Genomic DNA, 72,089 nt, shown 5'->3' with positions numbered 1-72,089 from the left:
CTTTTACTTTCCCTTTCTGTATATATGTACCTGTAAGGCGCACACAAATGATAGAAAAAATTTATTCGAGCAAAGCACATCTCTTTACAATGAATTAAATAGAAAGTTCATTAAATATGAGAGAAACTAGTTGCAAAAAAATATCAATAAATAGATCAAGATATTTAGAATATTTAATGTATAATAAATATACATTATACACGATTAATGTAAAATAATCATTGAAATTAACAATAAAGCATAATTTTAAAAAAGCATAATTAAACAAGAAATAAAGCATAATGTGGGTTGCTCTAAAAATTAAGTTGTATGAAGACGAGAAGAAAACGAAAGCTGATTCCTTAACGAATTTCGTTGATCTTCTTTGTGTCTACAAAAACGCATTCCTAGAAACCTACAAGCTTGGTATCATCTCTGTGATTATATCAGTTTCTAGTGCTACATGAGAAACATGCTAGTGCTAGTCATTCTCTTCTTTGAAAAGATTAAATACTTGTATATGCAATTCAATGACTCATGATAGGTTGAAAAACTTAGTGTTACTTTATATTGAGAAGAAAATTGCTAAATCGTTAGATCTTTAACAAGTTGTGGATATGTTTGCTGCTGCCCACACGAATAGAAAGATCCTCTTCAAGTAGAAGCATGAACCTATAAGTTATTTTCTTTACCTGTAAAAGTGTATTTGCTTCCACTTAAGTCAACCAGCTGCACATACTTTAAACGCCATGATTAAATAACTATTTACTTATGTTAGAAATCAATTGCATTAATGAATCCTAGTTGTTTGAGGTACTAAATTCTTATATTTTCACTGTTTCCAAAGCGTAAAATCATGAACAATAAAGATGGAAACATTCACCTTGAATACACACACACACACACACACACACACATATATATATATATATATATATATATATATATATATATATATATATATAAATATATATTGGAGATGTCCCCCTCAAAATCCTCTTGGGCCCTTCATTGCCCCCCCTGAAAAAAACTCTAGCTACGCTACTGGACACCATGCACCAGAGATGAATTCTCTACCACTGAGCCACCATGGCCCTGCTTGGGCTTGGTCGTCCATATCCAATCTCTCTTTTGGCGTTGCTTAAACAACTTCTAGTTTTGTTCTAAATCCAGACTCCATATTTCGTAGATATTAATATTACAGTCGATTGGTAAAATCAATCTTCCACATTTAAAAATTAAAGTACACACAAGTAGAAAAATAAGCATTTATCATAAAAACACTAGCTGCAAGTGTTCAAAATAGATTTATGGTTTCTATAAAATCAATTGAAAATTGCTATTTTTAATTTAGTGAAAAACAGCAGCTTTCGACTCCAGCCGAGTTTAAACTCAACCTAAACTCAGTTGACCAAAGTGAACTGACCCGACTGACTCGACCCGACAACCCGACCCGATAACCCGACTGACCCGACCCGACAACCCGACCCGATAACCCGACCCGAGCTGACCCGATTGACCCGACCCGACAACCCGACCCGACAATCCGACCCGAGCTGACCCGATTAACCTGACCCGACAACCCGACCCGAGTTGACCCGATTGACCCGACCCGACAACCCGACCCGAGCTGACCCGACTGACCCGACCCGAGTTGACCTGACCCGACCCGACCCGTAACCCGACCCGAGCTGACCCGACCCGTTTGAGAGCACTAGTAAGAGCGGATTTTATAATGTAAATTGTAAAAAGCATTTGTGTTTATTTACGCATATGTATACTCATGTTTAGTAATCATACAAATACACTTTATGTGCATATACAATTTACTTTACTTAGAAAACTATTTCAACGCTTGCAGGGACATGAGTTTAGAAGTGAATGCAGATAAAACTAAATACATGGAAGTGCGTCGGGACCGAAATACGGAAAATTATGGATGCGTTAAAATATTAAATAATACTTTTGATAAAGTGGATACTTTCAAATATTTAGGATCAAAATTAACAGACAAAAATCATATTCACGAAGAAATTAAATGTCGACTAAAAGCAGGGAATTCTTGTTACTATTCGGTTCAAAATCTCTTGTCGTCGCGAATTCTGTCGAGGAATTTGAAGCTTACAATATATAAAACGATAATCATGCCTGTTCTATATGGTTGCGAAACATGGTCGCTTACTCTGAGGGAAAACATAGACTGAAAGTATTTGAGAACAAGATCCTGAGACGAATATTCGGACCCAAGAGGAACGGGAATGGGGAATGGCGGAAAATTCATAACGAGGAACTACATAACTTATATGGTTTACCCAACATTGTTAGGGTCGTCAAGTCTAGGAGGCTTAGGTGAGCGGGTCATGTAGCTAGGACGGAAGAAAGTAGAAACGCTTTCAAAGTATTGACTGGAAGACCAATCGGAAAACGACCATTAGAAAGACGTAGGCGCAGTTGGGAGGACAATATTAAGATGGATCTTCAGAGATAGGAATACAAAGTAGAAACTGGATCCAATTGGCTCAGGATAGAAGTCAGTGGAGAGCTTTTGTGAATACGGCATTGAACCTCCGGATTCCATAAGCTATAGAGTTAGTTAGTTTGAAAAATATTTCATTCTAGCATCCGAGAAATCGATTAATAAATTTATTGATGGAAATACTGTCTCCTTGAAAGTCCCGTAATGCCTTGTAAACTGTTTAGATATTTCTTAATTTAAAATTACTGTCCATCGTGGGCGCCCGCAGGATTTTTTCAGGGGGGCAAGACATATACACACACATATACTTGTATTATATACGTGGCCAAATTTTCCGGTCGTCAATGACGACTAGAAATTTAGAGCTGCCGACCAGTATTCAGAAGAAATAGTTTCTCCCTAACTCACAGGACTGCCCAGTTTCTGTTTCGCACGAAAATAATTGAAGACGTTGGGGCACAAACCCGATAAGTCCAAAAAGTGAAAGAGTAAAAGAGATGGCTTTACAAGGGTTTCTCTTAATCCGATTTTCTTCAAACTTCGCACGTATATACTAGTCCTAAAATAAATCGACACGTATTTTTTGTTTCCTTCGGAAAATAGATTAAGGGGGAAAGGGCCTCTTTTCAAAAAAGGGTGCTCTTGATTTAAAGGGCCACATTAAAGAAACGAAACTCTGCCGCTGCAAAGATGACTTCAAAGTAGGAAATACGGGTTTTGTCGTTCTTGCGAGAAAAGGGTTGCAGAGACAATGGCCGTCTTCGAAATTACAAAGGACTCCGCACAATCCTTACGGAAATTGGATGTCGGAGGAATTGCTTGAAACCGTGATATGTTTTAGATATTATGTTCCTAAGAAAAAGTCTCAGTGAGCACAACCACAAATCACTGACCGTTTGGCCACTACAGGGCCACTTTTTTTTTTTTTTTTTTTTTGAAAAGAGCCGAAGATAACCACATTCTGAATTTCGATAAAAAAATCACTGAAACCATTATATGTTGTAGATATTGCGATCCTGAGAAAAAACCTATTGGGCATAACCATCAATCACTGATCGTTTGGCCAAATGAGGCCACTTTTTTTGTAAAGCAGCCGAAGAAAGTGATATTCTGGATTTCGATGAAAATGACTGAACTGTGATATGTTGTAGATGTTGTGATTCTAAGAAAAAGTCTCAATAAGCACAGCCACCAATCACTGACAGTTTGGCCACTACAGGACCACTTTTTTTTTTTAAAAAAAAAAAAAGAGCTGAAGGGAACGATATTTTGGATTTCGGTGGAATTGCTTGAAACCGTTATGTTGTAGATATTGTGATTCTGAGAAAAAGAATCAACAGACATCACTGACCGTTTGGCCACTATAGGGTCACCTTTTTAAAACGAGCAGGAGGTAACTGTATTCTGGATTTCGAATTGCTTGAAACTGTGATATGTTGTAGATATTGTGATCCTGAGAAAAAGTATCAATGAACACAACCACCAATCAGTGACCATTTGGCAACTACGGGGCCACATTTGTTAAAACAGCAGAAGGTAAAGATAGTCTCGAATATTAGTAGAATTGTATGAAACCCTGAAAAGTCGTATCCCACATCCCGGAAAAGGGATGGGGAGATTAGCGGCCAACATCATTTGAACATAAACAACATTCAGATGTTCACCTTGAAGGACAAAGGAAAACCCTGGAAAGTCCTAAACCATTTTTCTCAGTGAAACGACATCTACAACAATCACAGTTTCATTCATTTAGACCGAAATCAAAAATATCGTTATATCGGCTGTTTAAAAAAAAATCTGGACCTGTAGTGGCCAAACGGTCATAATTGGATGGTTGTGTCCATTAAGACTTTTTCTCATGGTGAGAACATCTTCAACATATCTTAGTTTTACTCAATCTTACCGAAAACCAGAACATCGTTGTTCTCCTTTTCGAGTTTGGAAACTAATTCAAACAGGTCAATAAAACAGGTCAACAAAGTTTCAAGATGTAAGAATATTGTCAGAATGTAGATAGGATAAATAAGTTATTAGTACCATGCGTTTATTAAATACTTGATGCCGGGACACTACAGTACTGTATTTGTTGAACCCAATGTATAATTTTGAAAACAGTAGTGACAACATTAAAGTAGTATCAACTGCCATTTGTAGGTATAAGATTAATCTGCGTAAACAATTCAGCTTTGATCTGAAAATCTGTAATTGTCGCTCAAGTGCGTCTATGAACTATGGTCCAGAATATAATTTTAGTCCTATTTCTTAATAACGAGAAGATTATGGTCAACTTTGTCATGTGTTTTTAGCGCTCAACTAACGTTAATGAAAGAATTTGACGGCATGGCTAAAAGAGCGTGTAATTATTCTGAATTCTGGGAAAATGCATTCCCATGTGTATATAAAAGGCAAAAGGTAATCGTTATGCATATTGTACTATTTGTTATTGTGATAATGAGGTTTCCAACAATGGAAAGGGTGACTTTTTTTTAGACATACAGGGACAACTAAACATAAATTAAAAGTGAACAGTGCTTCAACTGTTTGATATAATCTGGAAGCAAACTTAAATTTCGGTAAAAAGCAATTTTTTAGTGATTTGTTTTTAAAGTCAGAGTGTCCTCCTTTGTGATTTTACAAATCTGGCAACCCTACTTAGAGTGTCTTAGCAGAGTGGATGGAATATAAACTTTGTTTTCTTCACTGACATTGAATCAGACACCGAAAAAGATTTTCAGTGAAAACTTGATAACGAGTTTCCCACGTCTGATTCCAATTGCCGCATTTTGTGCAGTTTTACCTGTGAGTATGCTTCGTGTGAGAGAGGCTTTGGCAGTCTCAACAGAGTTAAGACTGCCGGAATTCACCGAAAACCGACACAAGTGATTTGCTGATAATTTCCATCAATAATCCTTTACTTAAGGACTTTGATCCGAGAACTCAATCGACAATTGAGGAGCTTGTTTCCAAACTCCATCTATGTACGGGAGAAGCGAAAAACGTGTATCGCTCAGGTTCTACATTTAATGAAAAATATCATATTTGAACGATATCTTTTATGTATAGTGGTACATAACAACATGCTAAATTTTAAGAAATGTCTGATTTTAAGTCTAGGCCTTATTGGCGGGAAAATGTTTCATTTCCATCCAGAAACCACTTGTCATATGTTTTCTCCAAATATATATATATATATATATATATATATATATATATATATATATATATATATATATATATATATATATATATCAGCTACTGCTCATAATGATTACACTCAACTATCATTATATCTTCTAAAACAAAATAATAATAATAATAATAAGAAGAAGAAGAAGAATTCATATTTGATTATACTATGTTCTTATTTACACTAACTTGTAAGATTAACATGATTTGTGTGTTTTTTAATGAATTTTTATTTATTTTAGTTCTAAGACTTATATTTTAAACTTTCATTTTTTAGTGTACTTTTATATTGATTATAGTTTATTATTTCTTTACCCAGTTTCCGGTATCTCTTGATCGCTTCCTTCCCTTCTCTTTCTTCAGAGGCTTTAGTAATCCAATTTCCATTTTGCAGTACAGGTGTATTTTTAGCCAGTCCTAATAACAACGCAGTAGTCCCTTGTATACACGGTATATACTTTTCTTTAAATACCTTCTTACTGGTTGTTAACTTTTACAATAACTGCTTTTAAGCAAATTCTAAACAAAAGATTAATTTTGGCTCAAAGTCTAAAAATAAACACCAATCAGAGAAATGGTAACAAAGAATATCAAACATTTAAAACAGAAATAATAACGGCATGACTTAAGTGGAGTTTGGAATTAATATTTTTAAGGACTTAGGCGCATTTTGGGAAAAAAATGTAACTTTTTACATTTAATTTCAAGGTGACTTACGTGAGTTTTGAGAGGTTATATAGTTAGGCATGTGTATCTACTCCTAATACACAAATAAAGCGCTAAAGCCGAAAATTGAAAAAAAAGTGACTTAGATGGTGTTTGAAAACAAGCTTCTCAATTGATACTTCAGTGCAGATAGAGAAAGAGCGTTACACAAACGTGATATTTATTAAGATATTTTTGAATATGTATATGAATTGTCCAATTCAAATTTGATTATCCTGAACCTACTTCTCTGGTTTTGAAATTTTATGCCCTGATGTAAATCTCGTTCTTTGTAAAACCAAAGAATGCCTTGGGAGTGGGGAGGAAACCTCTCATAATTTGTACATGATAGATACTGATGACCATCATTTTTGGATTGGCGAGTGGTTCTGACTGAAATTTTGCGCCCTACATATATTCCACTCTCCCTCACACACTCACCTTACGAGACGTGTGAGCGTAATCCTTCATATCAAACTGAACAATTATTTTAGCCCATGGTATAACTTAACGTTTGCAAAAGAAACAACAAAGGGCGAAATTATCTTTTCAACTCAACTGACGGATACTATCACTCTAAATACCTTGCCATTTCATTCATCAGGCTGAATAGAATCATTACTGAAAAAATGTAAAACATTACACGGGGGAAGGGAGTAGGTTAAAATCTTGGGGATGGGCTCGACTACATTTTGTTAATCCTAATCATTTATTTGAATGTTGATTTTAAAAGCAAACTTTTCTCACCAGAAGAGCATATAAATGTTAATCGAAAATCTAGGAGGGGCAATTGCCCCCTGTTGTCCCCCTCTGTGGGCGCCCATGCTGTTGTCTATATTTTCTGCAAGCACATTGTTTTCTATATGTTTAGGGGCAAAATATTGAAACAAATTCTCTTAATATTCATTTCAACTTATGTACCCGAATTTTTCACATACTTCTGGAATCTAGGAACAGAACCCCGACTCTTCTAGCATCTCAACTGAATTTTTTTTTTTTTTTTTTTTTGCAAACACTTCACGCGTATTTTGTTCAAGACTATTAATATCACTTGGCTTTAATTTGTACACTTGTTCCTTGGTCCAACCCCAAAGGAAGAAGTCACATGGTTTAAGATCGTGGCTGCGTGCTGGCTATTTTGTCAGTCCATCTGCCAAGTCATGCTCTCACTAGAATTGCGTAGTGGAGCGAAGCTACATCCTCCATGAAAAGCAATTGAGTTCCATTTTCCCATCCTTGAATCATAGGCCATCCGTACGTTCGAATAACTGCAAGTATCCTTCACCATCATGGTGTTGAGTATCATGTATATACAAATGTATCTGGTAGACGTCGTTCAACTCCAGATGGTTATTTTTGGTCTTGATTGCAGAATTTTCACCGTTAAATTTGCATCGAAATGTGACCAATAATGACAAAAGTGACGGTTCACAAACCTTTCGACGTCAAACGCCGCTTCATCAGACCAGAAGACAATGTACAAATCTGGATAATCATCTCTCCAACGAAGCATAATCTAACAAAATTCCATTCGTATGTCGCAGTCTTCATCAAAAAGTTCATAAATGTAATGTGGCTTCCGAGGTCGAAAATGTAACTTACTTTTTCAAAAAGGTCAATACTGTGTGACGTGACAATACAGCTACCCTAGCAGCTTGTCTTGTGGACTTTAAAGAGCTAAGTTCAAACATGCTACGTCATGAACAATATGCACATTGTCTTCCGATTTGGATATTGAGGGCCGTTCAGATCGACTTGCATCTAACACACTCGCAGTTGTCATTTATTTCTTACGACAGGTTTTTATTGTCTCAGGGTTAAGCGTTGCACTCCTATTCCGCTCTTGCCTCAACCAACTTTGTACTTGCACCACCGCCTCTGCTCTTCATGCCAGGTGGCAATCTTAAGTCTGTCTTCTACGCTATATACACCAGTCATTTTGCGCTTTTAACTGGATCAACATCCGAAACCAAAAATGGTAAACCTCACCTTAGTAAACAGTATTAAACGCCAACTAGAGTTCCTAATATAATCTAAATTAAAAATATGTATTGAATTTACAACCAACCTGTATATTACACTTTTCTTGCAGGTGACCCTATATGCATCCAACAATGAGATTTCGTGTATCCGCAGCTGAATACTGAAACCAATGTCGACACAATTTAATGATTGTAATTTTCATTTTCTTTGAATATTAAGGGACCATACGTATTGCCCTTGGCGCAAAAGTATGTTGATTTGGACGTATGAACGGCTAGCTTTTGGCTTCAAACGCTATACTTGCGACTTTTAAACCCTTATCCGGGCAAGCTATTTTTCTAACGTAGACGGCAACTTGCGCCTTACCAACTCTATTAGCCTTACCAACTCGATATGTTCATGACTTTAACTTCAACAAAAGATAGAATTCAGAATTTTATGACATCGAAAAATTTATGGTTATTGAGAAATTCGAAAAAAAATATTAAGCTACTGGGCCTGGGAGGCCCCGGTTGCCCGGATAAGGGTTAAGGTCATATATTTAATGCCTATATAATGTTTTGCTATATATTACGGGAAGAACTCGAAATTTTAGGTCTGAATGCAGTAGCAAGATTACAGAGTTTGATCGCCATTTTTTCTCGCAGAGGTGTAATTCACACAAGATCTTTTCTTAAAACTAAAATACGAAGTCACCATTGGCGACCAGAAGATCGAAAAGTTCCAATTTGCGACCTATTCGATACATACCACTACATGTTATGGTCTAAAGTTAACTCGGCGCTAGACTTGTATTTCCAGTTACCATTTTTCAACCCCTGTATAGGTATATGTTGTTTTCCAAAGATGGGCAATTTTATATCTTTCTTGAATATAGGGTAACGTTAGTTCTTTTGCTAGCTTTTTTTAATTCTTCCCTTGAATGATTTCTTGGGAAAGATATTACATGTTGTGACTCATACACTAGGAATGTTTTACACATGTTACATCTAGTATGTTAAAAAACAAAAGACATGGTCACATGTGATTTTAGTTTTGTGGTGTAGTTTCTTGGCATCTGGTCCACAGAATACACTGCTTCTTTTGTTTTATTGTAATATATGATTATATCTAGTTTGTTCTCAATCTTTAGAATAATGTTTTAGTCTGTGTGCGCTGTGCTGAGAGGAGCTACGCTAACTCTAGAACTATCCCTTGGCCAAATCTTTTGCTAGGGCAGTGGCGTCTTTAAGGAGTTGAGTTGAGTTTCCGGGCTTAAGCACCACTGAAATTTTACTTACTATAGTGAATTATATAAAATATCTTGCAGAACGTCGTAAATACGCCACTGGCTGCAGGGTTATTTGCTTCTCCTCTCGTGTATATCATTCCATCATTATATATAGCAATTTTTCGTATTACACAACCAAAATATTTTAAGTCCATATTTGGTGGGTTTCCTAGTTATGTATTGAACGAATAGAGGGTCCTCTAAAAGGAAGGAACTGTTCGTCACGTATCAAAAAGGAACCAGTCGATCTGCTTTTAACCTTTCGTTCCTTTTCCTTTTATCGCCAAACAACTTTCTTCTTGTTTGAAGTCTATTCACAAACGGACTCTCGATAGTGTGGATTACTATTAGAACAAAATAACTCACGGACTGGAGTGCCTCCGGTTTTTCAACTTCCGATGATAATATGCGTAAGAAATCTTTGAGTTTTTTCGTAGTTACATACTTCCAACTAATTTTGACCTCAACTGCTAACCTCTTTCTTCTTTGTTAGTGCATCTCAAAATTTCGGAATGTATTTCTTGAGACACAAAGAGCAAAAATGAAGGTTTTTTTTTATATATCAGAAGTACTTGCGTTACGAGATGGTGCATCCCTGAAACGTATTGGTCCAGACCGGTGTTTAGGAATTTGACGGAGAATCACAAGACCAAATTGTATTAGATTTAGACACAGTTATTCATTTGAAGCGTTTATGTACGCCTATATGAAGAAGCACTTGTATTTGCAGTATTATCACACGAATCTGACAATTGAGTCGTGAAATTAAGGCTAACGGTTCCGCATCTGAATCTTCATCATATGAGGCATGTATGTTTATACCCGAGCTATTTTCCTCCTCTCTCGACCAGCCTTCGTTCCGTAATATATATTATCTCATCATCATCTAACGATACTTTTATTTTTTTCTAAAGAAAAGCAAACCAAATAGCAAAGTTAAATTATCTGTACTTCTTTGACACTGAAAATAAAGTTATCCAAGTGTAGATTTTTATGAGATAGCTAAATATTGACTTGTGACTTGCCTCTGAAATGGTAGATACATTGTAATCTGGTGCATTGTGTTTAGTGACACATACATATACCGTATTTTACTTCAGTTAGGTCATTCACATTGAACAACTACACCAAAACAGACGTGTAACTTCTTTAGATTTCAATTCAACCCAAGACACCCATATTATACTCAGGAAACCTACAACTCAGGAAATTTAATATTTTCGACCTTCTTATGCTACTAAATAATTAACTGAGGTCTGGAAATCGATTTGACTCCTCTGCCAGAATCAGGGTTTACAAACGTGCAAATGATCCACCCGCAACTCTTGTTTTTATATATAACTGAAAATACATATAAAACAAAACAATTTCGTATTGTACTCTCCTCCAGATACGCCAAAATCACAGGAGCATCCACTTCTGAGACAGCATTCACTTTAAAAGCAGAAAAAACACATAAGTATAATTTAAAAAAGGAAAAACATAACGTTTTCGTGAGAGATACTGGGCAAACTAGCGTAAATGATTTAGCAGGCCTCTGAGAACCCATGTTATGTTATAACGAGATATAAATAAAAAAAACTATCAATAAATGTGTTATTTTTGGTAATTTAAGTAAATTGCTTCTATGAAGATATTCCTTAACATATTTTGAAAGATGTTAGACAAAATTAGCATCAAAATCTGAAAAATGACCAAATCAATTCACTTTCTTCAAGGTGGCGGGCCTCTGAGACCCATGTTATGCATTTAAGGGTTAACATCAGAGATCACATGGTATGATCGAAGGATATTCTCTATCTTTCCTTTCCTATCTCAATCTTTTCTAATATATAGTATATGCGAAAAGTGGGATTTAGATGGCTCTACTACAAGTAATGAAAGAGCTGTTGATTTTCAAGAGCAGAAATCTGTTGATATCAGAGATCATATGGAATGATCGAAGGATCGTCCATTTCTTTCCTTCCCTATCTCAATCTATATTAATATATAATATAGAGCTAGGATATTGTACCTCTTAATATATAAACCTTTCATCATCAGTTGACGATTTCATGTTCTGCCAAACTCGCTGATAGCGTTTAGAGACATAGATTATATTGACTAATTGTTATTCTATTTAAGGTGATACATGTTTAATATTTATATAGAGTGGGGCTTCGTCTTATTCACACATCGGATTTTGTCAGTACGTGCACGGAAAGGAAAGCAAATAATTGGGTACATTTTGCAATTGAAATTTTAAGTTTCCACGCAGACAACGAATTTTCTGCGGGAGAAGATTCCCCCCAGGATACCCCTTGAATTCACCCCTTATATGGATACGTATAGTGAAACTAAATCCAGATTTATTAAATACAGGATATTAGTATACAATCAAAAGTTTATCTATAGCCGGATAAAGTTTGTAATATTATCTATGTTTTCTATCTGTCTAGCTAGCTATAATCTTTGTCAATGTCTATTACAACAAATATTGAAAAAAACTGACAACCAAAAATATCTTACATTAGAATCCTTTTTAGTACTAAACAGTATCTGTTTCCAACCCTGCTTTGGAACACTCATTGTGGCTCAGTAGTAAACAGCAAATGAGAAATGTATTATGATTCATGTCACGGCTAGTGAAAAAAATGAAATGAAATATTTACGTTTTACGTCCCACGGTTATGCCGGTTAGGCTAAAGGAGACGGTGATGATGAGAGATGAGTGAAATGGTGGAATGAAGAAAGTGGGAGGAAACGGGAGAACCCCGAGAAAACCCACGAGCAGGGTGTTTGTCCACCACAAAGTTCACTTGGCGGGGGCTGGGATCGAACCCGGGACCCCAAGCACCAGAGGTGAACGCTCTACCTCTGAGCCACCGCGGCCCCCTATGTCACGGCTAGTGTTTGGGCAGTGGGATTATTCCTGGTGGGAAGGAAAATAAAAATGGGAATATTCCCGGGTTTATCCCTGGCATATAAATTCCGGTGAAGGAATTTATTTTAATTTCTTTACTTTTATCTTCCAAATTATAAGAACTATACAATTAAATACTTTATTTTCATTTATTATGGGTTACTTCTAGGTTTTAAATAATTTGGAGATTAAAAAGATAAAATTCGTTGACTGTACTTCATATAACTAATAATAAGATTTTTTTAAAAGTTCCATTTTCATTTGCACTAAAGAGTAGCAAAGTACTAATTTACAAATTATGAAAAGGAACCATTTTGTAAGTAATGTAGAAATTATGTAGGAATAGATATGAATCACTATCAATAAACCCCGAATCACCGTTAGTAATAGACGTCGGTCTGTCTCCTCTCTCTGACTCGAATTTCCGAAGAAGTACTGGACTTCTCTTACATGTGAATTAACGCAGGGAAATTTCGAGAAATGGGTAGAAAGAAAGTTCCTGTGTGGTAACGTTACGTGCAAAATTTTAAAGATAAGTCAGTATCTGTCAACATTGTAAACATAAATGTATATGCCCAAATTTTGATAAAATTCTGGGTCATGTGTTCTGATAGTTCCCCAACCTAATTTATTTATAACATTTAAAAATTTAATGTGTTTATAATGTCAATAGTAGAGTCAAGTTTGGAAAATCCACTTACATATAAATTTAAACTGTTTAGAGGTTGAAAAGTTTGTGAACTTACTATACCTTCTTTCCACATATTTACCTGCATAGAACATATTGTACATAAATATACATTTATGCGCATTTTCTAAATATAATTAAATATTAATAAAATAACATAATACCGTTCAGAATATACATTTTAAAGACACCTCTGCGGACAACAGTAATAATATACTGTGATAAAGAAACGAATTTAACTTTAAAATCGGAATATAGGAATAGAATGCAGTTTTCTTTGTGATTGTACATAAATTCCCGGAAATTCCCAGCTTTTGGAAAAATATTTTCCTGGGAACTTACGCATCACTATTCACGGCTAGTGATGGGTAAATTCCCGGGAAGATATTTTCCGGGAATATTCCTGGGAAAATTCCCCAAAATGGAAATATTCCGGAAATTTATTTGCAATCACAAAAAAGTGCATTCTATTAATATATTACGATTTCTAACTTAAATGTGTTTCTTTATCACAGTGTATTATTACTGTTGTGTCCAGAGGATACTTCAAAATGTATATTCTGAAAGATATTATGTTATTTTATTAATATTTTATTATATTTAAAGAGTACGCATAAATGTATATTTACTTACAGAAAGTTCTATGCAATAAACATGTGGGAAAAATGGTATAGTAAGTCCACATACTTTTACACCGCTAAACAGTTTGAATTTATATGTAAGTGTATTTTCTAAACTTGATTCTACTACTGATATTATAAACATATTACATTTTTAAATTATATAAACAAATTAGTTTATGTAACTACCAGAAGAAGCACGTCTCAACATTTTCGCATACACTTTTGTTCACAATATTTGCTAGATACTGACTTTTTTTATAATTTTGCATGTAACATTGCCACACGACCTTACGACCTTTCTTCCTACTTAATTCTCGAAATAGCATGCGTTACTTCACATATAAGAGAAGTCTGACTACCTGTTCTGATATTCGAGTCAGAGACAGATGGACGCCTATTGTAACCATATGGTTCAGCTCATCGAATACTAATGAAGAACATTTTAACTTTTAAGTAAACCTCGTATAAATGCACTCGTGGAAATTTTGCTCTCACCAAACAAAGAAATATGTATATATATGTGTGCGTCGCGTCTACGACGGAAATCTTGGTGACTCTCTCGTCTCTCCAAATAAGGTGCTAAAATTCAGAGCAGGGAGCAAACTTTGTCTCCAAGAATTGTAACGGTGACGGTAACGGTTTAGGGTATTAATGGTTAAAATATGAAATAAATCTTTAATAACCTCCCGTTATCCGGAATTTCGATAGCAGGAGCGCATGCTCCGAAAACAAAGTGCATTAAGAAATAATGAACTCAAATAAGAATATTATTATTAATATTATAACACTTTTGGGTTGTAATTGACAACTTACCATTTGAGCATTTAATATAAATTTTTATACTGATGTTATTTATGAAGTTGTTAGACGTAGCGTGGACGTAGAAAGATGATGCAATCTAGACTCAGAATTTTTAGAATACACTTGCGTAAACTTGTTATTAAAAACCATATGTGTTTCTTTATTATATTTGTTTTTATAATACATTTTATTACAAAATAGTATTCATACAAAATACTATATGCAACAAAAATAAAAACAATACAAGTAATAAGGTTTCTGTACTATACTTTCAAAAATCTTTTTAGAATAAATTAAAGTTCAGACGACAGTAGCAAATTATGTTATTTCAAATGTCTAGAAAGAATAGTTTTAGAGAAGTTTGATCTCTTATTTTTATTTGTATTTATTATTTATTAATTATTTTTAATTATTTCCTTTTTACGGATGCACTGAACTATTATATTATACTTGCCACTTGGTATAATTGTTTTTATCTTCAGTTTTGTCTTTGCCCGAACAGATGATTCACTACTTAAATACTAATATGAACGCAAAGTGACTAACTAATTGACACTTGATAGTCGCGACTGGCGAACTTTTATTTAGATTGAATTCAACTTATTACTGATATTTTAAACATTCTTCACAGACAAATATATTAGCTAGCACAGTTTTTAGAGATAATGCAGTTATGTAACGATGTTATATTACTACTGTTGTTGTTAGATATTTTTATAGCTATAAATTAAAGTTATGCTATTGTATAGGCCTATATCAAATATAGATTAATTTTTAAGTTCTTTTTTGGATATATGTTCCAAATTTGAGCTTAAGACTAAAAGGATTTAATGCAAGGTAATGCGTTTATATTGTGCGCTTATTATATACATGACGTTTTATATTTACTGATCCTCCAGAGTGTATACAAGTTATTAACTTTTACTAATATTGACTGGCGCAAGAAAGTTTATATTTACTTTTAGTAGCACTGATATGCAGTATTTAATAAAATAGGTTAGGTTATGATTGAAGTATTTGAAATGAATATTATTATATCGGCTTACATAAATAATGTATCAATATTTTAGATTTACTTTTTATATGCGCATATGTTTCTACGGTTATATCAAAAGAATTCTATGACGTTTCGAGTGCAAAGCATGCTTTAGTGTGTCGTATACCGTATACACATATCACTTGTTTTAATTCTTCTCGTTGCCGTTAGTACGTGAATTCACGTTAAATTCAATTGCTCAAATATGTCTTTTATTTTACTATGACGCATGCAAACTAAGTATATAATCCAAGTATTTTAAGTACGACACTCTCCAAAAGTAATATGCGATGTTTACTTGCAATGTCTTGCTTCTTCAAAATACGGCTTACTTGTTAGCTTTAAACATGTTCAGTTTTTTTTTACCTTGACCGGCAGGTTAAAACAAAACTAGTCCTTAAAAGGTTCTTGTTCTATTATTAATTCACTTACAAATAATTCTACATAGTTCCATTTTTTATTTTATTTTTCTCTTTATGCTTTCCCACTTGTTCTTACTTTTACGCTGCTGCTGCTGATCATGTGTTGTCAATGTTGCCAGTCAAGTTTAGACAGCTAAGGTAGAGTTCACAAGGTTACTGAGCGGAGCGCTCAGTCACACCGCTCGAAGTGAGCGAAACGCAAAACTTGCGAAAACAACGGGTACACAAATGCTTATAGGGCAGCGTGTTCTGTCAAAGAATTCCTGCCTATGGGTTGTCATAGTTACTTTTAGCTTTGACATCACCAGGCTGCATTGTCAGCCTGTCCGCAGCGTAAAAACGCGAGGAGACGGAGAGAAAAACTAAGTTAGTCTGACAATCCTTCCTGGTGTGACAACAGCATGTAACCAAGGAGTCAGCTCCGAGAGAGCAGACGAACGACATTGCGCGAATTATGGTACATTTATTATGCAGTTAAGTACAGTGTTTAACGCATTACTAGTGCGTTAACGTTAATAAAAATGTTGCATTAAAAAAAATCCTAGAACATTCGTTCGTAATAGCTACTTTTAAATCGTCTTAACGACAAGGAGTAACAGCACAATAAATGAACTGCGAGACCACCCAAAAAAATGAACGGAAAGTGAGGGACTTCACCCCAACCGTAAGGATATCCCCCTGGAACCACCAAAAATAAGTTTCTTCCAGCATCAAAATGAGTGAAAAGTGACAGTGCGAAATTGCGGAAAGTAACGATGTAGTGGAATACAGCCGGTAACCCGCGACTACCTCATCTTCCGTGATTGTAATAAGAATAATTGGACCAAGTGTTAAATTTTATCATATTCAATTATTTGAATTAAAGTGCCAAAATGTAATATCATATGTGTTTGTGCAATTTCAGTGTTGTTTATTAAAGTGAAAAGTGAAATTTTGCATATCCTTTATCAAAATAATTATCTTGGTATAAATTTGTATTTTCTAGTTTAAGAGATAACCTAATAAAAATAAAACTAAAGTAACACCAGTATGACAAATATAAAGGATGTCGGGGAAAAACATGAAATATAAAATGGGCGGATTGAGAAAATCGAGTTCTTTCCAGCATAAATAACTAATGACTATACAACATAATAATTTTTACATTCTTAAATTGTATCGGCATTGAAAATACGATTAGAATCAGCTTTTATAACGATTTCCCAAAATGTTCTAACCCAAACTCTAAACCGTGTTGTCCAATGGTTATTGGTTGGCTTTAGTAACAAGTCCAAACTGCTATTAAAGCATAAAAAAACGTCCAAAACATAAAGGATCAATCCTGGACTATCGTAAATTTCTAAACCCTCCGAGAGAACAGTAAAACACAAACCACATATACTTATATGTCTTCCCAAACAAGAACGTACATGGATCGAATCCTAATACTGCAATTATACTATTATTAACGGTGGTTCGGGGTATATTGATGCTACTTCACCTCTATTTCTACAGAAATTATTTTAATCATTTGTAAATTAGTACTTTTCTACTTTTTAGTTTGAATGGAAATGATACTAATAGATCATATGATTAGTTATATAAAGTACAGTCAAGGAATTTTAACATTTTAACCTCCAAATTATTTAAAACCATAATAATTAAAAATAAAGTAATTAGCCATATTGTTCTTATAATTTGGAAGATAAAGTAAAGAAATGGAAGTAAATTCCTTCCCGGGAATTTATATGCCAGGGAAAAAACCGGGAAAATCCCATTTTTTTCCTTCCCACAGGGAATATTCCCACAGTCCATCACTATTCAGGACCAGTGTGACCACCGCCAGTACTTTCGTACTAGATCTAGTACATTTTATAATATTTTAGTGTTCTAGTACGTTCACCAACAAAGCTAGTACTTTTCTCTTCCTATTCTTTTCCCATAAATACATTTGGAAAGGAAAAAGGAATATAATAAAAATTTGGCTTATAGTTCAGACTTTTAGTTCATTCTATTGTTCAAAATAGCAAGTAAGAAAGTGTCAAAGAACGAAGGGTTAAAACTAATAAATGGCCACTGTAAACAATATTACATATTTGGTGATCCGTTTAAAAAGTAGGCTATTAAGGATTTAAAACTCGATTTTCTCAATAAGCCCATTTTATATTTCATGTTTTCTCCCGACATCCTCTACAGTTGTCATTCTGGTGTTACTTTAGTTTTATTTTTTATTTCTACAGTGAGTTCTAATACGACAATTAAGCAGAGATTCCGCTAGGATTTTTAGTTTTGGGGAATAAAGTCATAATTGGGAGGCATGGGCGGCGATTAGGGGAGAACAGTTACCCCCGCACTTTTTGAAGTAACCCATTAATGTATATAGTTTCATTTAGAAATCTGAAGTTTTTGTATTTATTACTGGTTCATAGACAAAATGGTGCCATATATAAGCCGTTTCGTAAGTACGTATTGGTTGTCTTCCCGTGGAGTAAAGCAGTAGCGTAGCGTTAACTTTCGCAAAGGGGAGACAGCAGAGGCGCACCCACGAAAGAAAGAAGTCAACCGGGTTCCGACATCCCCAAAACTTCTTAAGTCAATATACTTTTATTAATTTTCTTAATAAAACTATGCTTGTTTAGTAGAGAAATTATTGATGTAGAATGAAAATTTGATCTTACATATCATCTGTACTATTTCTCTTATAAAAACAATGTACTTCCATATTTTTTTCTGAAAATATAGATTAAAGTACATTACAGTTACTTGTCTTGTCGAGTGCAGAATAATATCCGTTCAACACTACATAGACGCAGTGGCTTGGATCCCTTCAGAGAAGCTCCCCGCCTTTCGAGGGGGACCCATTTTAAGACAAAATTTTCTTACTCCATATACGATACGAACATGAAATTATAAATGAAGCATCAAACAGATTCACTACATTACATAAATAAAACAGTACACAAAAGGAAATAAAACAAAAGAGTCGTGGGCCCATTTTAGTAAAAAAATGTCTGCTATTAGGGGTCCTAGAAAATATTTATTCGTATGGCTTTGAGATTTGTCAATATTGTCCCCTTAATTAATTTGTCATGCATGGAACGATCCCAGAGGTGTAACTAACGGCCCCGCAGATCTTGTCGTACTTGAGGGCCCACAGGCTTTAGGGCGGGTCATAAAAAGTAAGAGAAAGATGGAAAAAAGGGGCCCAAGAATTTGGAAAACAACTTTTCTACGAGACCCAAATACGCGTATTAATGCTTGCCCTCCAGAAAAATCTAAGTTAGGGGGGTGCTGCTTGGATCCCCCTAAACCCTGCACGCCTCCGCCATGAATGGAGTTAGGAATTGTCTGCTCCGATAGACCTTTTGGTCAGTGTCGGACCTGTGAAACACTTTCTACACAAATCTGGAGTTAGCATATAGGTGGCATTTTATTTTTTGTCAAAAAGTTGGGGGCAACTCCGCCCTCCCAACAAAAAATTGGGTGCGTGCCTGGTTAGATATTATTATTATTTCTTCTCGAGTTTGAAGCCAACATTAAGTTGTAGGGCCATGTCTCATACTGCTTCGGTGATGGAAAGGAATATGAAACTCCTAACCAAATTTCGTTATAAACTGATTTTTGCGAGGTTGCACTACTGTATATAACATATGTAGACTTAATTTTGATCAACAAAGCCCTCAACGTTTAAATCAAACAACCATACAGATATTAATTCATTCTGAAGAATCTCAGTATATACACTGGATACGTTAAATTGAATTAATAATTTACTTCCTATGTAATATCTTCTTATTTGCTTAGCCTTTGTAAAGTGTAATCTCTGATTCAAAAAGTAAGCTCAGAAAACTTCCAGCAATTCATAAAACTTTCAGCAATTTTTCCGGTAGTTATTAACTGGTTTCATTCTTCTATTTCTTGAAATTTTCTCTGATATATGATTGAATATCTAAAAAGAAGAGGAAAAAGTGTGTTGGATTTACAATAGTACAAATGCGCTGAGCATGGTATCACTGCAGCTGAAACATGTCTCATTGCCAGGTTCTTTCAGCGAGCGAGAACTCCACACAGCCACTTGCTCGTGCAACTTTCAAGTAGGAGCTCCACTGACTTGTTCAACCGCGTTGAGACAGATTTCTTGATGTCTCCTTGTGGCCTGTTTGACGGAGACAGAACTTTTAATTCCCATGTTTTGAAAATTAAAATTATTAACAAATTAGATTCTACCACTATTGCTATGAACCAACCTATCACGGACCCTATTATTTCTATATTTTTCTACAACATGATATGTACAGTACATTGATTCTTATTAATTAAGAAATTTTAAAACTATGTTCTTTTAATTTGAAAGGCTAGACAGTGTCTCAGTGTTTCATAGCACTCTACGCTACTGGAGTAAAGAAAACTACAGGAGTTGCGTTTTAATTGCCACAGAAAATAACCCAAAATTAACCTATCAGAGCACAACAATTTCAGCATACTTTCACTTCTTACAATATCTCGGCATGTTAATCAGCCGCTATGAAACTAATTGAGAGAACATTCCGAAAAAAATGGGCTTTCACAAATTCTTTAATTGCACAAAAATTGACAGTTCCTAAAATGTCCTTTCTTCTTTCTAAAATAAGAAAACAAAACAAAAGCGTAATAAGAAACAACTACCTTTTCCATTGCTTTGTAGTGTAATATACGAGTGAAGTGGTGTGTTAGGGGTGTACGAGTGTATATACAATTAAATTTAATGAATTAAACGTAATTCTAGATTTTAATGTTATTTTGTGTAACTGGAGTATGGAGTGATTCTAAGTATCATTGGGCCTTATGCAGAGTCGTTTTGATGTGTGATTAGTAGCATACTAAAGAGATCGACTAACATATGTTCTCTGCAGTAGTCAGGTTTTTAGTATGACGCTAATCATAACGTCAAAACGACTCTGCATAAGGCATATTGTGATTTGATGTGCTCCAAGAAAGTGAAAACTACACCCTATGATAACTAACATGTTTCGGGAAGTTGCAAAAGCAAATATTTCTTTAAATGTCGTAGCATATGCTTGTAGTAATTACTGTTTTCATTTTCTAAGAGTAATAACATATTTATTAGCATGTGTAGAATTAAAAATTAAGTTGACTATTAATCCTTGTTTCAATATAACTTTTGCAAAACAAGCATCATTATTCATCACTATGATTAATATTATCCTTTCTATTTATTTGTTTTGTAAATTTGTTATTCAATAATCTCATCACAGTTTTTCAGACAGAATTTTAAGATGTTCATGAGCAAGGAATCAAATCTTTTCTTACACTTTCGTTGTTTAAGAGTACAAAGAGCTAGTACCCACTTGCGTTGCTCTTGTCAATTTACTTAATAAAACATGAAATAGGCCTACGATATTCGGTATTTTAACTGAAAAAGAGTATCCTATTAGTTATACAACCTTTCGTCATACAAAATGTTAGAAACAACCAGGAAAACTAACATTTATATGCAAATATTCAGATCATGTCTTTCCCCACACTTTTAACGTCTAACCGCCCCCACTGTTGGGAGCGTGTAAGAGGTTTGCACGGTTCGTATCGAATTTTGACTTTAAAAATTTAAAGTTAGAGGTTCTTTCGAGAATGTGTGGACCATTCCCTTCCACAGCTTCCGGAAACCTTCTAATAAGATATTAATAACGTAAAATGTCATAAATAGGGTGAAATGGGAGATGATAAAATTTTAGTACTTTTTCCAGATCTAGTACTTTTTTTCTGCATAAGTTAGTACGAAATATTTTCACTGGATGGCCACACTGTTCACGACGCGGCGTGGGATGTGGTAACACCACTCTTCGGAAAATTATTTACTTTATACTTTAAATCTTTTGTTAAGTACTTCGCTTTTATAATTTATTATATGCTTAATACACGTAATAACAGTCCAATGGTCTTTGTTACCTGGGACATTAAAATTGTGAAGAACTTACTGTTTTCAAACTGTATTTATTCTGTTTTTTATTACAATCTGATCGTATGTTTGATTGCAAGTGTAAAGTTGCTGTGAACGTTCTTGTCAATCATTTCATTAACACTGGCAGCTTAAAAGACAAGGGAAGTATAAGAACAGTGTCAAATTCTTATTAAATTTGAAGTCATAATGGTTGGAGAGGAAACTGTTAAGTTGGAATTGATGTGCAAAGAAGAAATTGATTATGTCTTACCTCAGGAAGATCCACTGGAAGGGAAAGGGTGGACATACGAACTGATGACTGAAAACAAAGAATTAGTATTATCTACAATGGAAGGAGAGCAAACAATGGAGAAGGATGCAGTTATGTATTCTTTGGATGAGAAACTAAACGTTGATACTGTGAAATCAGAATTTGCCGTAGAACATCCTGTGTTTGAAAGTGATATAGAAACGCTAAGGAAACCAATGGTTCAAGAGACTTGCCCGTCGTACTCTAAGGACTCCCAACAATTAACAACAAAAAGTTTAAATTCCGTTCGGCCAGGAAGGTAATATTCAATTTTTCATAAAGTAATTGGCTCAGATTAACAATACGGATACATAGGTTCGGAAAGTTTGTAGGTTAAAGACAGTAATTCATGAAAAATGTTTAAATATGGGAGATATCTCGAACGTAAATTGCTACTCCGCAATTTGGAAATGACATGCCACACATAGACTAACTATATATAAAATTATAAAAATATGATCGTTACAAATCTTATGTAGTTCGTATCTTGATAAAAATAATGATTCTTTATTATTAAATACGAATTTCTCACCAAATTCTTTATTCTTGTATATATTTACAAAATGGATGCTCGACGTGTGTTTTATTTATATAGAGTCTTAGGTAAAATAACCGATCGTAAGAATAAAATGTATCCTAAAATTTTTGAAATATTAATGTGAAATGGTTATTCTGGAACAAAAAATATGGACGTTTGTTATTTTATTGAGGATTTAGCTCCAATGAACCTACCCTCAATTTCCGGAGGGCTTCGAAAAACATTAACAGAATAGAAGATAAAAGAATATTCTAACCAACAATGGATGTTCAATAATTGTAGATGACTATACAGACATAAATTCATTTTATACGGTACTCATTTCTTTCAAAATAGTCGACTTTTTATATATTCACCAATCATTTCTAGGATATGGAAATCTATTTCTTCATACAAGATCGCACGCAGGGGACGCAAGAACTATTGTACACTCAACACTAACCAGCATGTGCTAGGTGGTCGGTAAAAGAAAAAGATTGCTATGTAAATGAGGGCAAGGCGCAGGATGTTGGTCCGACTGGAAGAACAGGGATGTGTCGGTTAGGATCTATTATATCAACGCAAATAAGTATACACGAAAACGAGGATAGCGCAAAGCACTGTATATAGCATAAGCCTACATATCATACGTGTTGAATGTGTATTTGTACTTTCCTAAAGAAATTATGAGTAACATCCTGAAATGCTTTCATTGCTTGCATATTTGCGTTCCAAAATAACACAATACATTAGGAACGTAAATTTTTACCTATGTAGATTCCTTAACTCCCAATATTTTTTTCTGTGTCATGATTTAGCACATTGAACTTAGTTATTCATGTCGCTTACAGTGATTGCTAGCTACTTTGTGAACGAATTTATGTATAACATGCACAATACGGTATTATTTAAAATGCTATTACGAATTAGTTCCCTGTCTTTTATAGTAAACTTCGACCAGTTAAAGTTGTCATATTACTTGCTCTTGTATACAAATTCCAACCGTAGAGTTTGTATACTTCAAAGTACTTTTATGCAAGACATCAGAGTTTCGAACAAACTGTAGGCTATGTGTCATTATTTGGTTTACCATAAAAGGGAAAAAGAACAGTTAAAGAAAATATTAGAAATTTACTCTCTCTCTCTCTCTCTTTCTCTCTCTCTCTCTCTCTCTCTCTCTCTGCCATCATGTTAGAAAGATGATGCTCGGTTCGTATACTAATTTATAAGAGCAAGTTAACATACACTTATGACTAACAATATGGAAAAGAGTACTATAGAGGTAAAAGAGCTCAAAATATTACGAAGAATAGAGATGAGAGATTAATCAAATAGGGCTGCTATCAGTATCGAATAAATAGTTTTCAGGCTCAGCAGTTCTTGCTCATTGGTTAAGTTTGCGCAATTTTTATAATAATTATTATTATTATTATTAGAATCATGATTAGGAATGGCAATTGTGTCGGCAATGGACATGGAAAATGCAAGAACGTTGCTCTTTATATTTATTCTCATTAGTTCTTAATTTCAAAATATTTTGTATAAACATTCTTTTTTCTGAAGCTAGTGCAATTTCTCCTGCAACATGGAAGCAATACAAGTTTGTACAGTATTATAACAGTAATTTTTACCTAAACTTGTTTATATATATAAATAAGTTTTCGAACATAGCATACAAGAAATATAACTGCAAAATATACATTATTACTACTAACCTATTGAGTAATCCAGGACAAAACAGAGTTATTCCACTAATGTATAAAAATATTTATAGCAATTTTTAGGCATCAGTGCTCCCTACAGTGTCGAAAAACGTCTGGAATAAACACAAATGTTGGAAATAATTTGTGACTCGTATCTAGGTGCGTTCTCTCTTTAAGATCCGCCAAAATTTAAAGTCATTTCACTTATCTTACAAAGTGGCGTGTTTCCAGATTCAAAATATGTTACAGATAAAACGATTGGGAATTTTTATAGCTCATACCTAAGATATCCTTTCTCAGATTGAAGAAAATAATAGCTAATTATTTCACTCATCGAATACCGATAACGTTATTTGAAGTAAAACCTTAGTTCCCCAGAGCGCGTAAGTGAGAGGTCAAAAGTTTAAATACGTAAGAAAAAAAAGAAATGGATAATATTACTTTCTGTTATCTGCGAACATACCTGTATCCTTTATGTTGTATCAGATAACAATAAATAATATGTTTCCCTCAGTTAATACGGATAAGATAATTCCAAGTTATATCCTTCGCGTTGAGAAGCGGAAAAACTATTATCAACCACAAGATCGATAATATTTCAAGAATAAGAATTACAAACATTATCGTAACATGTTTCGGATTTGTACCTTTTAATTGCAACTATTCTACAATCAATGTTGCGGAATGAATAATTTATTTCTTTTCATTTTTAGTAGTTAAGTGTAACGAATTTAGAGTTTGTGCTTCTAGAATTTAGAAATTTGTAAGAATATCCCCAGTTGGAAGAAAGTTCTGTTTTAAGCGCTTTCTGATTTGAACTTTTTGTTTGCGTTGTTCTGAGCCTACCGTAGAAGTCTGTTTGTGATATCGTGCTATCCTAGTAGAAGAGGAAATAAATCGTGAGTTTTTTTTTTAATCAACTAGGAGGTGTTAATGTCCGTACTGACAAACAAGAGAAAAGATCTTGATCTTAGCATTAAACTCCTTTCAAACTTGTTGATGAGAATGGGTCCTACTCTGATTGTAACTGCAGATGGTATAATTCTGAGATCATTCATTCGTTTTAGGCGACTGAAATGAATTGAGATCTTATTTGAGAATATAAAGGAATATAAGAATATCCCAGGTATAAAAAATTTAAAAAAAAAGTTTGTTCTTGACCTTCTTTTCATTCTTCCAAATCTCATTTAGTTATGGTTTGTCCTCTCTTGCATTTGATTTGTTGCCACACTAAACACAAACACACCTGCAATCACAAACATGTATTATAACGTTCATTAACAAATCGAAAGTGATGTACACCTGTTCCAGGTTATTTCCAGAGATGTTAATTTTTTTTATGACAAATTTTCTCCTTTTCGTTTATAAAGATTTATCATCTGTGCTAAAGTAATGTACGACCATTTTCTTGATTTCCTTGTGTTTTTCTCCTCGGCATGTTCTTGATTATTTGTTTAGCTAAGTTCTGAAATTAATTTGATTCTATATTTTACCATCTGATGTTATCCCATGCTTCTGGATAAGTTTTTTTCTAATATCAATAGTTTTCTTATTTCTAGCAGGATCATAATGAGGGGACACTACCTCTACTAGGAGGGCGCATTGCCTCTAACATAGAGACGTTATTACATACGCATATTTTATGTTTTAACTGGATGATCAACAGTAGTATATAATGTGCTATTAAAAGCTATCATCGCAGTCCGTTTAAACGCTCAAAATGTACGTTTCAGAACCACATAATTTTATTCCTTTAAACTCAATAAACATCTACATCAAACGTAATGTGAAGACCTTGGAGGTCAAGGGGACTAACTAACTTTTGAAGTAAGATTATTTTTGCCCAAGAAATCTATTATCCATTGTGAAATATATAAACTTGGAGGAGAACCACGATGCAGTTCAACCATTTGTAGGCCCTAAAGTGAACTGCGATTTTGTTCTTCTAGTTAGCATATTGTGCTGCGGAGAGTACATTTCTGAATATAAATAAACCTTAGTGGAAACGTCATAAATAACTTAGGTCTCTTTTATTATGGGGCCCTGAATTGAGCTGTGAGAAAGCAGTGAACTAAATGCACTTTCGAGCTATCTGTAGCGAGATTGGACTATGTAGTTTTTAATGACTTGATAAATTAGCGCTTTTGAAAACAGCGTTAAATAAATTCACATTAAAAGATGATGTAACAATGTTGCAATCTACCTTTTTTGCTATTTTAAATACAAAGTTTAAAGTTTTACACGTACTTGTTGACACCTCGAAAATGCATGTATGATAGTTCAATTTGGTTCCAGACAGCTTGATTACTAGTGGCGCAGTGCCACATTATCTATATATATATAGAACATTGAACTTTTATCACTTTGATCTGTTTACATGACAAGAAACAAGGACATTCTTACCTTACATCAGAAATATTTTCAATTCTGTACTATCATGGCAGAGTTTGTTAATTATGACATCTTAATTAACTTTGTTTAGTATATACATTTCATACTGCATTAACAAAAAGGGTTCAATGTTGTCTTGACCGAGGTTCGCCCTTAATCTAGATTTAATAATCTTGAGTTTGAAAAACGCTCGGTAACAATTTACCTGTATTAGAGCGATCGTAAAGAGAAATTGATACACTTTAAAGAGTTATGTATAACATAAGACATATATGCGACATTCGTATATAATTTTTAACGCACATGTAAAGCAAGACTTGCTAGCTCTCTTTTTAAGTTGATTTTTACATCTCTGGTTCAATATCGTCTCACCATATTTTCTCTTCATACTCACTACTTATATATTCACTATCATATTCACTCACAACATCTCCTTTCGATGTTTTGGATCGAACCTCTGCATATAATTTTAGTTAGTCGATAAGTTTCCCTTTCTCTAGTTGATAAGTTCCCTACAGGTTTTGTTCATTGCTTTCTATGGGTAGTTCGAATTTTAAATCAGAAAGCCACCTTGGATCGAAACACACCATGTCATGGTAAAAGTTTTCGTGTTTCGAATACCGGTTAGTCATACTTTGATTTTGTCAAGGACATCATTGGAAACACACAGTCTGAAACTTTTCTCTTCTGTATTTCCTATGATTTCATGACATGCCAATTCAGTTCACAGGATTACATTCTATGGAAAGAAATGTTTTAGACTATCGCAGGGAAAGGTATGCACAGTTTATGAGTTGATCACAGAAAAACTTATGCCCCCTCCTCGTGTCTTCGGCACCTCCCCCTCATCAGTTCCCACTATCCCCACAAAGTCATGTTTCGCGCGACACCCAATCTGTTACGCTTCTTATGGCTTACAACGACATTGCTCGTGCTAAACCAGTATTATCTTATTGTTAACACTTGGTGTGAAATTACTGAGATTTTTATTACTTGTTTACGGTAATGAAAAATTTGTTAATCAATCTTCAGAAACTTACTATTGCACCTACATATGTGTAGGACTACCCGAGAATTTGCATTGAGAAAAGGTAAAATATCTAACCTGGAAGTACTTTGAATGTGGTATTCGCGCACAATGATGCGCATATGAAGGACAAAAAGAAGAAGGAATGAACAAGGACAAAAGGACACTAATGAAGGACAACAGGTCGTAAAAATAATAGGAAAAAGAAGAAACAGCATGCTTGGCCATCTTATATGGCATTCCGATTTGATCACCATGCTGATAGATGGAAAGACAATAGGAATACCAGGCACAGGAAGACCAGAGATAAAATATATAGACAGTTACGAAGAAGATACGTTATCAACATTTAAAACTGATCTTCCAAGGGAGTGAACAGTTTACAAAATTTCCATGTTGCCCACCAACCTACGGTTAGGGGTGAACACGAAGATATCGAGGATTTAGAGAATGATTTCCTAAATTTACGATATTCCACTAGTTCTTTGAGGAGGATTAGAAAGGTGATTTCGTAAATCTACGAAGCCTGTCCTAGCTATTGGAGGAGGTATTCTCACCAATAATCCTTGCGTGAATTACATCTCGTTGCTTTTTTAGGTAATATACGTCCAGTGTAAATAAACCTTCGGAAATGATAGTTGCAAGCTCTCACATGAATACGTCGATACAATGTCGTGTTATCCTATGAAATAACCCGCGTTCAAATATTGGCTGTAACAAATTAATTTTTTTTATTCTCGAAACACATTCTTTTATTATTAACAATTTGTTTTCTGCATTTTTTGTAGATTTTGTAAATTTTATTGGCCAGTGGTAAGTGGAGGCTAGGTTTGGTCAAATATCTTAACACTTCTCTTTCTTTCTTTTGTATGCGTGAATACTCCTGTGACGAATGTGGTTTTTAAGGAGTTGCGCCGTTTAGAGTGCGAAAACATTTTATTTATTTATACAAAAGAGATGCTACAGAATATAGACCAGTGCTTGAAAATTTATACAAGATATGTACATTTGTTCAGAATATATTAAACCATTACAATCAACACATGTTTTTACCTACACAAGTCTTTTTAAAAAAATAAGAGGAAAATAAAGAAGAGAAAAAAACAAAGAGTAACAGAAATACCATAGTATACGGAAATTAGAAATTCAAATTTCCTATAATTTATTTTGATAATATACTAATTTCTCACACTTAATATAGTCATTAACAGGGAAATCGGTCCTCCAGATTTCCCACACTTAATTTGTCTAAATTATAAATGGAACTGGTCCTCCAAGTTCCCTGTGAGTGAGAAATATAACATGTGGATAGTGCAGATGGAAAATGTTGTCCCAACGAGCAATAGCTCACTTTAAGGGACTAAGTATTTCTTTTGGCTTTTTTTTTTATTTTGTAGTAATATGTCGGTATCCCCTGTTTTCATTTATCATTTTTTAGGCTACTAGATTATTCAGCAAATTTATTCCAAAAGTGTTTTTTGATTTCTTATTTAAATAAAGGTGTTGCTTTTATGTCTTTAGTCAGACTATCATAAGTTTGTGTAATATTATGCTTAACGCTATTTATACAATATTTTGTTGTATTATCTTTCTTTTTTTCTAGTATTATAATTACGTACCTCTTTCCTCTTTATTAAAAGCAGATTACTATGTATATTATTTGAAAGTACATTATGGACATACATACAGGATTGGATTTTGATTAATAAATCGAATGGCAGTTGAAACGCCCCTTTCCTCCTAGTCACGCCACACGAATCCAAATCAAGAGTATTAACTAAGAAAAAAAAATAATTGTAATTCAACAATCGATTTAAACTCGAATAGCAAACCCGAAAGAAGAGTCTTGGCCGAACAGACACATAAACCCAAAGTCGCCGCGTCAGACTGGACGGATTGATATTCCTTGTGAATATGTTAATACAGAGTACAAATAAATAGGATATACAGCTAATCATAAATAATGGAAGAACCAGATTTCAAATTTTCAATAACAAACTTTATTTCAAAGAGTTGGTTGTGCATATATACTAATACGTTAGATTAATGTAAATGCACAAAGCAGCAATAACAACAAAAGTAAAATTAAAAATATATATATATATATATGTATATATATATATCCCGCGTAGTAATACGTTAGAGATCGAATTCAAAATATAATTTGATTTGATTCAAATATATTGACTATTAATATAATTGCAATATCTAACAACAATCTCGGTATCTCGATTTGAATCTAAATTCGCTTGAAAATATTACAAAGTCGAAAGGTAATTTTTCAAAAGTAATAGAAAATTTAACAATAATAAAAAAATCTGAAGCTAATCAGTTTCAATAATCTGCTTTCAATTCAAATATATATAATTCAAAGAATATCTTTCGTAAATATTAAGTGAAAGTTCAATGTTAAATAGAAAATCTATGATTCAATAACTTTTGTCACCGACTGTATAACAATCCTTAATTGGTGACATCAAGAAATAACACAATCTTATGAAATTCTTTCGAATCAAAATCTTATTCATATTACAACACTCTTTACTAAAATTGTACCTAATCCTATTTTTATTGACCGTGACTACAAACTTGAAAATAATTCTTGACAATTACGTAATATATTAATTCCACAATTACTAATCTTTATGATGTTCAAAATATCGCACAATGTACCTTTAGAATTAAATGCTTTTTGGAAACTTTTTTCTCTTAAGTGCTCGATATAAAATCTCAATGGAAATCATTCATCAATCACGTATTAACGAGTCAAAATTACGCTTTAAAGTCACAAACATATCCACAAGGAATAATTCGAACTTTTTGATATTCTTTAGAATTATTCGGATCAATACTCCCGGATTATCATTCCACCAATTTCAAAATTACAATCTGGGGAGGATTTAACTAGATTATGTAACAGATCCCTACTGTGGTAATTTAAATCAAATGCAAATAGCGTCCTAACTAAAGCGGAAACAACTTTAACCACAACCAAACAGGAATTGTTAACAAAGTGACCCATCTACTACGTAAATTGAAAATTAACTCACCCAAATTTTCCGTCTTCTTGTTACCTTGTTCCGTGGTGTTACAGTATTGGAATTGGCTTCGTTGACTGACCGAGATGAAACTCGAAGCGAATAAACATATTGGTCAAACGGCACTTTTATCCTGAACCTTTTTTTAAAGATTTTCGTCAAAACGTTCAAACTAAACTTAGTTTCGGCGTACAAACGGTTACTTGCAATAGCAGTTGAGCTTATTCAGGGAAAAGCTTCCTGCATTACAAAACCAAAGCAAGTAACTATTGTTTCTCATTTCTTTTTTCTTTTCGCAGATTATTGTCCCACAAAAATATGCAGAATTCGTCCTTTGAAGCAAAAATGCTCCACAAAGTAACCAGACAACTAAGGTTATAGCAATCAAAACGATTGCACTGGTTATTAGGACAAACTCGTAACATATAAACGGGCACAAGTTGACCTCCTTTGGTCCCCCGCTTACTTCCTGCCTCGGCTCCAATACTCCTGTAATCTCTCTGCTTAAAATAAGAAAAGAAGTATAACAGAAATACTAGCTTCTGAGAAACTGTGATTATTTTCATATCACTAACCACTTTTTTCCACACTTTTCACTCCTTTTGCCGTTATGCCCAATACATTCATTGCCCCAGTTAAATTTCACTGTTAAACTCAGACACAAACAACGACACCAAGCAAAAACTGGTACACGTTTCGTTCCACAACCGTCACCACACATACAACCATGAGTTAACGATCCGTGCTGGCTGACAAACTACAACCATGAATACACGATTCGCCCTGGCCGATGAACTACAACCACGAGCTCGCGATCCGTCCTGGCTGATAAACTACAGCTACGAGCTCACGATCCGTCCTGGCTGATAAACTACAAGAGAGTATGCGGGCAGAAGGCAACCGCATACCGCGAAGCTATGAACCATCACGTGACGCGCTAGCAGACATGAATGATTTCCATATCAGTTCTAATATTCGCGCACTCGTACTCTTTCCTTTTTACTTTTTAAAAAAAACTAACTGAAAAAAGATACAAAGAATAAATATATATACAGGTTAGATTTAACTTGTTTTAAACAACACTATAACATAATGTAATTATATTCCCTTATTTTCTATTTTTTCTTTTTTTACAATTTCTTGCTTCTCATAAGTCATCATCAACATGGAACGACTCCATTGAGCCGCGAGCCGGGGGGTGTCCTCAAGGCGACTCGTTACACAGTATATTTGATTCCATGAATAAACTCTTATTTGAATAATCCAAAGGTCGACCATACATTGTTCTAATGGTTTCTTTTGTAATAATATGAGTGGTTGTATTTTTGATTTATTAGCATGTCCCCAAATAATACACAAATATATCAAGCGACTTTGTATTTATGCATTGTACAGCATCGTTTTTAAGTTCGTTGTTATCGTTTTTCTGAAGCGTTATATAACACCTACAATAGGACTTACTTTCTTTGCTAAATTTTTAATACGTAATTCCCAAGTTAGATGTTGAACTATTATCATCCCTAAATATGTAGTGTATTCGACTCTTTTCCCCTCCAAATTCTTAATTCCAATTTTGTTAGACAGAATTATATTTGAAAACGGCTTATGAAAAATTATATAATGAGACTTTTCTAAATTTAAAGACAACGAGTTTATGCATAACCAATGATATAATGTAGATAAGTCTTCTTTAATGTACGTTATCAGTTCCTCTACAGTATCAGCTTTATAGAATGTAGCAAAATCATCAGTAAAAAAAGTTATTTTACCTCTTAGATTAAGGAGATGAACATCATTTACACAAATTAAGAACAGTAACGGTCCCAATATGGAACCTTGGGGAACACCATACTCCATTTGAGCCTCATTATTTTCTTTTCCATTTCCTAAGACATATTGTAACCTATTAGACAAGTAACTTTTAAACCATGAAAGAGATATACCTCTAAATCCTAAATTTTCTAGCTTTTAAAGCAATATGTTATGTTTGAGTGTATCAAATGCTTTCTTAAAATCAATAAACAATCCTGCTTCAAGTTTATGGTTATCCAAACATTCTTGAATTTCTACTACAATATCAGTTACAGCATTTAAGGTACTTGATTTTTCCTAAAACCATATTGATATATATAAAAATAATTTATAGACTCTAGATAAGTTCCATTCTATTATGTACACACTTCTCAATCAGCAATGCAGCTTAATACTGATATTGGCCTATAATTATTCGGATTTTACTTATCTCAACGTTTATAAATTGGAATTGACTTTAGCAGTTTTACATTGCATCGGAAATTCGCCTAGAGTAAAGGAAAGAATTACTAACTCAGATAAAGTATGGCTTATGGTGTCCTTGCAATTTATTAAAATTTCATTATATAATCCATCTTTTGTCTGATTTTTTTTAGCGAACTTATAATTTCCATGTTTGTAACTGGCGTAAAAAACAATGAGCGGTTGTATGGTATACCCGAATTCAAAGCTGTATTTTCCATTAAGGGTATCTTTGATGCTAGTGCAAAATGATCATTCAAAACATTTGGTATCTGTTCATTATCAACTAATGTATTTCATACTTTCAATTGTATAGAATCTATATCATTATTTATCTTATTAGTTAATATTTCTTTAACAACACCCCAAAATTTCTAGTGTCAGACAAAGATTCCTGTATTTTTTTGTAATAATACTCACTTTTTAGTTGCCGTCTCGACTTTGTTACCATATTTCTAAGTTTTCTATGCTCATTTCGTATATCTATATTATCTGGGAATTTTCTAATTAAAGAGTAATATTTATCTCTCATTTTTACTAAACTTAACAATTCCTCGTTTATCCAAGGGGACTTAGGTTTATATTCTTTCCTACAGACCTTATGCATATTTTTATATTTAGATATTTCAATCCCTTCTGACATATACTTTATCAATTTACCGTATTGTTCATCAATACAATTAGTAGTTAAAGAAAGTTTGTATTTCTAAGATAATTTAGTTTATAATTTATTTTAGGTAAACGTGAATGTTCCATATTGTTTACATAATATTATACTTGTTGAAATATGATGTTACATATTAATATATTATGGTCACATATATCAGCTAATATATTATTAACAGAAACTACTTCATGTAAATCGTTTACTAATACATGATCTATCAAGGTTCTACTATTATCAGTCAGCCTGGTCGGATATTTAATATTTGCCTGAAAGAGGCCATAATTTCCACAAAACTGTACATATTTGAAAGTTTCAGTTGAATCTCTGTTAAATGTGTCAATACTAAATTCCCCTACCATTGGAATGGATGAATTTTTACAACTAGTTACCACAGTCTCCATGTCATCTAACAGTTCATTAACCATATTCTTGTTTGGATTATATATAATATAATCATTAAATGTACACTATGCTTTATCTATAATATATAATTGTCTACAAATTAAATCATTACTGCTATAAACAAGTATTCCTCCACCACGATTATAGTCCCTACACACCATAGAACTTATTATAGTTATAAATATTATAGTATTCAATTTCACCAGAATACAACCATGTCTCAAAATAATTATAACTTTTACAGTATGTATTCTATGTAACAGTAGCTCTAATTCATTAATTTTATTCCGTATACTTCTAGCATTTAAATATGAAATTGAAAAATTTCCCTATTGTTTGAATAAATACAGTTTTAGCATACTGTTCTATATTGTCAAAACTAAATTCATACAGATTGATATGTAAATCTACGTGTTCATCCATATTTAGCTTTCTTTACGATTCCCAGTGTCTGTCCTCCCGATTTTTATTTTGTTTCTTTTGTTTTCTAAGATGATCTTAATTTGTAGTTTAAATATTAGTTCTAAGTAACACTTATCCATAGTCAATTCGGGATACTTCTCTTTCATACAACATTTTGTATGTTAGGCATTCCTTTTCGTTGGAAGGCGTACACTTTTTCTTGCTTTTTTGGCAAGGTATGCAAACTTTGGGTTTACTTTTTTCCGAGCAATGTTTTTGTTCATGCTTTTTTTTTTTCGTTCACAAATTTTACAAGTTGGTTTGTCATCCTTGCTGAACCTTTGGGTATATTCTGAATCTAGACAACGAAGGCATCTAGGAATTGAAACGAAATCTTTGATTGTTAATGCTTCGTAAAAATGATATACACTATTTGTGTGAAGTAGTTTCTTATAGATTTCATTGGGTGCTTCAGTTACCAAATGGCACCTGCTGTCATTCTTTGGACCTGTTCTGAATTTCGGCTTTACTTCTTTCTCTGCAAATTCCACATCGTCAACTTCCAAGTTTTATTCAATAATTTCAACAATATCTGCGTCTTTGTGCCGCAATGTACAATATCTGCCGGTACATTGTATATAATGGCAAATGGTGTTTTCTTCCTTTCTTCTTCAATTTTGAATTCTTCCATCACTTTTTTATTTATAGATAATTTTTCTATATCTTCTTTAGTTTCTGTCTCGACTATCAGTGAACTACCCACCAGCTTGACAGAAACAACTTTAACTCTGTCCTTAATTGGATTAAAATACTTCGCAAGCTTGGTTTGAAGATATTTGATGAACTCATTCTCCCTCCCTTTTAGAAATATGACTGGCTTTTGTTTTGCGTTTGCCTCTTTAATTGCTCTAGCTCTTACCGTCTTTTTTTTTTTTTTTTTTTTTTTTTTTTTTTGGTCTCTGCAAGGCTTTTAGTTTTGGGATCAGCAATTGTGCATGAATCACTATTTTGATTTCTTATTTTTTCCTCAGCAATGACGAGTCTAGTCTTAAATTCCCCGTTTTCGTTTTTTAGTTTTTAATTTTCTTCCTTAACACTGGAAAGCCCGGTGTCCCCTACAGGGGACAGCAGTTTAAATGTATCCTATTTTTCACCTGAAGGAAGTATTTCGGTTATGTTTAGAGTTTTGGAAAGTATCTAGTCTGAAGATCACCTGGCACTACTGTGCGATTTCAGATCCACCTAGCGGCGGAGATATGAAGTACAAAATTACTCATTCTGCGGCCTGAGTGGCTGTTTGCACACTTCTCTGTATGAAAATGGCTGCCAAGAAAGGAAACAGGAAACTATATTCTTCTAAACTTTTGATTTATTATCTTGAAACATTCATGTTCACATATAAAATGAAGGTTTGGTCACAAATGAATAAAAGTACTTAAAATTTTGCAAAAAGAAGAAGGTGTCCCCTGTAGGGGACACTGGGCACTGGACGTACATAATCTATTTCTTTGTATAATTTCTGATTTTGAGAACATAGTTTGAATACATTATGGCGTAGATTTCTGACACTGTATACAAAATAGATATGTGAAAGTTTGCTTATTATACACTAAGTTTGATATACGTCCAGTTTTCCTCAAGGGCGAAAAAGGCCTTCGAGAACGGTTCTTGCCTAAAGAAAGATTTTCAAGATGAATTTATCTAACTACTACATAACAATGATAATGATTGTTGTAAGTAAAGTAAAATATTAAACAACAATTATAAAAATTGCATTGGATTGTTGAAGTTTACGTAACCAAACCAAACCTAATCAAATCTTTCTAGCTCAATCTATTTGATTACGTTTTCTATGTGTAAGTAGGTTGTGCTTTGTGTGATTATTTACGTGAAGCTAGTTTTCCTTTCAGCCTCAAACTCCATAAATTGTAGAAATCCACTGAAATTTGACCATGAACTGTGGTTGCTGCCACCCGAACAGGTTATTTGATTGCTTTTGAACCCTATCAGGGAGCTGAGTATAGCAAGCTACCGTATCAAGAGATCTTGGTCTAGGTCCAAGTGTTGTTTTGGATATGGAATCTAGGTTACCGCAAGGCCTTGGAGCTTACAAATTTTTTTGATAACTTTTTCACAACATTGCCACTTATTGAAACTTTATCAGCGCATGGCAATGGAGGCTCTGGTACAGTACGAGAGAACCTTATCTAGAAATAAACGATGCAAGAAACAGAGGCACTGAAGAAGAAGAGAGGTTCGTTCTCTTTCGCAGCAAAAAGTGATATGGTTTTAGTGAAATGGCATGATAATAGTATTGTCAGTGTGGTGTCTAACTGTCATAGAATACTGCCGATTCAGGAAGTAGATAGGATTGGTGTTGTTGCCGGAAGGAGAACAAAAATCTCTGTAGACAGCCCATCTCTTATTCAAAAATACAATAAATATATATAGGGGGGTCGATAGATTCGATAAAAATGTACACTCAATGCAAACTGCTCTCCAAGGAAGAAAATGGTGGTTCCCTCCCTTCGCGTTTGGTGTGGATGCCACTCTCATAGTGCATGGCTAATGCTAAAATAATGCAGCCAAGAATAAAAACTCACTTATTGTCAATTTCGTAGAATGATTGTTCAAATTTACTGCGGTATTTATGAGAAACCACCTATGGAGAGTGTCATTTGTAGTGCACCATTAGATCAACGAGTTACGAATGGCGTTTGCCTCAACTCTGAGCATAAGGACCATGTACAACAGAAGTGCGCACAAAAGAGATGTGGTTTGTGCCACAAACACACAAGAATCATGTGCAAAAACTGTGAGATTGGGTTACACGTTCGTTGTTGATATGACTTTCACAGCCAAAAGTAAACATTGAAGGTCCCTATTGTAATTTGCGCTCTGTAATGCTATTGTTTTACCTTGCTTTTGGGCAGCGTATTGAGATGTTATAACCAGAATATCCGTTTTAATATTTTGCATTTTTATATGGTTATTCTAAGTATAAGTGATATTAGTGTTCATTTATATTTTATTTACAATAAAACCTGTATCTTTTAAGTCAATAGTCATTTCAATATATGCCCATTGTATTTCTAATGCCCAGTGTCCCCTACAGGGAACACCCCTATTTCTCCGCATTGGGTACACGTATGAAATTATTTTCCTGAAAATCTCGATTTAGTGTCTACAAAGGATGCAAAAAACAAGAAAATTATTTAATACCCACTTTGTAGTAAGTATGGGCTTTCCCGGGTTAATATTATCAGTGATTCCCTCCATCCTGGATTGGTAGATGAGCCATTTTGTTAGTTCTTTAACTGCATCTATTTTGGCTTTATCATTTATTTTTACGTCGAGTGTATTATCAATAAACTTGAATACTTCTTGATAATTACTCATACGTATAGAGTAACTGTCAACCTTACTCTGAACACCTGAGTTTTCTTGTTCTTGTTCACCTTCTTCTCGTAATGTTCGGGGGGGAATTGATACTTCTCTTTTGTTTGCTGCTCGCAGGCGTTGATTTAAGTTGACCATAATCATCTCTTCGTAACTGCCAAAACTACTCTTGGGTCTTCTTTCGTCCGACTGACAAATGTTAGTCTTCTAGTGGAGACCCCCAAATTATTAGGAGGGTTCCTAAGAGTTGGGTGACTGGTTGTTACTAGTTCAGCAAATATTGATACCAGTTCGTATTTTATAGTCACACGATACCTACTATAATGTTCTTTCCCTAATACCCGCCTTAAGAGAATTTTTATTAAAACCATGCACGTGTTTTTACTATGATGTTTACTATAGTCTGTTAAGTGTGCTGATAACAGGATTAGGTTGTACTTACGTGTCTCCAATGTCAACGTCTTTATTTGTCCAGGTCTTTTAATGTAATAATTTACATCTTGATTTAATTTCGCCATTTTGCATAGTAATTAAACGGGCAAAACAACATTTGCAACTCGGTGGTCAGATGGTTAACGCGTTGATATCTGGGCTAAATAGTCGTGGGTTCAACTCACGACAGGTGAAACATTTTTCTTTCTAAATATGTTTCTATATGTTCACATATATTATTAATATTTGTTTTCTTGCATTTCTCGTCTGTTATTTTAGATCATGTGTTCATGGATTAGGGTAGCTTAAATCAGGTTTCCTTATATATGCTTACACTTTCGCATCTTTTCTTCAAAATTGACTTTTCTATCTTCACATTTATTAACAATAATTAATTTATTTCAATTTTAGTGGTCATGTGTTAGCGGTAATTAGGTAAGAATATGTTCGTATAAAATATAGAAGGATGCCATACACAGCAATGCGTTGCTTTTACTTTATTCAGAAAATTACTGCGAGAGTATGCTATGCAGGTGAACCTTTTACTCACTGTTAGTGCCGGTGACATCAGTTTTCTGAACGTAGACGCTCTGTCAAATCACGTGTTTGGCCACATAGTATGTGTCGGCACTACTAGGGTTTCACACTAACCCCTATTCAAATCGGATCGATGGAAACGAACTATTTGTGGTGTTAATATTTGTCATCATAGAGCGGAAACGGTAACTAACAGTAATAAAGGGTTTGACAACCGATTGAGGTTTGGCGTGGAAATACCACAACCCACAGCACTTTACCAAACTGGAAGTTGTTGAAAGTTTCTAAACAGGTAGTTTCAATACTGATTTTTGTAGACTAAGGACGATAAGGGTTATAGAGATATGGTTTTGTACAATTCATTTAGGTTTTCAAGAATAGGGCCATCTCCTCCATTAACCCTCTATTCAAACGGTAAGCATATCAAGTTAGCCATTTCCGCTTTCAGCATTTACGCTTACGGAACGGAAAAGGTTAGAGATATCGAAAGGCTGCTTTCTGCATACAATTAAATGTTTAAATTGAACATATCATGATTACCCATTGAACTCTACATAAAACGAACATGATTCAAATTTACTATTAAAACCGGTTTCAATATATTTTTTTGAACTGTTATTGCCATAGAACAAAAATGATAGCATGTAACCAGATTCAGTTTTCTGCAAGCGTCTGAATACAATATATAATGACAATTCGCGACACTGTCAAATACGTAAGTTGTTCAATTTTACCATTAGATTCAATTTTAATGCTTATTTTCTTAGAGGAAGAATGCTAAAATCTATCAGGTTGCAGTTTTTTGTAAACGATTCTCTATTCATATACTATGTTCACTTCCTCCGTTGAAGTTCAGTCAAACTGGAAGTGGTTAGAATAAACCGTTTCTGGTTTCAATGTTTATCGTCAGAAAACAAACACAGTAACACATAGTTTATGAAAGCGTTTTAGCATCTTAAACATATCTCTACTATTCACAGCACTATATCAGAAAAACATTTGCTTCAAACTGACAATTAGTTCTGGTTTCAATACTGATTTCCGTAAAGCATAAGTGGTAAGATATATTGAGATCTGGTTGTGTTCAATCGAGTCAGATTGCCGAGGAAACGATCTATCTTTCTCGTTGAAGACCTGTTCAAAACTGGAGGGATTAAAATTATCTGTCTTCAGTTTCAACATTTATCATTATAAAACGAAAATGGTAGCAGATATTTAGGAGCTGTTTTCTTGCAAATGATTCGTATTCTTGTAATCTGATTTTCATATGGAAATACTGGGTAAGATGTCGAAAGATCAGCGTCCCAACGATACGTTCTATTTCCTTCCCTAACTTTCTATTCAAATTCGAAGTGCTTCAAGTTAAAGATTTTTTCAACATTCATCTCTATAGAAGTAAAATAGTAACGCGTAGCTAGTAATAGTTTTTGGGATGGATCCTGCTTCCAAGAAACAGATTCTATCTTGATCTCTTTTCCCTATATCAACAAGTTGTTACGGATTTACTACTTGTAATTTAAGCATTGTATTCGCATATTTCGGAAGCACTAGTTTCACACTGTGAAACGATATTCACTTGTATTGTATTCCCACATTTTTTCGAGTATTTGGCGAATAATGAATATCTGGTCGATAGTTGATCGATTTCGTCTAAGTCCGCACTGATAATCTCCACTAATTTCATCTGCGTATAAGGTCAATCTTGCTAATAGAATATTTGAAAGTATTTTATAGGATGTTAACAGAAGAGAAATGCCTCGGTAATTATTACAGTCAGTTTTGTCGCCTTTCTTGTGAATTGGAACAATGATTGATTCTTTCCACTCTTGTGGCAATTCTCCCTTGTTCCAGATAAGGAGAATGAGTTTGTGTATCTTGTTCCACAATTTTTCGCCTCCAGCTAAAATTAACTCAGCCGGAATTTCATCTACACCCGGACATTTGTGTTTCTTTAATTTCTTTATAGCGGTTTCTACTTCTATTCGGTTAGGTTCTGGATTATACGGTTCTGTGGTGTGTATCTCCTTTTCTCCACACACACTAGTTTTTGGTTGCGAGTTAAGCAAATCGTTAAAGAAATCTTTCTACCTATTTAATATGCTATCCGTATCAGTGTGAAGTGTTCTGTCCGATTTCTTTAATATATAAGCCCGAGGTTGATAGCCTTTCCTAATTTCGCTGATTACCTTATACATGTCCCCGATGTTTTTAATTTTACAATTATCTTCAAGTTTCTTAATTTTAGCTTTCAAAAAATCGCTTTTCTTTGTCCTAAAAGTTTTGGAAGTTTCCCGCCTGATATCTGCGGAATTTTCGTGTAGTTATTTCATTCGGAATTTGTACCCAGCATAACTTTCCTGTTTTGTCTTCTCTGCTGGTTTAATGCATTCCTGGTCAAACCATAGTTTGTTCCTACGTATTTTCGCGTGTCCCAATGTTTCTTTCTCTGAAATTTTAATGCTATCTCTAATTTCAATCCACGTATCCTCAACACTAGTGCACTCCGAATCTTCTAAAGCCGAGAATCTATTCGAAACTTCAATCTGGTATTTCTCTCTTACCTAGCTCTCTTCTAATTTCTCTAAATTAAGTCTCTCAGTTTTCGAACAATGAATATTACCTTTATTCAACAATAGTGTCTCTCGTATTATGGCTGCTACTAGGTAGTGATCAGTGTCACAATCAGCCCCTCTAAACGACCGGACATCAATTATGGTAGATTGCCTTCTTCTATCTACTAAAACGTGATCAATTTGATTGTGTTTTTCCGTCTGGTGATGTCCAAGTGTATTATGAACGTCGCAATGTGGGAATTTTGTACTCTTCACGATTAGGATTTTGGATGTGTGAAAATTCACGAGTCTAACACCGTTGTCATTACTTTCCTTATGCAGAATTTCGTTCCTTATAATCGGTTTGAAAATATTCTCTCGTCCTATTTTCGCATTGAAATCTCCTAATAGAATTTTCGTATGGTATCGCGGGAGTTGATCAAATATCTGTTCCACTTCTTCGTAAAAACTATCTTTTATATCGTCATCCTTATCTTCTGTTGAGGCATGTACATTTAAAACAATAATATCACACCAGCGCCCATTAAAAGTAATAAAAGAAAGTCTGTCAGTAACAAATTCAAGCCGTTTAGTTGCTGATAATATTCGTTTGTGAACGAAAAACCCTGTTCCTAACTGGTGATTTTTATATCCTTCCCCGTAAAAGAACGTTAAGTTTCCGTTATTCACAGATCCATTTCCTTCCCACCTAACTTCCTGAACTCCTACTAGGTCCATCCTGTATTTCTCAAACTCACTCGTTACGGATTTTAACGCGCTTGCCCTATAAAGACATCTAATATTCCATGTTCCAAATCTCATGTCCATTTTGTTATGCTGAGGTCGTGCCAAGTTATCAGTCCTTTTCCGATGCTTTTGTGAATACTTCTGAACAAGTGCTTTATTTTACAGGATGAGGTTGTTACCCTTACCTAAACCCCCAATTTGGAGGACCACTCCTAGTCGGCTGTCCGCGACTGGTTATTCAGTATATTCGCAGCTAACCTCTATATCTAGAGGCCTTCTCCTCGATCCACAACCTGAGGATGCGCTATGCCGTGGTGACAGGAACCCTCTTATGTTACAGGATTACAGTTTTTATTGACATTCTCCATGAGTCGCATCTACAAGTAATCCTAGGAAGCATATTATTCATTTTATTATTTTTATTTATAAACAATACGTGCATCAATACGTAGTATTAAAAATATTTATGAATAGAATGTTTAATACCGCTATTTTTAAAATAATGAAAAAGTAATCAAAGATTATTCTCAACTCTTAGATATTAAATGTTTAGTTTAAAATAGCATCTCCTATCGTATCTTTCTAAAATATCTTCCTAGGATTAAATCGTTACCAAGTCACTTACTTTTCCTGCAGATAACTCGCTTTCAGATCTCTGCAGCATACATTGCACAGACATACTATTGGCATTTGAAACATATCTCAGCTTTTTTGTTGTTTTACATAATCCTACTTTACATTTTCGCATGCGTGTGCAAGGAACTTCCTAGTCTTAAGATACATTGTAACTGTCATCAGCGAGAGTGATCATCAACTCTTCGGCCAAACGTTGGAGATATGTCCCTATTGATTTTCTTTCTGGTAACTTCTTTGATTATCCAGGAATTCAAACATGCTAAATCCACCACTTTGAAGATAACGTACAATTACCATCATCTACACGCACATCTCACAGTGTTTTTCTTCACCATTTTTTCCACGATGTCTGCAGCAAACTTTCATTGTAATATGTTATAATTTCGGGTCATTTTTGGTGCCATGAAAATTGACCCTGACTTGTACATGGAACTCAAAACACAAACACTTTTGTTTCGCTTACATTTGTAGACAGTTAAATTACTACCTCTCTGATCGCAGTAAACATTATAGTGATGCAGGTCTTTGATTTTTGAGGATGCACAACCTTTAGTAAGCTCTCTTCGATTTGCTTTATTGTCGCAACCAAACTAATACCTTTAGCCCTAACATATTCAGCTAATTTCCTTGTGAATAAGTTATCACATGTCATATTTATTCCTTTTTCTAGTAAGATGATTTGTCAAACTGCTCACTACAAATTCACCTTAATCTAACCCAGCAGTACGTTCCAAATCCTTACGGAAAACCATTAAGGACATTATTGTATTCTATGTCGGCAAGTAACCAGAACTAGATAAATTTATCGAGTTCATTTGGCATATATTGCAGAATTTGACATCTGAATTTCGTAGCATAGAGTTGTTTAACAACAGTCACGTTATCGTGTGATTTGTAACATTTTGTGAAGTTCTTAATAAACCCACGCCAGAGTTCGGGTGCGAGTGCGAATTTTTCCTTTTGAAGTCTTGCTGATCTTGTCGCCTATTCATCAAACCTCAAGTACCGTTTTACTTCACAGATCCTATCCCTACTCGTTGTCTTTCCTTTAAATTGCTGGCCCGGTTTTCTTCCTCCAAAAGACGGTAATGCGTATTGCTGAAGCACCAGTAGCACTTCGGTAAATAATAAGGCCCAAATAAGTTTATAGTTCAGAAAGAGCGAAAATCCATGTTGTTGACTTCAGTTGAATATTTGCTTCAGCAATGCACTTTATGATATGCCTCACCATTGATTCATCAAATAGGGCTAGTAAACGAAAAGCACTGCTATATTCTTCCGCAGACAATCGCCGCTTGGCAAAATCTGTCAGTCCTGGAGCTTCTTAAACAATATTCTGCTTAGATATATGGACAATGTCACTTTGTCCCAAATCCAGTTTCGTCCACATTGTTCCATCTGGAGCAATAAAACTGTCACCACTACTGGCGTTGTCTTCTCCATCACCGTCTTTCACTTCTTCATGACTTCAATTTAAAATGTTCTTTTCAAGTTTAGAATCACTTTACTTTCCATCTCCTTCATTCATATTCTGCAAATTGTCATTATTTTCTTCAGACTCATCTCCTGAGAGATCATATAAACTCGAAGTCTTTCTTGAGGTCTTGTAAAATGTCACATGTACACAGTTCACCTCAACCAATTACACGTACACATTAACATGCATGTATTGGCCACATGTACCTGAACTAATTTGTTTTTCGTCAATAAATCACTGCGAGATATCTTGCAAGGCAACGAAAAATCTTCTGTAGATATAAAAATTATTGTTGAAACTAGATATCTCAATAAAAGAATAAGCTATCTTATTTTTTATGCCTCAAATTACAATTAATAAATTTTTCAACTCTTCTTTTGTACAGAAATAAAAATCGTTTTGAGATGTCATTTGCAAATCAGAAACAGAAACAGTAATACTCCATATTCTTTATAAAACAGTCAAAATGACTGCTTTGTGCTTCTAGGTACAACTAACACTAGCGCCCCTATAAAAAGAGATATAAACTTTCGCTTAATACTTTCAGCAAGTGAGCACAACAATATTAAAGTCATTGAATTTCAGGGCCTTAGCGGAAACATTAGGTCTCTAGTGTTAACATTGCCACGCATGACCTTTCTTGCTACTTGTTTCTCGAAATTTCATGCGTTAATTCACATGTAAGAGAAGTCCGATTGCCTTTTCAGAAATTCGAGTCAGAGATATGAGACAGCCCGACGTAGAATGCTAACAGTAGTTCAGGGCCTCTTAATAGTACTTAATCTCTATTTCTACGTAATTCTAGATTACTTTAAAAAATGGTTCGTTTTCATCATTTGTAAATTAGTACTTTCTTACTTTTGGCTATTGTTTAGCTTTGGCGGGCCAGTTTTTGCACCTACTTTTTGCGATATTCTAATCCGATGCGGTTGTTTTATGGTTTCATAGGTTAAATTACGTTACAAACATTAAACTCAGACAGTATTGACGAGCGAGCGTTAGCGAGTGAAGGCGGGTAGAACCCCTTAGGGCACGTTGTTTTCTATCTTCGTAGCCAATGATTCACTTTATTTTTTCACATAAATCAATCCACTTATCTTTACGGTTTGTACAAATCTCCTACTGCCCCCCGAAACATTGTGTTCAATATTTTCTTGAATACTTGAACATCACTATCAACTCGTTTTTGCTAGTTTTTGGCCCTTAATACTAAAGAATTACCCTACTTTTTAATGCGAATGAAAATGAAAATTAAAACTCATATTATTAAATACATATGGTACAGTCAAAGAAATTTAAATTCTTTAGAACCTTGAAGTAAATCATAATATGTTAAAATAATGTAATTAGTCATAGGTTTATTATAATTTGAAAGATAAAGTAAGGAAGTGGAAATAAATTCCTTCCCGGTAATTTATACGTCAGGGGAAAAACCCGGGCATATTCCCATTTTTTAAATTCTTTCCCACCGGGAATATTCCCACTGTCAATCACTACCCAAGGGGAGCCTCGGGGGTACCCTGTTCAATTTTAATGGCATTATACTTAATAGATATTTCGTCCTGTGTTCTGTGCTCTAAAATTCTTCTATCTCCTGGAAATACACCTTCTAATTGCGTTTCCTAAGCATTTTTTTTACTTTACCTCAGAAAGAATAGCGTTTTTTTTATGCTAACTTAAACGGGTGCCTCTGACACTCCTATTGAAGTATGCACTGTTCTGATTATTTGATACTGTTCATTGTTTATTACCATTGACAAATGATTTCATAGCAATGTAGTGACCAGCCCTTCCTATTAATGACGGAAAATACAAATGGTCGCCGTGAGTTCAGGTAGCTTGTGTTTGCAGCAGGGAGCCTCAGAGTCACCTCTTGGAAATTTTAAGCTTAAAATTAGCATGGGCTTTCTCGGGTTAAGTATAAATTACTTTTGTAGTTTTGATTTTGATATGGTTTATAAATATCCAGTGTCCATGATAATAGTAGGCGTATAGTATTATATAATTTTTATTCCGTCAAGATTGTGTTTAAAGAAGGTATATTATGTATAAGGCCCTTAAAACTACGTAGACATATTTAGTGTAGAGTGCCCATAGCCGTCTTCTTTGAGTATTGTATTGTAGTAACGCGGGAATGAAACATATAATGTTAATGTGAATTCCGGAGGAAGAAGTAGTGATTTCCTGATGTTTTTCCCATGAAGTAGAATGCTCCATATAAGTAAAGAAGTACGTTCGAAAACTATAAAGGCGTTATTTGAAAAAGAAATTATGAAGAAGCTTTGCTTCCCATTACTTAATTCTTAGGTAGCATACTAGAAGCTCCGTTGGATGTGTTAAAACGTATATATAAGTTTATAAGTTAATTTGAAGTTAAATGGACTTACATGGTAATTTCACATCTGCTTGAAAATGTAGTTTTCTTAAAATTCCTTGTATGCTAGCAAAATTGTGATCACTTAACTGCATCAGAGAATACATGATAGAGTTCTATACATTACATATTAATTTTATATCATATGTTAAATATATATATAAAAAATACGGAAATTACCCGTTTAAAAGTCGTAGGGTGTTGATCAATTGCTCACAGGTATTGAGTAGAGATTTTATATGACAAATTCCACCTCCCTACCATAATCCACTTGTCAGATACATTGCTTTTCGCCTAAAATTTAAATCTGTTCTCTTACTCGTAGGATCTTCATTCTACTGACAGTAGCGAAAAAAAAAGGAAGGATAAGTTTTCTAGCTAAGATGCATGTCTGGCTAACTGCAGTGTAAAATCTAATTTCAATTGATTTACTCATATCCGCAGCTGAAGCCACATTAGCTAGGTGTCTAGCTTGTTTACTGAGATATAATATCGTCGCATGAAAACCAGAGGAACGTAACTTCAAAAATTCTGTTTTCATTTTCTTCATGTTTGGACACAATTTTGAAAGCCCAACTTAGTGTAAACGGAACGTAACGCCATCTGTTCTTCTTGTCGATCGTCTGCTGTAATGTAGCCCAATTACAATTCTATTAAATTCACATTTTTCTAAGAAAACAATGTTTTTGTCTACTGGCTTGTAAACCTTCAGAAATGGATTTACGTATCTCTTGTTCTTATTCAACGATATGCAGATTGTTCATCTTCTCCCTCTTCAGTGTTGTATTTCACAAAACACTGGTGCACGCGACAGTTTTCCAAAAGTAAAAAAGCTAGTATGAAACTATCCTCTCTCTAAAGAGAGTGTCTCGTCAAAATACAATTTTTCACTAAAAATTTAATCGTGCTCCCGTCGTTATGATAACCATTTGAATGAACGTTACATGATAAAATGCCACTTAAATATAGACACTCAACATATCAAATATTTTATTTCACACAGCTCAGCTTCCTGTCTTATGTAACGTGATGCATAACACATTTCTTGCATTTTTTGCTATTCTTCGTGTAGCATTTATCTTTAAACACCATTCTAGCTTTTAATGGAAAAAACAATAATGACTAAACTGTTTCACGATGACGGTAACACCCCCAGGTATTATTAAAAAAAGGAATAGCAGGTTTCCAAACCGAATATAGAATTTTGATTTCTCCGAATGTAATTACGCCACGTTATTAGAAATTTAAATTCTTTTTTTTTTCTTGAGCACAAATGTACGATAGCACTACTAATAATCTAAAGGTGACGAAGGTGCTAATGCTTGTTCACACTACCTTAACGTGGACTCCTGGAATCATAATGTCACGTATTTCAAATAAACATTAAAATTAGAAGAAATTGGATACTCGCCACCTCTCAAAATTATTTACTTAATAAGAGGACTAAGTATACATCAAATGAAACCGCGTAGCTATATATCAATAGACGCAAAGATTGTATTACGTATTTGTGTTTACTTTCTCAAAGATTCAGACTATATTAAAGACACACGTAGAGATTGGTGAACAGATTCAAATGACATATTTTGTGCAATATTATAAAACTTGCTATACCTTTCCTTTGTTTCTTTGTCATCATTACACTTTTGTAGCGGAAATTGCAACAAGTTATTGCGATTGCTAAATTTTGTGGCACAAAAATTAATGATTTATAAATATTTTAGTAATAATGGATCACTATTTTCACTGATAATAATAAATATTTATTACATAGCACAACATATGTATACGTTCTTATGCACATAACTCTGATATCGTATATATATATATATATATATATATATATATATATATATATATATATATATATATATATATATATAATTGAACAATTTGATATAAGAAAGCAAATTACCCACTTTTATTTCGAGAATAGAGACATATGGAAACAACTCGATAGTTCTCGGTTCCATGTTTCTACAATATTTCCTATAACAGAACCAAAATAAACGTTATTTTATATTCAAATATACTGTATGATTTCATTTTTGGTTGTTACTTACTAACTCAATTTACGTTTCTTTGTTTATTGAACTTGTTACAGGCGCTACAACGAATATGAACTTCACAGAGAAGTGAATACGTGTATTATATTAAAAGAAGCCATTTCTCATTCAGATGAGAAATCTGATGTTACGAAGCAGTTGGAAAAAAAATATATTCCGTCACGTTTGTCAAGTAATACGGTAACACGTAAAAGTGAAAAGCGTCGTACGTACCGAAACAGTGATAAACGTAATACTGAAAATTTAACTTCGTCAAGTCGTAAGTCCATACATACAGCTGAGAAGTCCCAACCGTACGAACAGTGTGGTAAGGGATATAGCGTACGTTCAAGTTTGGCTACACACAAGTTAATCCACACAGGAGCAAAACCTCATACATGCCAAGAGTGTGGAAAAAGATTTTGTTACCGTTCGCAATTATCAACCCACATGTTAATCCACACAGGAGCAAAACCTCATATATGCCAAGAGTGTGGAAAAGGATTTTGTTACCGTTCGCAACTATCAACTCACATGTTAATCCACACAGGAGAAAAACCTCACACGTGCCAAGAGTGTGGAAAAGGATTTAGTCAACGTTCGCAAATACCAATTCACATGTTAATCCATACAGGAGAAAAACCTCACACATGCCAAGAGTGTGGACTCGGATTTAGTGTACGTTCAAGTCTGGCTACACACATGTTAATCCACACAGGAGCAAAACCTCATACATGCCAAGAGTGTGGAAAAGGATTTTGTTACCGTTCGCAATTATCAACTCACATGTTAATCCACACAGGACAAAAACCTCACACATGCCAAGAGTGTGGAAAAGGATTTAGTCAACGTTCGCAAATACCAATACACATGTTAATCCACACAGGAGAAAAACCTCACACATGCCAAGAGTGTGGACTCGGATTTACCGTACGTTCAAGTCTGGCTACACACATGTTAATACACACAGGAGAAAAGCGTCATACGTGCCAAAATTGTGGAAAGAAGTTTAGTTCACATTCAACTTTGGCTACACACTTGTTAATCCACACAGGAGAAAAACGGTACACATGCGAAGAGTGTGAAAAGGGATTTACAGAACGTACAACTTTGGCTAGACACATGTTAATCCACACGAGAAAAACCTCACAAATGTCAAGATTGTGGGAAGCGATTTACACAACGTTCATCCTTAAAAACTCACATGATGATTCATAATGGAGAAAAACCTTACACATGCCAACAGTGTGGAAGAGGATTTAGTGTACGTTCAAATCTGGCTACGCACATGTTAATCCACACAGGGGAAAAGCGATACACGTGTGACAACTGTGGAAAAGGATTTAGAGAACGTTCACGTTTGGCTACACATGTGATAATTCACAGACAGAAATTTTCATGTATGCCAAGAGTGCGGAAAGGGAATTGGTCAACATTCAAACAATGAAATCTTTAAGTTTAAGGTCCAACGCTTAGGCTAAAGGAGACGGTGATAATGAGTGAAATGGTAGAATGAAAAAAGTGGGAGGAAATGGGAGAACCCCGAGAAAACCCGCTAGCAGGGTGTTTGTACACACGGCGCGAGCTGGGATCGAACCAGGGACGCCAAGCACTGGAGGTAAACGCGCTACCAATGAGCCACCGCGCCCCTAGTCAACATTGAAGTTTGGCAAGACAGGTTAATCCACACAGCGGAAAAACGTTAGTTGTTTGAAAAAGGGTTTACGGTACTTTCAGTTTTGTTTAACCACAAGTTAATCCACACAACACGGAAATCTTACTCCAATGAAAGTGGGAATTGCTCTAGTCGGCGTTCTAGTTCGGCTACGCATCATGTTACACACATTTGACAATACTCCTCGAAGCCGAGAATGTGGAAATTGATTAAGTTTCCATTCAAGGTTGGTAAAACATTTAACCACACAGGTGCAAAACCTTCGATGAATTTGATTCGCATTTAAACTTGGCAACAGAAATTTTAATATACATAAGTGAAAAATTTCACACATGCGATGAGTGTGTAAAATTATTTGCTCTACCTTCAAAAATTGCAAGACATTTTACCATACAGATAAAAATGTCAGATGCGGCAGGACGCACGTGAAAAGATGGTGAATGCGAAGTTCATATTTTGCAACGCACATGTTAAAATACACAGAGGAAACATTACTACTGGAATGAAGAAACAAATTCGCTCTAAATGGGTAGAGTGGATTTTATTGAAATTAATATTTGGCAACACTTTTATTAATACAGATGTGTAGGATTCAGCGTGTCAAAATTATGACAATGATTTAGTTGAAGTTTAGTCTCAGAGAGACATGTTATCGCATACAGGTAAGAAATGGGTGTGCAAAAGTGTGAAAATCGTTTACTTGAATGCCATATATTGTTAGTGGAAATACATTAAAAGATATGTGACGCGATTTACTAATATATCATGCTTGTACATGAGAGGATGTAGTCAGGTTACAAACATAGGAACACATACAAGTACGAAACATCTTTCTTGTCAAAAGTATGACAAAATGCCTCAATATCACGTTCCTTAAGACAAATGTTAGCATACAGATGACAAACTTTGTACGTGCCAAGAGTATGGCAAGATATTTTGTCAAAGTTCACAAATCTAAGAGATGATAGCATAATGCACTAATAATAGTAAAAGTAATCAAGTTAACTATAATAATATGTAATTGATAAGAATTATTCACAGTAGCTGACCTAAGTTTGTTTTAGTTTTTGTAAAATTATTGCTCTGTAAGAAGTTGCTAGGTATAAGATGGTCTGTAATTATGTTAATCTGTTCAGAGGTCCTAGAAGACGCATTGAATGCTTAGTTAAAGTCTTTGTATGTTCTGTGAAAGTTCCTTTTGTGACAAAAGTAACTCTGAGATCCTTATGGGTATTGATACTTGAGATAGCCAAATCGATTATATTTTATGAAGTATGTAAATATTTTTCTTTACGGCTGATGTTATGTTACGCATTTATTCTTATCAGGATGAATTTTTAGAAGCCATGTGTTACACCAGAAAGAAATATTATCCATCACGCTTTAAAGTAGCTCGGGATCTTCTTTTTTTTTGCAGTTTCCTGGAAATAAGAGCATTCTCTTAAAATTCGAGTTGAAGCTGCTAGTCGAGTCATTCATGTTCAATATCAATAAAAGTGTTTGAATTACACTTCCCTGTGCTTCCCCGGATGTCAGGGTTAAAAATCGATCTTATTAAGACGAGTCTCTATTTAACAATGATATGAGTGGCCCATGAATACAGAATGTATTGGAAATTTTGTAAGTTAGATTAGAATGGTTAATGGAATTGAATGCACTAGATAAACCGAGATAGACGGTGTGAAGTTTTGCATTGTTGGAAACACAATGTACAGCGTGATTAAATATGTTAATGAGATTAGTGAGGCACGAGCTATAGACATATACCATGTTGAGCTGTTTTAAGATACGAAGAGGTGAATTTGAAAATTCTGTCTTTGATAATTTTCTCGCAGACGATCGATGTGTTTGAGAGAAGTGAGATGTTGCTTTAGGATGACATGTGATCTTTCAATCCAGATTTAAAAATGAGAGACACGGAGTGTTTCCCAAGAAGAGGGAAAACAGCTTCCCCTGAAACATCTATTAAAAATGAGCGAAAGTGGAAAAGAAATAATAGATGCTGTTGAACGCAGAAAGGTCTAGATTGTATTGTCCGTGCGAGCGGCTCTCTGACGCCGGAGAGAAAATAGGAGTAACTCATACTCTGTAGGACTTATATAGATAAATGAGATAACGAATTAAAAAGGGACGTACGTACATTGTGCTTTTTAGAATTGGTTACGAAACCATTAAAATTTTTTTTTTCTTGATTATCAGCACTTGATAGAGTATTGTACACCAGAGGATGTATGCTAGTAGTTTAGACTAACATCTGATAAGAAACCATTGTTGTTTAGTGTTGTTGATGCTAGTGTCTGAATTTTTTAAATATAGTAGGTACTTACATCTCAATAGCTTTTTCGTGTGATGTCTTATATTAGAAAACTTCACTCATATATATTCATTTCATTCATATAACTTCATATATATTCATTTGGAAATATACGCCACAGTTCCCAAGTCTTTTTCTTATTCCGGAATGTATCTCGAGTCTCTTTGATGTGCCATGTTGGAAATTCCATCGTTTTTACTTTTATGTATAGTGCAAATCTTCTACTGTTCTGCGAACATCGGAAAAGGGATCCAGTGCCACGTACATTGTTCTTTCGAGTAACAGTGTCCGCGGTAACATATATAGAACTTTACAAATTTAACCGCAAGTTCCTTCCCCCATTCAGGTAGAAGCTTTCATTTTGAGTTGGGTTGCTGTCTTTTGGGGTTGACTATGATAGAGTATGCGGTAGGTCACTTGTAGAGATTCGTGGTCTAAGAGATATAACTTCTGATACATTCTGTCGAGATGATACATTCTGTCGAAAAAGTAGAGAGGACATAATCTAAGGTGTCATTTTTACGCGCTTAATGCATATTGTACTAACCCAAATCGAGTCCCTGAATAGAATATTCGACGAATGGGTCTAATTTGTGTTTGGTGCTATCCCATGTTACTATCGATCCATTCTAAGCCCAAGTTATAGTCACCAAAATGAACAACTTTGTTACCTTGTGACCATATTTGAAAGTATATTGTGGCATGTTTCAAGTAAACTTCGATGACTGTTTCTATGTGGTCTGCGGAAACACTGGTTGAAGTTTGTGTTTTTGCACAGACTTACCCTGGCTCAAATGATTTCACGCTCACGTACGAGATCATTCTGCCTCTGCTGCTCCATTTACTGTAGTACATACTAACACTCCGCCCCCTCTGGTCTTGGTCATTCCTCTATATAGAGAATTGATTGTGAAAAGGCATTTCACTGTTCCTTTCCGGATCACTCAGCTATGATTCACTCATCACTAACAGTCATATTCCAGCAACTAACTAATACTAATAGCACTATCCGTAAGTTCGTTTTTAATGTTTTGTACATTTTAAATGTGGTTTTCTGTTCACTGCACTTTGGACCAGCGTTCGTCTGTACAATCACCACAACACAAAATACAGAATATGGTGCACCTGACCTGATTTGGCACATTTCTCCCGCGTGAAATGACGTTTTCCAAGTCACTCTCACTGTTTTCTTGCCATCTGTGTTGATTATTGTTAATTATATTAAGAGTGAGTAATGTAGCAAAAAAAAAAAAAAAAGAAAGAAAGAAAAAGCGGAATTTCACTGAATTTCCAGCTTGATATATTGAGCGTTGCGTTGTCAAACACAAAACTATAGCCGTAACGTTACTACTGGGTTTACAATGTCAATGATAAAACACAGAGATAGCACAAATATTCTTCTGAAACTGGAGCACGAACTTTACCTTTGCTACTGTTTGACTCTAACTCTTCCACTTCATAGACAGACGATCCTAATTACATACAAAGTTTTCCTACGGCAAAGGGTTGTTATAGCTGGTTTGGAAGATCGCTTCTATTTATCCTTGTACACAATAACCAATATACATTGTAACTCTTCCAATCATCTTCACCCACCGAGATACACAACATGCTTTGGGAGGATTTGAGTGAAAGTTGGTATGGAACGTGCTCGAGCTATCTGTGTGTGATGATTAACACTCTAAGTCCTCTTTTTACCTTTTGGACTTGGTGCGAGGTATGCCTCACTTCTGCAAATTATCAGAAAGCACGTACCACAACCTACGTCCTCGTGGTGTGAAGGATTGTCAAGTTGAAAGCTAAATGATTAAGTCAGTAACATATACATTTAAATGATCATATCTCAGCTTCAAAATTATCTGAATTACATATTTCTGCTTTAGATAAGTAACCTAACATAAACATCAGAACACAATAAGAAAAACACACGACATTTTACAAGAACTACTTATTCCGCCGTGAGAAGCTTTAAAATAAATTCTGTTGTTCAAACTAAACTTTTTTTTTATTTAAGATTGATTAAATCAAAACATGTAAATTCAACTCGGCGCAAGTGGCTTATTCGCAAAATAATGCGTATAGTGAATTTTACTTTTTTTACTTTCTTTTCTTTTTATAAATGCGTAGTAGGCGTGCGGGCTATTTAAAATGGTTCTAGATCTTAACACAATTGAAGAAACATAGCTCTCGCGAGAGATAATTCACTGAATATTCCTGTCGCTGCCTCAGAACAAAATTGGCACTTTATTTACAATTGCATCCAGGTAAAATTCCATAGAACAAAGTGTCCTGTCGAGAAGTACGTTGAAATGATTCTCTGCAGTTTAAGACCACAGACGAGTGTCTTCTGCCTGATGACCAAGAGAGATGCTTTCCTCTTTGTACAATCACAAACAACTTATATTCAAGAACTACCAAAATAATGTTCGTCGTAACCTGTCGTTCGGTTAAAGCACCTGATTTAATTGTTCACTATTAGTTTGTCGGGCTGCTCTGTACACTACCTCTTCGCTGTGGAGTTTTCAGTCTGTCGTCCGACTTATTTCACCCGATTTTATCTCCCGTGATAGGGGCTTCGCTGTTTCTCGCCAGACTAACCTGCGCTTCTTCTGGTCATCGTGGGTCACGTGACTCACAAACACTGAACATAACACTAGCAACCACTCACTATTGGTTGGTGACCAAAAATTGTCCAATCACAAATTAGTCTAGATGTCACTTACACACTTGTGGTGACATGCTATTTTTCGTTCTCATGAGAACTGAAGTAGAAAATATCTCTCAGCAACCTTCGAACAAAGGGTTATTGTTCTAGGCACTAAACATATAGAAATAAATAATTTTGTCGTCTCCAAATCGAAGTTCGCAGAGTAGACTGAATTCACTGTTGCCAACTAGTGTCCGTTTTCTAAGATTAGTCGGAAAAGTTTATAAAATAAACGTTTTAATTTTCTTCCTTCGATGAGCGTCCCGCTGTCGATGGCAAATGGCGTCCACAGAGAATTGACAATATTGCACTGGCGATATTGTCAAAGGATCCTGGACCGTTATTGGATGTCCATGAATTTGAGCACACCCTGTATATAGTTCACTTCAATAACGTTGATGAAGATTGGGATGAACACTTCCAACACTAGCTTGTTAGAAGATACGTCACTGCAATATTTTTGAAAAACAATAACTATTAATTCGAAGCACTGAAAAAAAAATATATATATGTGAGGGAAATTATTCTCTTTGTAAGGGCAGGCGCGTTAAAATCCGCTGCGGGTGAGTTAAAGAAATACAGGATGGACCTAGTAAGGGTCCAGGAAATTAGGTGGGAATGAAATGGATTTGTGAATTCCGAAAATTTTACGTTCTTTACGAGGAAGGAAATAAAAATCACCAGTTAGGAACAGGATTTGTTGTTCACAAACGAATATTATCAGCAATTAAACGGGTTGAATTTGTTATTGACAGACTTTCTTTTATTACTCTTAAGGGACGGTGGTGTGATATTATTGATTTAAATGTAAAGCCCCAACTGAAGATAAGGATGACGATATAAAAGACAGTTGTTACGAAGAAGTGGATCGGATATTTACCTACTCCAGCGATACAATATGAAAATTCTATTTGGGTATTTGAATGCTAAGGCAGGACGAGAGGATATTTTCAACCCGATTATGGGTAACGAAAGCCTATAATAGGAAAGTAATGACAACGGTGTTAGACTCGTGAACTTTGCAACATCCAAAATCCTAATCGTGAAGACTACAAAATTCCCACATCGCGACGTTCATAAATACACTTGGACATCACAAGACAAGAAAACACATAATCAAATTGATTACGTTTAGTAGATAGAAGAAGGCAATCTAGCATAATTGATATCCGGTCGTTTAGAGGGGCTGATTGTGACACTGATCACTACCTGGTAGCAGCCATAGTACGAGACTGATTATCGTTGAATAAAGGTAATATTCTACCGAAAACGGAGAGATTTAATTTAAAGAAATTAGAAGAGAGCCAGGTAAGAGAGGAATACCAGATCGAAGTTTCGCATAGATTCTCAGTTTTTAGTAGATTCCAAGTGCAGTAGTGTTCAGGATACTTGGATTAAAATTAGAGATAGCATTAAAATTTCAGCAAAAGAAAAATTGGGACACGCGGAAATAAGTAGGAACCAACTATGGTTCGACCAGGAATGCATTAAACTAGCAGAGAAAACAGGAAAATTAAGCTGGTTTAAAAATCCGAATGAAATAACAACACAAAATTTCGCAGATATCAGGCGGGAAACTTTCAAAACTTTTACAACAAAGAAACGCGATTTTTTGAAAGCTAAAATTAAGGAACTTGAAGATAATAGTAAAAATAAAAACATGGGGGACATTGTATAAGGGGATCAGCGAATTTAAGAAAGGCTATCAACCGCGAGCTTATATATTAAAGAAATCTGACGGCACAGTTCTCATTGACATGGATAGCATCTTAAATAGATGGAAAGATTTCTTTGACGATTTGCTTAACACGCAACGAAAAACTAGTGTTGGTGAAGAAAAGGAGATACACACCACAGAACCGTACATTCCAGAACCCAACCGAATAGAAGTAGAAACCGCTATAAAGAAATTAAAGAAACACAAATCTCCGGGTGTAGATGAAATTCCGGCTGAGTTGGTTTTAGCTGGAGGCGAAAAATTGTGGAACAAGATACATAAACTCATTCTCCTTATCTGGAACAAGGAAGAATTGCCACAAGAGTGGAAAGAATCAATCATTGTTCCAATCCACAAGAAAGGCGACAAAACTGACTGTAATAATTATCGAGGCATTTCTCTTCTGTCAACATCCTGTGAAATTCTTTCAAATATTCTTTTAGCAAGACTGGCCCCATACGCAGATGAAATTATTGGAGATTATCAGTGCGGATTTAGACGAAATCGATCAACAATCGACCAAATATTTACTATTCGCCAAATACTCGAAAAAAAAGTGGGAATACAATACCCCGGTACATCAATTATTTATTGATTTTAGAAAGGCGTACGACTCGGTTTGGAGAGAAACATTATACAACGTTCTTACAAAACTTGGAATACCGAGAAAGCTAATTAGGTTAACTAAGATATGTTTAAATGAATCCCAAACTAAGTCCGGGTAGGAAAATTTTTGTCTACGAGCTTTCACGTCTAAAATGGCCTGAAACAAGGAGATGCGCTCTCGCCATTATTATTTAACTTCGTTTTGGAATACGCCATAAGGAAAATCAAAGATAGCAACCAGGGCCTACAGTTGAACGGTATTCACCATGTTATGGCATATGCTGATGATGTAAATTTAATAGGGGATGATAGGAGAACAATAGAAAGAAAAGGATAGATCTTATTAAACGCTTGCACGGACATGGGTTTAGAAATAAATGCAGAGACCGCAATACAGCAAATTATGGATGCGTTAAAATATTAAATAATACTTTCGATAAAGTGGATAGTTTCAAATATCTAGGATCAATATTAACAGAGGAAAATCATATTCACGAAGAAATTAAATGTCGACTCAAAGCAGGGAATTCTTGCTACTATTCGGTTCAAAATCTCTTGTCGTCGCGAATTCTGTCGAGGAATCTGAAGTTTAAAATATACAAAACGATAATCATGCCTGTTGTTCTGTATGGCTGCGAAACATGGTCACTTAATCTGAGGGAAGAACATAGACTGAAAGTATTTGAGAACAAGATCCTGAGACGAATATTCGGACCCAAGAGGAAAGGGAATGGGGAATGGCGGAAACTTCATAACGAGGAACTACATAATTTATATGGTCTACCCAACATTGTTAGGGTCGTCAAGTCTAGGAGGCTTAGGTGGGCAGGTCATGTAGCTAGAATGGAAGAAAGTAGAAACACTTTCAAAGTCTTGACTGGAAGACCAATCAGAAAACGACCATTAGGAAGACCTAGGCGCAGATGGGAGGAAAATATTAAGATGGATCTCGCAGAGATTGGAATACAAAGTAGAAACTGGATGCAGTTAGCTAAGGATGGAAGTCAGTGGAGAGCTTTTGTGAACGCGGCATTGAACCACCGGGTTCCATAGGCCATAGAGTTAGTTAGTTTTTATCAACCTCGTGCTTATATATTAAAGAAAGCTCACGGTACAGTTCTCACTGATACGGATAGCATCTTAAATAGATGAAGAGATTTCTTTGACGACTTTCTGAACACGCAGTCAAAAACTAATGTGCGTGGAGAAAAAGAGATACACACCACAGAACCGTACATTCCAGAACCCAACCGAATAGAAGTAGAAACAGCTATAAAGAAATTAAAGAAGCAGAAATCTCAGGGTGGAGATGAAATTCCAGCTGAGTTTATTTTTGCTGGTGGCGAAAAATTGTGGAACAAGATAAATAAACTCATTCTTCTTATCTGGAACAAGAAAGAGTTGCCACAAGAGTGGAAAGAATCAATCCTGGTTCCAATTCATAACAAAGGCGACAAATCTGACTGTAATAATTATCGAGGCATTTCTCTTCTGTCACCATCCTATAAAATCGTTTCAAATATTTTATTAGCAAGATTGACTCCCTACGCAGATGAAATTATTGGTGGTTATCAGTGCGGATTTAGACGAAATCTATCAACTATCGACTACATATTTACCATTCGCCAAATACTCGAAAAAAAGTGAGAATACAATACACCGTACATCAACTATTTATTGATTTTAGAAAGACGTACGACTCGGTTAGGAGGGGAACATTATACATCGTTCCTACAGAACTTAGAATACCAAGAAATCTAATTAAATTAATTAAGATATGTTTAAATGAATCCCAAAGTTAAATCCGGGTAGGAAAATTTTTGTCCACGAGCTTTTTACGTCGAAAATGGATTGAAGCAAGGAGATGCGTTGTCGTTATTATTATTTAACTTTGTTCTGGAATACGCCATAAGGAAAATCAAAGATAGCAATCTGGGCCTAGACTTGAACGGTATTCACCAGGTTATAGTATATGCTGATGATGTAAATTTAATAGTGGATGATAGGAGAAAAATAGAAAGAAATGGAGAGATCTTATTAAACGCTTGCAGGGACATGGGTTTAGAAGTAAATGCAGAGAAAACTAAATACATGGAAGTGCGTCGGGACCGTAATACGGCAAATTGTGGATGCGTTAAAATATTAAATAATACTTTTAATAAAGTGAACACTTTCAAATATCCAGGATCAATATTAACAGACGAAAATCATATTCACGGGGAAATTAAATGTCGATTTAAAGCAGGGAATTTGTGTTACTATTCGGTTCAAAATCTCTTGTCGTCGCGAATTCTGTCGAGAAATTTTAAACTTAAGATATACAAAACGATAATCATGCCTGTTGTTCTGTATGGTTGCGGAACATGGTCGCTTACCCTGAGGGAAGAACATAGACAGATTATTTGAGAACAGGATACCGAGACGAATATTCGGCCCCAAGAGGAACGGAAATGGGGAATGGCGGAAACTTCATAACGAGGAACAACATAAATTTTACGGCTCACTCAACATTTTTAGGATCGTCAAGTCTAGGAGGCTTAGGTGGGCAGGTCATGTAACTAGAATGGATGAAAGTAGAAACGCTTTCAAAGTCTTGACTGGAAGACCAATCGGAAAGCGACCATCAGGAAGACCTATGCGCAGATGGGAGGACAATATTAAGATGAATCTCGCAGAGATAGGAATACAAAGTAGAAACTGGATGCAGTTAGTTAAGGATAGAAGTCAGTGGAGAGCTTTTCTGAACGCGGCATTCAACCTCCGGTTTCCATAGGCCATAGAGTTAGTTCGTTTGTTAGCACCTTTTATAAAATACCATTGATGCCATCATTCACTATTATTGCATGCCTTATCCATTACTTTTTTTTATCTATCTTTTATATGATTACTTTTTCTTTTGTATATATATTTATATGCCTTCTTTTCTTTTTTTTGAATCCTTATTTCTTACTTAGTATTCCTATATACAGTTTTTCATGATTTACCCATTCTTCAAATTTTCAAGATTATAACAATGACAAAGTTTACAATAAAATTACAAAGTACTACGACATGTATATAAATAACCTTGTTGGATCACATAATTAATGAACAAAAATCAAACGTTTTTAGAATTCACAAAACTTATCCGTAAACGGACGGTTATAAGTATCCTTTTTTGGATCGGAATCGCAAGATTTGTGCACTACTTTACGAGAATAGCATAAATTTTACATTAAAAAGCCAAAATAAATTTCATATAATACATTTCACAAAACAGAAAAACTTTCTCTCATTTACCTATTATTTAAAACAACCAATATAATTGAATCAAGAGTCATCATGAGCATTTTATCGAACAGGTGTCTATTTCCAGTTTCAAGATTATTCACCTTCAAATACTTCAATTATTAACTAGATTCAATGAAACTCATAACAATTTCAAAAATTACTGATCATTTCATATTACAGCATAACTTCATTTTTATTGCCATGTGATCTAGTTACTTCGAGATTAATCTGAAAGACAATTATTTTAAATTATTCTACAGCATCTACACAAGGCTTCCTGAACATCTACATCAATCGTATGTGTATCCAGAAAATATTATTTTTAACAAATACTTTTGTCTTAAAACCTTTATACCATTAGTACATACAATAACATCGAGGGCACAACGTCCACCTCGGAATTCGTCTAACTACATCGAGGGCACATCTACCTCGGAATTCACTGTCTTCACAAAGACATTTACTTGCTACTGCTATCTGAGCATAGCCTAAAACCATTAACCATTCCACAACACATTGGCCCCGGACATGCATTGTCAACGGGGTATATACACCATATACCTTTTAACCCATTCATGAATATCTGTTATTAATTATGTGCCTTTTTGCCTTATATGATCTTTGTTAACTTTTTCCTTTCCATAAAAACATTCATTTTCTTCCTTTATTGCTGTTATACAAATCATAAATCTCGCCTACTGACATTGATTTAAACCACATGAGTATGTTACTTCTGCTAGATCAAATAATCGTTAAAAAACGCTGAAAACCTTAAATTTTAAATTTTAGACACTAATTAAAAGTTCTTACTATCATCAATCAATTAATATGCTGTCATTTCGTTAACTGACTTGTTGTAATGACTCCTCGCTTATTCCATTTTATTTACTTATTTTTCCCTTCTTTTTTTAACTTACAACGTTATATATAAAAAAATATTTCACATTAATAAAATATCTTAAAAACACCTGAAACCTCACTGACTGTGGGCCATGTTGATTTCTCCAAAAAGAAATCCTCTGTTTCCTATGTTATGGCTGAAACCTAGAGATTCATATTCACATGTTTCTGGCCATGTTGTGCTCTGAAGGAGAATCTCTATAACGTACTATCATTAGGATAATAGGCATTAAACGGTCAAATAATTAATTTTATTCCGATTTTCCCTTTATGCTAATAATAATAATAATAATTGAAAATATTTCCTTAAAAATCTCCGTTACCTTTTTTCTTTATTATTATTTTTTCAATCTTGGTTTCACGTTCCCTTTATCCAATAAAAAAATATACTCAAAATAGAAAACTAAATGAAATAATAATCCATACAAAATTCAACTAAATTTTCCTATTAATGTTTTTTTCTCGTCCCTGATCATTAATATTAATTGACTTGACTTCTTATTCTTTTTGCATAATTTGTATTAAACGACATTTATTATAGACTAAAAGTTATATGAAGAATATACGTACATATAATAATCGAACATATATACGCAATAATACTACTTATACATAATAAAATCTTTTGATTCATTAAAAATTGATGCTTAATATTCAATTTCTTTTTTTCAATATATGACGAAATAATGACCTAATGAAATTAAAATATATAAGTTTCAAAGAAACGAAACATCTAAATCGACAATACTTCAATGGTCATTAAAACGAAATATTTTCAGGCATTCCTATCCGCCTTTTGTTCAATAAACCACATATATATGGCTCGTTTGCAAATAGATTAGCATTTTGAAGTCTTTCAATAGTAAGTTAAAAAATTGTTTTTAAAAATGAGTTTTTTTGAGACATATTATTTATAACTATATCAATCTGGTATTCGGTATTTTTTACATAGTTCGTAATGATTTAATATATTTTGAGGGGAAAGATGAATAGAAATGTCCCTACGTACAATTATCCCTCCTGGGTTGTCCCTATGTACAATTATTACTAACAACTCTTGTATATTTTCTTTTAATGTCAATTCTATTTCATAAATTTCACATACAATATTTGAAATATAAGGCACTTTTTCCATTCAAAAAGAGAAAGCAAAAAAATATTTTTATAATAGTATCTATAACATCAAACTCTGTCCTTAATATTTCTGTCAGTCTCCTGGGTGATTTTTCGCCTCTTTCAAGATCACATTTGATTACATTTACAAAATCGTAAAAGTTTATTTTTATACAGATAGTACCTTCTATATCAGTGATATTGCCAACACTGTTCAACCTGCGTGTTGCGTCAGCCAGTTTCTGAGTGAGTGTACTGCGAAGTAGGTGTGCGATTCTTTGCAGCATTTCCAGTTATTCTTCTGGTAAGTCATTTTAGTTTGTTTTTTACAGTATATAAATTTTGAAAGAAAAGTCCAGAATGAAATACCAAAAAAGACGGAAGAAAGGACAGGTTAAGCTCATCAAGGAAATGTCAGAAAGGGAAAAGCGAATGAAAAGAAAACAGTGGCGTCAAAACAGCAAGAATGAAACAAAGGCGGAGAGTAGCAATTAATACGACTATTTCTTGTGATATCCCACCAGAATGTGCTTTGGAACGCAAGGATGTTCCACATTCCCCAGAAATTGTGGCAGAAATTATAAAGACAACAGAACAGCAGAAAAAGAGAGTGAGAAGAGAAAAAATCGCGAGATGAGAGTAAAAGATGAAGTGATTAAATGTCTGAAGAGAAAGTTGGATAAATTAAAGAAACGGCTGCAATGATTGAAAACGAAATCCTCTAGGGAAATTAGCTAACACAAAGAATCATTTTTACTCCAAGAAAGAAAGTAAGAAAGCTCATAGCTTGAAGAAATAAGAGTGAAATAAGAAAATGACTTCTCTTTGGTGAAGTTATTAATCAACAGTTAACACAATCAGTTGAGACAATGAAGGGTGGGGGTCGGAGGGAAAAAAACGAATGTTACACTTAATAACCGGAGGAAAAATATTTAAAAAGTATCGGATGTTGTCCGCAGCTAGATTTATGAAAAGAGGGCGCGTAAAAATGTTAGAGGCAGAAAGTACCAGAGTGCGCAAAACAGCTACTCTGAAGCTTCACCAGGATATCGTCTCGGTTTACGAGCAAGACAATGTCAGTAGAATATTCCCAGGAAAAAAGGATTATGTCAGTTCTAAGTGTGCAAAGCATCAACGAAGAGTATTGGAAGATAAAATGACCACCTTATACACAAAGTATTTGAGAGATAACCCGAAAAGGAAATATATCAGCTAAAGCACGTTTACCCGGTACCGGCCAAAATGGGTGACGAAAATGACTATCGGTGAAAGAGAGATGTGCAAATGTGTGAAGCATTCAAATATGGAAATGTTAATCAAAGCTCTCTATGCATATGGCTGTTTAGATGTGTCAAAACCAGACTCGGTGTTAGAAATAACTTGCTGTGACTCGCAAGAGGAACAATGTTTATTAAGAGAATGTGAAAGATGCAACAAGAAAACAATAATTTTCAAATAATTTGATGATCATGAAGCCGAATATTCAAAGTGGATCACAAAAACTGAAAATTATACAGATAGCAATGGATCGGTCAAATCGGTGAAAAAAGTTGTTAAAGACAAAATAAATACGACAGTTTCGAAAATACAAATGAGTTAATAGAAACAGTAGATGAATTTTCGAAGCATGTGGCTCGAGTAAGACACCAACAAAATAGCTTGAGATTGCAAAAAGCGGTCATAACTCAAAGAGAATCAATAATTCACATGGATTTTAGTGAGAATTATGCATGTAAATATTCAGAAGAAATACAGTCATTTAACTTTGGAGAATCAAGACAACAAGTGGCAATGTACACGGTGGTCGTTTATACCCGCGACAAAAGTGAGTCTAACATTTATATACGAAGTTTTTGTACAATATCCAGTAACCTTTTACATGGAGTGCCTGCGATTTGGGCCCATCTTCAACCAGTGATGAAGAAACTGCCTCCGACTATAGATATAATCCATTTCTGGAGTGACAGCCCTGTTATCAATATAGGAATAACTTGATGTTTAGTGTTTTGTGCAGTGATGGTTTTGAAATGTACCCAAACATATCTAAAGCCACCTGGAACTATCATGAAGCTGGTCATGGTAAAGGCGCACCAGATGGCATTGGAGTCACGTGGAAACGAGTGGCAGACAACATAGTAGCACAGGGTAAGGATATTGCAAACTCAGCAGCTTTAGTCAAGAATTTAAAAGAGAGCATGCAAAGTGTAATCGTTGAAGAGATATCATCGGATGATATTAAACAAATGGAGCGCAAATTATCCACGAGAAAGGTAAAAAAAAAATTAAAGGAACCATGTCTGTACATCAAGTGGTCACTAAAAAGGACACAAGTAACAGACGATTACTTAGAATGAGAATGCTGTCTTGTTTTGATTGTACATTCTATTGTTATCACTATGAATTAGTCCAGTACTCTAATTCTCTAATTCCAACCAAAGAGAAACTCAAAGTTGAGGACATTTATAGTAGTGATGATGATGCGTCTTGTGCAAATGTTACTACTTCGAAACGCATTAAAGGGGGAAAATTTATTTGCGTTAATATAAAAGGTAGGAAAAGGTCATTTCAGTACATTGCACTGTGCAGAAGTGATGTGAAGGATGGTGAAGTGAATATTGAGTATCTTATTCAATGGGATAAAGACATGAGACTATGGAAGAGAAACCTCAATGGTGTTACTTACAGTTGTAATGTTCATGAAGTTACTGAACTTCTTCCACAACCAGAAATTATTGTAAAAGGACAGCGTAAGTTCTATAAATTTTAAGTATAGAATAGTAAAAACGTACTCTGTGTAATTTCTTTTAAATTTAATAATACATTTGCTTCTATAGTATTGTAAACGCTAATGATCGGTCTCTTACATTTATTACTGAATACGGACAAAAGTCACACTCTTTTTGATAAGATCTTGTTTTATAGAAGTTATGTGAAAAATATATCAATTGCATTAAATTTATACTTTCCAACAAACAAATCTTGTATGATGAAACGGTATGTTTATTTTCACACTTCTTGTCTTATAGCCGTCGAATTTCAGATTAGAATTTGTGTCATAGGCTATATTCTTTAAGATAGCATGTTGCTGTTCCTAGTTTCGCACATAGAAATAAAAACTTAAATTATATTGAACGACTGTGATGTTACTGTTATATATCATTTCTTAAAACATACAATATATTATATACGTTTGTATGCACCTTGTAAAAAAAAGTAAGTATTATGTCACACATATCGCTTTATTATTTTATGTTCTCCCTATTCTTTATATAATAATATAATTTTAAACTTTTTTTACGCTCTGACTCCTTAGTTTTTAACTATAGTTAAAGATTATCCTTGTATTAACGCTCAAAGTTATGTAAATCTCTGGCTGCCAGTTATAAGCATAAAATTAAAAAATTATATCATTCTTCTGGCTTTGCTGTCATTCTCCTGATGCATGGATTTCCCTTTTTGCTGTAAAAGTGGTGAAAATCTTAATAAATGAGTTGGCCTCGACCCTGAATGGTTTGATTTTTAGTGCGTATGTTGAGTGCTAATTATGAGAATGATATTTTAATTATCTAAGTTACGCCGTTTTTAGTCTCCAAAAAGCCAATTTATTTGCAAATGACCCATACATATTTTTTTAAATCAAATCTTCAATAACTATCGTAGCATATGTATAAAAATCAAAAATTCAAACTAGAAGTATATCTTTAACTGTAAAAATTGCATAATATTGATAAAAATTATCGACTACTGAAGAAAAATAAAAAAAAATTGTTAATGGAAGAATATATGTCTACTCGTTTTCAAGATGTAACAAGCAAAACGTATTTCTCTGTTTTTTTTTTTTTTTTTTTTTTTACGACATATATGTACGGCCTAACGTATGTCATTCGAACTGGTGAATATTTATAGATTCATCGAAACCTAAAACACTACACACAACTTAAGATATAAATGGACAAGAAAAACAAATCGCCTGAAAAAGATTATATTTCATACCTAAACTATAACATAGTAATAGCATAAATGTTGTCGACAAATATCGTTATTCGTTTCCTAACGTTAACTATTAACTATCTAACATATCAATATATTTCGGCGCCAATCAACTATGTTAATATAAGTAAAATATGCTATCATAAATACTATTAATTGACTAAAATCCTATATAACAAGAATGAAAATATTGTATTTTTATTAAAACTGTATGAAAATTATCATCAAGATATATGGATTTAACGAATATAATGACTTCAAATGACATAAACAATACTCAAGAAACATTATTTAAACATGATATTCATTAGCTAAAATGATCTAAATATATATATACGATCACTAATATTTGTATGTGATAAATGCGACATTATTTATCTAAATTGATATTAGTATCTACATATTATACTATTATTAGACATTTCTATTATTTTTTTTTCTTTTTTTTCCGTTATAAAGTGAAATTTTATATTTCAAATGTACCTCTTAGTACTGTAAGTTAGACGTTTCTCACTAACCTCACAACACAAAGTTGAGTTCGATAAAAAAAATAAAGTAACCACAGGTTAGTGAGTTGACCTCTAAAGTCAATAAGCACAACAGACTCGCTATACCCATAGCTGGTGTTTTGCAGTAAACGCTGATCTTTACTGACACTCATAGGAATTGAATGACTCCTACAATAAATCCTAGAATTCCTATTCCCTTATATTCATAATTCGGTACCTTCCCATATGAGCTGTTAACAAAACATCGTTACGCGATGACATCATAAGAAAAAATAGAACAGGACTTTATAAAAAAAATGGAGATTTTTCCCCTGAACCGTGTGCGATACACTTTCAAATGGAGGGTAATTGATAACAACTCAAAAAATAATAATTGTTTGTGCTTAAAATAACCATTTTCTTGCAAAGAACTAACGCGACTTGTATATACGTGGAATGCAATCAAGTCTTTGCACGTCTGTACTATAACAATAGCAACTTTATAAAATTGGACACTAGTCTATAAACGTACATTGTCTTTCCTCAAAAAATCTCATTCTAGTTCATATATGTCTAAGCCGGTAGTTTAGTCTAAATCTAGTATTTCTATTACGCGGTTATACTATTTGCTTATACATTTTATAATTATCTTCGTACTGCATACGTATTTTAACATTTCTTTTTCATGATCAAATTCATTTTCATTGACTTCTTTAATATAATAAAGTTTAGTTTAAATTTACCAAAAAAAAATAATAATTATGGCCGAAAAGATAAAATTGTTACAGAATTTAGAATGACGAGTTATAAAGCCAAATTCTCGTCATGGGCTACAGGACCTGATTAGACGTCCAAATGCTAATCCACCCTTTCCTTCACGGGTGACTGTAAGGTTGTAGATTGGCGAGTCATAATGGACTATACGTCCTGACCAGACGTCCAAAATTTACTGGTCCATCCTTTTCTTAATGGATGCCTGTAAGGTTCTAACCTTACAATGATATTAATAATATACTGTCTTCCTTTTCTTTTGCAATAACGTGATAACAAGTGAAACTAACTTATTGTCTGCCATGACCTTTTAACCAAACTTTACACATGCATAATTTGTTCTGGCACCAAAGAATAAGTAACTATTTATTTAATTTTATCTTTACTTGCAAATAATTTCATAATAATATCACACCAGAAAAATATTGACGTCAAATATAAAACGTACTGATTCGAAAAAATCAAAATGCAGACCCATATTAATTTTCTTAAGTACAGTGCAAATTTTATCTCCTTATTGACATTTAATTTTAACATGTTGAACAGATGCGTAAATTGTTAAAATAACATTATTATCATTCATTTTTTTTAAATGCTTAATTTTTCTGTTTTCTAACATGATCAAAACGAACCGTATATTTTATGGACATCCTGTACATATAAAAGTACAGATGCATGTAGTAAATGATCTCTAAATTCCCTACAAACTTCTCTAAGTATACCTAACCAATCTCTAAGCTTCCTAAAACAGCATCAAATAAGGTTATTGGAAGTTTGAAGATTTACACATTTAAATATTATAATAATAAAACAACACATAATATTATAGGTTAAATTTTTATTCAGCTACTCATCTTCTTCTTTATCCCGAAATAAACACAATGAATATGCAAGAAATTCAAAACTATATAAATGTGGTGATTTAAAAGAGTCGTGGTTGTACTCAAAATGGGTCAAAGGGTCATAAAGATTCTAAATTTGGAAAAACTTTCCCGATCTAATTTAACTCATCTTTACCTTTCATTACTTTTATTTGTTTCTCCTTGATCCTTTCCTCCTTCAAAACTACCTCAGTCCTGAGTAATCCTGAAATAAATTTTAATTAAACATATACATTGTTTACGTACCTCATGTTGTGATTTGGAATACGGCTGGTCGGACAGTCTTCTCGGATATGCTGTAATAGAAGTCCCTAATCAAACAGGTTGGTGGGATTTTTTTCAATGGAATAACTGTAATCCACTAGAGAAATTCGTCATTTTTACTTTGAGACACTCGTCAGACCATTCCATGGAATTTCTGCAATGGTGTGTAATATACAAATCTCCTAATTTATGTAAAAAGTAATCTAAACGATCATAATGTTGTACTTTTAACACAAGCCGGTTTTATTAGTGTTTCTGAGTTGTTTTCGTCGAGTTGTTCAAGCTGACTGAAAATTTCTACTTCTGGACAAATTGAAAGCAGTGACTTTTCATGCGTCGAATGATGACAAGGAGTGTCTTTTAATTTAACAATTTGTTTTCGAACGAGTTCTTTCTCACCATGAAAATATACGGGTAATACGTCTTCGCTTTAGGATCCCAAATCCTAACTTTATTCACGGAACCGAATCTTATATTCTGATTATCCCATAATTTAACTACACCCTTGTTTTCCATAGCTGAAGTGCAAATACATAACACAAAATTCTTTACATCTATGCGGAAGTGGTGTTGCGATACTAGCTGCTATCTCAGGAGGTGAACTTCCCAGGTTCGAATCACTGAAAGAACGGTGTTTCGTGATTACAGCTTTAGGAACCGATTCATGCACTTGAGAACTGAACGATGTGTTTTCAAAAACTATCAACTTGTTTGCGCCGGTACTTTTCGATTTACATTCAACAACCAAAGTGTTATTAAACGACGCGGAAGTGAAAAGTAAATGTGGATATGTTATGTGCACTTGTAAATAGGGATTGTTTATTGAACTAGGGACAATCGGCAACACTGCATCTTCTTGTGCGTGCAACACGTCTGATTCACGCTGAAAAGTACGCGAAGGAGAATATTCCGTTTTCTTATCTGACCTTGCGCTGTGTGTAAACAATCACGTGTTTCATGTGTCACACTAGGCTGCTGAATTTTAGTGAAAAACAAACTATCATTTAAACTGCACTGGAAATGATAGGAACTATAACTCTCACTATTATGATCTGGTTCGCTGTTGTTATTCTGTCCCTGCATCGGGTTACCTAAATTGTGGAAAATCCTATCGTCTCGCATCTGGCTAATGTCACTCTGAGGATGTTCTATTTCGCATTTTGACTCACGCCCGTTGCTCTTAATCTGTTTACCTACATCTGAGCTAACGGTTAACCTATCAGCTGATCGCGACGGAATGTCATACATCTGTTGCATAATATCCTGAACAACTTGGATTGTGTGATATTCTAACATATCAACTTCTGTTGTGACTGAGAAACGTTAGTAGTGTTTTCTAAAGCTATATTTTCAATTTACTACACGACCCTGCTCTTGTAAGCATTACGTGTTTTCCTGTGTTTGTGTATCTGGTACGTTGGCTGTGGCTTCAAAATCTAAAATCTGTTTTTCGACCTGTTGTTCATTTACCTTATGCTCTGATGCAGTTTGTTTACTTTCTGCATTTTTATGTCTACTATATATTGTTTTGCCTAAACGTTCAAATTTGCTATTCATGTCTTTCCTGAATTCATTAATATTTTCTTTACAATTTTTATTAATTGTCTCAGTAACTGTGCTTAATTTGTCGTCAAATTTCGAAGACTGTTCCTCAACTAATGCAGTAAGCATTTGCTTTAACTCTGCGAGATCTAACATTTTGTTTACTTATATTTATTGACAGTCTCTAAGATAGGCTAATAATATCTCTAAAGGTTCTCTAAATTATAACTAATATCTCTAATACACATGCACAAACACAATTATAAACATACGCTTCCCTCTTGTAATGCACAAATCACCATACGCCAGAGGCAGCTACTCCCGCATTCTGAATTGTGATTCGCTGTTGGCGCGCTGAAGTCACCTCGCTCATAGCTATAGGAAGATTTTTTAAGCAAGGAATAAAAATTTCAAAGCAAAAGCTTATATATTATAATAAACTTAAGGAAACCTCTGTTAATTTACCAGCTGAAGTCAATTCCCATATAAAAAATACAAAAGAATATATCAGAATGTTATTCGAGCAGCCATCAGAATCCACAGACACTATAACACACGAAACGAATACAAAAACAAAACGAAAGAGGCATGGTACGTAATAAATAATTCAATAAAGACTGTTCCAATGCACGAAATACCACAAGCTAATTATAGAAATAATTCTTTCGCTGATCCTGCTGCTATTATTGATGTATTTAATCACTTTTTCTTAATACGAATTTAGCACCTGGAAAGTCGGATCTCGCTGTAGAGTCAAATATTCCATGTAACAAGCATAGTATGTATGTAACTCCGGTAACTGAAGAACTATTATTAGACTGAATCAGAAGGCTTTCTAGTACCTTTCAAGGTTATTGGGGACAACTGTCAGGTATTCATTTCAACAAAACGAATCTGATTTTCTGCTTTAGCACTCGTTTATTACGTTCATGG

The 72,089-nt window shown here is 34.3% G+C and overlaps 1 protein-coding gene across 2 annotated transcripts; it reads left to right on the top strand.

Moving 5' to 3' along the window:
* The first annotated feature begins 21,852 nt into the window (after positions 1-21,852).
* Positions 21,853-54,843, top strand: LOC145676370 (uncharacterized). Of its 2 annotated transcripts, XM_081747221.1 has the most exons (3): positions 21,853-22,557; positions 48,978-49,872; positions 49,957-54,843. In XM_081747221.1, exons 1-3 carry the CDS (start codon positions 22,196-22,198, stop codon positions 50,134-50,136), a joined length of 1,437 nt encoding a protein of 478 aa, XP_081603347.1. In that variant the 5' UTR covers positions 21,853-22,195; the 3' UTR covers positions 50,137-54,843. The 2 variants fall into 2 exon arrangements, with proteins under 2 accessions (XP_081603347.1, XP_081603346.1); XM_081747220.1 differs by having other exon boundaries at positions 48,978-54,843.
* Positions 54,844-72,089: the final 17,246 nt, after the last annotated feature.

Source organism: Thermobia domestica, unplaced genomic scaffold, assembly GCF_964235325.1.
Source record: "Thermobia domestica unplaced genomic scaffold, izTheDome1.hap1.1 HAP1_SCAFFOLD_118, whole genome shotgun sequence".
In the NCBI taxonomy this organism is placed as follows: Eukaryota; Metazoa; Arthropoda; class Insecta; order Zygentoma; family Lepismatidae; genus Thermobia; species Thermobia domestica.
Note: the sequence above shows the minus strand (reverse complement) of the source record. Positions and strands in the feature narration are given on the sequence as shown.

What these genes read in the sequence shown, in the direction of transcription:
- LOC145676370 (XM_081747220.1), top strand. Translation starts at nt 22,196, where the DNA reads ATGGTTGGAGAGGAAACTGTTAAGTTGGAATTGATGTGCAAAGAAGAA. An exon ending in AATTCCGTTCGGCCAGGAAG is followed by an intron (nt 22,558 to 48,977) that starts GTAATATTCAAT and finishes AACTTGTTACAG; the next exon opens with GCGCTACAACGAATATGAAC.